The sequence below is a fragment of the Podarcis cretensis genome, assembly GCF_951804945.1.
Source record: "Podarcis cretensis genome assembly, chromosome: 2".
Classification (NCBI taxonomy): Eukaryota; Metazoa; Chordata; class Lepidosauria; order Squamata; family Lacertidae; genus Podarcis; species Podarcis cretensis.
Genome location: NC_137171.1, coordinates 97,583,533 through 97,655,621, shown reverse-complemented (window position 1 = coordinate 97,655,621; position 72,089 = coordinate 97,583,533). Strand labels below are relative to the sequence as shown.

Genomic DNA, 72,089 nt, shown 5'->3' with positions numbered 1-72,089 from the left:
CGCCCCCCTCCCCCCCGCCGCTCTTCTCCCGCCTGAGGGACTTTCTTCGCGCAGGAGCGCGCGCGCGCGCGTGCACACACCACACACACATATACACACCACACACCGGGGGCAAAGAGTAAAGAGAAGCTGCTTCCAACTTGCTGCGGTCGTGTGTGCAACGTCCAGCGCGTGGAGAGCGAAAGGGTGGAAGGGAGCGCGGGGCCGGATTTGGGGGGTGGGGAGGGAAGCATGAGGTGCAAATACGGGACATAAAGAAAGAGGAAGAGCCTCGGAGGTGAAAGAGCCGCGGCTTCTTCCCATTGCGCCTGAGGTGCTTTATGCAAATAGGCATGTTTGGGGGTGGGGGTGGGGGAGAGAAAGGAATGGGGGGGGGGAGAGAGATGCCGAGGCACGTGGAAAGGTGGTGGAGGAGGGGGGGTTAGAGTCAGGGGAGGGGGGAGCGCTGAAGAGGAGTCGTGAGGGGATAGAAACAAAACAAAACAGGAGACTTAAAAGTGGATGAGAAAAGGCGAAATGGCAAACTCACCCGCTGGAAACGGCCTGGCGGTGCCAGCTAAGGGGCTCCCCCCACTGCGGGCGGGTGAGTGAGTCTGCCTGCCTGCCTGTCTGTCCCTCCCTTCACTCCACTCACTTCCCTCACTCCCTCTCCCAGCCAGCCAGCCCCATGCAGCAGGCACAGCGTGCAACACAAGCCACACAATAAATAACAATAGAGCCCTCCGCTCGAGTCGGGAACTAGCTTTCCAAAGGGGGGAGAGCAGAGCAGCAGCAGCAATCAGGCAAGGCAGAGCAAGGCAACCCAGTAGCAGAAGCAGAAGCAGCACAAGCAAGCGAGGGAGGGCAGTCCTCCTCCCCCACCCGTACCCCCCACATCTCCTTTCCCCTCCCCCCAATAACACACACACGCGCGCGCTGGGCTAAGCTCCTCGCGGCTTTGCTCCGAGTGCCTTGCAGCCACTTTGGAGTTGGGCTCGTTGTTTCCCCCCCTCAAAAAAAGCTTTTTTTAAAGAGAGGGCGAGGAAAAATAACACCCCGCGGAGGGAGATTTTGTTATTTTTTGCTGTTATGAGTCCCTGACGTCACATCCACCTGCTGGGTAAACAAGGCTCAGTGCAAAAAGAAGGGGGAGAGGGAGAAGAGAGAGGGAGATATCGCAGTTGCAGACGCGCGCACACACAAAAAGAATGGAGGAGAGATGAGGAGGAGGAGAGGGAGCGGGCAGGAGGGAGTGCAGCAAATAGGGGCGGCGGGGGGAATCTGCGGGAGGAGATTGGGAAAGGGGAGCGAGGGAGAGGGGGAGAAAACTAAGGAGAAGGCGGCGGCAAGCGGGGTGGGGGGACGAGAAGAGGAAGCGGAGGCAGCCCGGAGAAGAGCAAACAGGAGGGGTTGGGGGGCAAGGTAAGGGGAGATCTGCGGCGATCTCCAGGGGTCGGACTTCGGCTTGCTTTGTTGGATTCTTTTGTAAAAGGGCAGGCGGGAGGCGCTAAACAGAGATGAGAGTGCGAGGGAAGCAATTGGAAAGTGCAAGTGCTCTGGGAGCCAAATGCCGGCTTCCTCTTTCCCCGTCTCTCTCTCGCTAAGGGGTTCCCCCCTCCACCTCTCCCCCTGTGCACTTTACCCAATGAAAGGAGACGAGTTCGAGAGGTGAAAGTTCAGCAGAGGGACAAGCCCATGAGTGCAAGGAAGCCGATATGTCCACCATGCAAAGGGAGTGCGTGGTGTTGTCTAGATCCGGGGAAAGTCTCGCTCCCTCTCTCCCCCAACACCCCGCATTCAGAAAGATCTCGTCTCCTAATGGCCCGCTTTAGGAAACTCGGAAGGAAGGGGGAGAAACTCTCTTCCTCCTCTAGCTCGTTTCGAGAAAGCGACCGGGAAAGAAAACATTCGCGAGAGGCTGGTTGTTTATTTGCCTTCTCCGGTTCCTCTTAGGAACACACAACCAAGGGCTAGCATGCCAGTTACATATTACCTGCTCCTTGCGTGCATTTTAGAATAAAGAGTGCTGGGTGGGTTAACACTCTAGAAAAGTTGCTGTCCGTGCATTCAAAATCTTTGAACTTGAAACTGCTTTCTACAGAACGGATGAAAAGAGAGGAAAAAGTTGCTGTTCATCTTTATTGTTAGTCCCATCTGTGCTGGCATCACCATCCCTTGCTTTGGCCACAATGCTGCAGAACTTGCCTTTTGTGAGATAAAAAGAGATTCACAGCACAGAAGCTGCTAGCATTTGTGGCTACAGTGGCTATACCGGTAAACTGACTTTTTCAGAGGAGAAGCAGGCAAAGAGAAAGGATACCTTGCCATCCCTACAAAACTGGCTAAACTTGGTTGTTTTAGAATTAATCCAAGCCAAAAGTATATGAACAAGTTTAGTAAGACACAGTCTTGCATTACATTTATAAATAAATATACCAAGGTACGGAAAGGGTTATCTCACCTGCCTCAGATTCACACAATGAGTCAGTGGTAAAGCTGTGAATAATATTCAGAACTCCTTCTGACTCTCAGACCTGTGGTCTAACCACTAAACAATACTCTATCCTTGTAATGCATAATCTAACCACTTATTCACCCATTTCATACTATTTATAAAAATGGTATCTGAATGGATCACTACTAAAACACTTTCATAACCTCAACAATCTATTCTTACACTTAACATTGTTGGAGTTTTAAAAATATCCATATGAAATTTAACCAGTGACAACTAGAGGAAACTATTTATTAGAGTGAAATACTAGTTCCATTATAGTCAGGAGTGTATTTTTCAAGAAAGGCAAGCACTTTAACCTTCTACATACTGAATAAAAACCTTTCGCCCTCCTTTTTTAGTTATATGTGCAATGATTATCTGAATTCATTATGTGCCTTCAAATTATACAAACAAGGCGAGGCTACTTTTAAGTCACATCTTAAGTCCAATGGATTTCAGTGGGAAAGCTAGAAACATGCTTAAACCTCTCCCACTTAAGTTAGAAGTGCTTAATGTTGAATGGATTGTGCCCTTGGAAAATAAGAGGCAATTTGATCCAGCAGACAGATGAGACGGATTTCAATCCTACAGCAACCATAGGATGGAGGGCCACATGTTGAGATTCCTGCTTTGCAGGGGTTAGACTAGATGACCCTTGGTTCCCTTCCAACTCTACAATTCTATGTGACTCTGGGAAAGTCACCATCTCCTAATTTCTCTTTGGCAAAACTGGAATAATAGTGGCCTACCTCAGAATTGCAGTGAGGGGAAAATACAGTTTAAAATAATTTAAGACACTTTTCAGATTAAAATTATATGTAGTAGTAGGTTTCCTTTTGGCTCTTCAGCTTTGTTCAAAGTAAAAAAAAAGGTCAATTTATGAATTAGGTCAGAATAAACTGAGGCCTGAACTGCAAAATTCCAACCACATTCCTAGAATTTATATCTTTTGTAAAGGGCCTAGTAGAATTTTAGATTTTATAGAAATTACAGTTATTACAATTTAACTAGATCTCACACTAATCCGTAGTGGTAGCCTATGTCTTAGATTTTGATCTGGGTTCAAATCTCATTTTAATTACTATGAACTCAGTAGTCTTGAAGAAGTGTCTTTGATTCTAGAAACAAGTAAATTTAGGTGAGAAATTGGAACTGGGGCAGGAGGGTGCATGTAGACAGGAGTTCCTCTTCTCCAAATCATTCTTTATCCAGTATATGTTTGAGGAACCACATCTTATTTTATTTTATTGTACTTATTTTATTTTATTTTATTGAAACCAAAGGTTAGCAGCCTGGGTGCCTGGGAAGGCTTACCCTTTTCCTGCTTCATAAGCCATGGAAAGAGATTTTGTTACAAACATTTGTCAGGGCCTCGGTCCCCATTTGAATTGTGGCCTACGTACTGGACAGCGTTGTTGAGAGGGTGAAGGAATGAGTGGATAAGTGCGTGTTGGTTTGCCTAAGCACTGCAGATACTGTCAGAAGTGTGACAAATTATTCTGTGGTAAGTGTGTGTGTGTGTGTGTGTGTGTGTACCCACACACACACACACATATGCGCAGTAGCCATGTTAGTCTTCTGCAACAAAAATGTCATAGTCTTCTGCCACCTTAAAGAGTAACACATTTATTATAATGTGAACTTTCGTGGACGGATGCCAACAACTCCGACAAGTATGTAATAGGGTATTTCATACCTAAATTTCCACTAGTATCGGGGATTGGTAACTCCTATATCATCCATACTGGGGCTGATGGAGTTTGGAATACAACAGCCTGTGGAAGGCCACAGAGCTCTGTATCATGTCCAGTGTTCGAAACATTACTCACTTTTAGCCATGCTCTCTTAAATTGACCAGAGACGCAATCTAGAGATTACTGCATTATTGAGCGCTCTTGTAGTTTTTAGACTTATGTTGCAATCCACAGACCCTGAAGATGCTCTCTGAACTTTATGAAGTTGCCCATATCAGTTCAGGAGTAAGTACTTGGTAGCAGAAGAACAAGTATATATACACCTACCTACATAGGAAACATAAGAATTTGACTCCTGCTGGGTCAGACACTGGTCCATCTAGCGCGGCATCATTTAGGCAGCAGCTGACCAGGGTTTCAGACTGGGAACCCTTCCCAGCCCTAAGTGAAGATGCCAGGCATTGAACATGAGACCTTCTACATGCAAAGCAGATGCTCTTCCACTGAGCTACAGGCCTTCTCCAATAGTTGACAGTTCTGTGGCAGCATATAGTAGGTCAAAGTTGGTTGGGAGTGCCCATTACAGTTCACAGCAGTAAAATACATTGGAACAACATTAGCTCATGCCAAAAGATCAAGATGATGGGTTCCTCCCAGGGAGTGATGATAGTATCATGATACTTAAAATTATATATATGCATCAAGGTTTTTTATGTCTATTGATTGATAAGCATGTACAAAAACACAATTTTACTATTACATTTTGTGTATGTTTTATAAGTAAAATACCCACACATCTCGTACACAATTTGAAACAATACAGTTTGACTATGAGTCTGAGACCTACAGTGGGTCAAAACACTATTCGTAATAATGAATTAAAAGCAAAGCAGGTGAGTGATACTCCATTTGCAAGGGTGCACAAGTTAAGGTTTAGAGGTTCGGTTTTTGGAACTGCTGAAGACAAGAATGTATTGTCATAGCAACTTAGTCGTTTGTAAGGAAAAGCTATATAGGCACTGCAGCTTTAGAAGTTTCAATCAAGTGATGCAACTTATTTTGCATTGAACTTAAATGAGACTCACAGGAGCCATTTTGTTGCTTCCTGTTTTTTGTATTTAGTGGTGGAGTTTACTGTATTTGTGGTTTGGAACAAAAAACTCCATAAAAAGGGGAAGTTGCTTTTAAATGTTGCAATATGGGGTTTTTGCATACCAGTGTTTATTCAACCAAAATGATAGAAGCTTGCATGTCCATTTGGTATATATTAGTGGGGAACTTAACTGCAGCTTAACATATTGTTCATTTTCAACACTGTCACGTTGCACTCATATAGAGCACATTTTAATTTCTTGATCAGTAATCAAATGGAAGTTTCTTTTGGCAAATTAAAACGGGGGATTTTCATGTAAAAGGAAGGATACGGGAATAGGACGCCACCTTTTGGTGGAAAAAGGAAACAGGGAAATGTTCCAAAGAAAAGACTCTTCTGATATGCAATTACACTTTAAATTGCAGTAATGGCAAAGTACTTATGCCTAATTTATTATATTTTAAATAATTAAGAGGAAATCATTGCAAATAAATATTTGCCAAGGAAAAGATGGCTTAGATGTACTTGAAGAATAATCTTTAATGACAGCGAGTAAAGCTACGCCATTTATATCATGTTATTACTGCGTAGATGCAGTTGTCAAAAAATCAGACGCAAAATGATAACCTTCATGTTGTAGCTCATCTACCTGAAATAAAATGGATTAGTTATAAATGTGTGTGAGGTAGGATTGAGGCAGGTAACTTTTATCAAGTCTCTTCCATTTCCTCCATGCTTGCTTCCATCATTCGTTTCCAATCCCAAGAAAGGGCAGGAAAAAATATGAAGCAAGACTATATAGAGATGGTGGGATTCTTCGCATCTTTTGGAAGAGGAGCAAACATTCTGTAAAAAGCTAAAGCCCTTGAACAAACATTTGTTTGTGGTTCAAAAGACTTGCCACCTTATTTTTTGCTATGCTGATTTATACCAGTCGGCCAGCACCATAAAATATGATTAATTCCTCTGACAATAACAGCAGTGGGATTTATCCCTTACCTCCTATGCAATTGTTAATTGCTCTTGAATTGTTTACTGCTATAGTCTTTTTACAAGGGCAAGGGCAAACAGAGAGAAGCTCCTTCCCTTTCTTGTCCTTAAATCCCAGGTGTGACTGAATGCTTGGCAGATTTTGGTTAGGGTGTACACAAGTTATGACTACAGCTTGTTAGTAAAAAAAAAAAAATTATGGAGGTGATGACGCCTTCATAATTATAGGTGTTACAGTTTTAAAGTCAGAATGTTTTTCAAGCCACTGCTGTGCCACACCCCCTTATATCCTATGAGCCATGATTCTTTGGTGCCTTTATGATTTAGGAGATGTTTTATTAGATCCTCATAATCCGTCAACAAGACTGCTTTGTACCACATGAGAAGAAATGGGGGGGGACGGACCAGAATTGGTTTAAGTGTACCTTGCCCATAGGTGAACTATGTCTATACTGTAAAAATAAATAAATCAAAAATCAAAGTGGTACTACAGATACACAGTCACTGGGAGTGGTGGGGGGGGAAATGGTCTGTTTTGTTTTGCAAACTGAACTCCTCAGAGGGGAGGGAAGAGCTTTATTAGACCTGAAAACAATGGATTCTTCTGCATCACCAGTTTCAAAAGACAGAATATTAATTTGTTCAGTGCCAACACTGTTTTTACTCCTTTATTTTATACGAGTCGTTTATGTACTGCCTTTAGGACCAAGCACTCTGAAGGCAGCTTCCATAAAAGCATTAGCAAAATACAATGCACTCGTTTTTAACATTTTGCTGATTTTAGCTGTGTTTTATTGATAAATGTGTACTTGTTTTTTAAACAGATTTCTGGATTTTAGCTGTGTCTTATCAATAATTTTATTGTGCACACAGCTTGAGAGTTTTATGATTCAGCTGCCTATAGCTTTTAATAAATAATAATAATGATAAGCCAGCAAATATTAAAACAGCCACCAAACCACAATAACTACAAAATAAGCAGAACCCATAACAGCAAGAACCCAGGAAATAAAACCCTCTCTTTTTCTAAAATAGATATATAACACTTCATTCTAGAATTTGCCTAAAATTATTTTTGAAATAGTAATGGTATTTCAGTTAATTTTATGGAGACAAGCAATTTGTCTGTCACGAAAAGGCCTTAGAATACCACCTGTGGATACATACCATAATAGTTATTTTAAACCACATTTAATTGATTCAACATTTACTGCAAGCCAGTCAATCAGCTAATTGGTTAACAGCCTGGTTGGCCCTGAATATCTTGCACTGGTTTCAACCTAAATTAGATTTTGCAGCTTTAGGCAGATTGTGAATATAATTTACTGTGCTGATAATAATCTGTTGCATGCCATGTCTGCAGTGTTCCTTCCTAACACATGTAAGTACATATATGAAGTTCTTCGTTCTGATAAAACACTTCCCAGCAGCACCCTTAGTCCAAATGCTGAGGTAGAGAAAGTATTTGTAAAGCAGATGGAAGTGTGATTAACTTAAACCCCTACTATGCCCACCAATTCCCTCCTCTGTCTCTCAGCTGGGTTAACTTTCAGTTTTGAAGCCTAGTTGGGGGAACAGCCAGGAAGGGGGGGTTGTAAGTGGGGGTCACAGTATGCAGTGAAAGGGTTAAACACTTCCTGCAAAATGCCTACTCTGAATTTATGATAAAGACGTGAATTTGGAACCCGTGTGTTTTCATCCTAGTGTGTGATCTCTCTGTTATTTGCAGGGCTGCCTGATTCTTTTACAATGCTATCCTATACATGTTGACTCAGAAGTAAGCCCCAGTGAAATAGTGCTAGAAAAGTGTATATAGGATTGCAACCTTAATCTCATTTCTCTGAGACACACATACACTGCCGCCTCTTATTCTATTCAATTTCACCCTGTATAGCCTGGGTATAACAGATCTGTGAAATGGTATTCCAATTGATTTTCACCTGTATTTGAGGTTTTACCTGGCTCCGTGTATCATAGTATTGTCTTTGCTTTAGGATAGTTCATAAAACATAAGCAGTAATCAGAAAGTCTAATGAATACATTTTAACTGCATATTCACATTTTTTAAAGGCTTGGCCTAAACAGCTTGATACCAGGGTATCTGATGGGTAATCTTATCCCAAATGCACATGCCTGGTCCTTGAAGTGAAGCAGGTAATGGCAATTACAGGGTCTTTCAAGTGGTGTCCCCGAGTTTATGGAATACCCTGCCTAGAGAGGCTTACCTGGCATTCCCATTATGTTTGTTAAGGTGCCATGTGAAAGCCTTTTTATTATCCCAAGAATTTTAATTTTCAAAAGGCATACAGATTTGGTTTCCTTTTAACTCTCTCACAATTTTCTTTCCCCTTACTGGTTTTAAGCTGATTTTATGCTGCCATGTTGGCTTTTGCATGGTTTTATGTGCTGGTTTATATCATCTAAACATTGTTCTTTTATTGTTTGTTAAGCCGCTTTGGGATTCATCTCAAAGAAAAGCAGCAAATAAATAAATAAATAAATAAATAGCATTTTTAAAACACACGGATGACTCGGTTAATGAGGAATATATAAATGTAACAAATAAATACATCTAGTGGTTTCCCGGGGGGGGGGGGCCTTCCTGCAAATGGAAAACTAATACTGAACATCCGAAAGACGGGTTTGAGCTTAATCCTTTCCTTTTTGTTATCATTTTTTTCATTTACAAGAAGTCTTTATGCAGGAGATCATTCAAACACCTGAACTCCCACCTGCAGTCTGAAACAGTGCAATGTAATCTTCCACCATATGGCTTAATTTGTCATTCCCCATGTGGTATTCGAGTGATGTGGTGGGGCAACTGTTAAAATGACCGGGACCCAATACACAATTGTTTGTATGGCTATTTTATGTCCTAAGCCCATTCCTGAAGCCACCATCCTCGCCCTTCAGACTCCCCTTGTATATATTTAGCTTGGGAAAGGGTGAAAGATAAGTACTACAAAAAGATTTTGTTTTATTTTCTTCTCTCTCTTTTTTTAAAGTCAGAAGACACAACCATGTTTCTGTCAGGTAGCTTGTGTATGAGAGAAATAATGAGGCAAGACGTCTATGCTTTGTCCATCTAATTTTGGAAAAGTTCTGCCTTGTCATGGTAATGCACTTTTAAAGGTCATCAAAATAATTTCAGCTTGCACCAGAAAGGAAAATCTTTATTTCAGTAGGTAAGCTGACTTGGAAATAAGTGCATGAGGTTTAACCAGAATATCATGTTGGGAAGAAGCAAAGAAAGCTGTGTCTTTGGGGTGGTATATTTCATGGCCTTCCTTCTAAAGAAGACTCCTGATCAAAAGCATTGTTTATCTGTCTGGCTAGATATTATATATATATATATATATATATATATATATATATATATATATATCTGTGCCTGGCCATAGTCTATTGATTCAGAAGCCCTGTTCACATCTCACTCATGTGTAAGGCATATCCATACTGATAGCAGAGTGGGGGCATTTTTAGCTATTTCCCCCCTCATTGGGACTTTTTCTTGCCACAACCATGCGCTGTATGCCGTTGTCTGCAGAGATATTCCAACACGTGAGCACCTGCCTGTGTGAAGCAGCTCTGCCTGGTTGGGACACCCTGTTGCACAGGCATCCCAATTGCACAGAACCAGATGGTCTTGCTAATGCGGCCTACTATGGCCATGATCCAGAGAACCCTTGTGACCTCAGTGGTTGTGCCTGGCCATAAGGGAATGTTGAATCCACACAGCTACACCCAAGACATCATTGCAAGCCGCTTTCGACATTTCCTTAAGACTCAAGAGCAGGTGGCTGTGCGCCTTAATGGCGTTGTTGTTGTTGCTGCCATTTTAAATGTGCTATTAATGCACCTATTCAGTTTTCAGAATTATGGGGTGACATCCAATCTCACATGGGACTTCCTATTTAGAGCAAATTTTGGGAGGTCATTGCATGTAGGTTCAGCTGCAGAGGAAGAAGTCTTGTTGAACAAACAGGCATCCATTCCGCCTGCAGGAAGACACAATTGGATGTCACCCATCATTTTTATTTATTGTCGTTAGACTTATGCAACATACTTTGCCAGGTCTTTTTTTTTTTTTTTTGCCTTGCTGTTGTTGTTGTTTCAAGCATTCTATTTCCACTTATTAAACTGCTTTTGTTTTCTTAGCTTCCAATGACAGCCCCATTTCTCCCATAAAGATTACCTAAAGAGTTATGTTGGTTTAAATTCTTAATCCCTTTCCTTCTGCAGCACCTTAGAGGTTTTAGCTTAAACTAACATTCATGTGTAGGTGTGTAACTCTTAATAAGATTGAGTGTGTGCCCCCCCCCACCTCCATCTTAGCTGAGCAAATAAACCTTGTCTCAGCTTTCTCAAGCAAACGTGCTTTTTGATCCACACAAGACACTACTGCTGGCAGCTTGTTTGATGAGAGCCACTGAGACTCACTGGCAAGATCAGCATTCCCCAACTTGGTGCCCTCCAGGCTGGCTAGAACTGATGAGAGTTGTAGTGCAAAACATTTGGAGCACAGCAGGTCGAGGGAGGCTGAGCTATACGATCAATGTAGGTGTGGGAGGCCAAGCCTTGTTTAACAAGATAAAGTTCCCACGTCTTGCTCCAACCCTTTTTTTTTTCAAAATAGCACAGCACAATGCCCCACCTAGATTTCCTGTAAACATATTCCACCCATAAACAGCTATTTTATATGCCCAGATTTGTGGAGTAAGGTGTTGTCACATTGCGGGAATGAAGGGAATAAAAGGAATAATGATCCGGAGGAAACTTTGCTATCATCTGCTGCGTCTTTGAACATGCTCCAGACCAGAGGAATCAAGGGGTTTGCGTCAACGGCCTTTTGGAGTTAACAGGAATCTGAATCTCTTGGAAGGCTCAGCCAAAGACAAATACTTGTGCAATTACAGAGTGCCCTGGTTCCTTGACAAACACAACTCCTTTGTTTGCTAAACAATCCACCAGCCTCTCCTCATCTTCTGGGAAGTGAGTTTGATAAGACAACTAATATACTCCACACACAAAAATGCCCTTGCATCATTTTGGCACAGGGCTGTTGAAGGTCGTTCTTGCTCAAGCCTTTTCAGGAAAACTGTGGTTGCCTGCTTCAAGCTGCTGATTAAGTGCAGAAAAAAATTATTTAAAAATTCACTACTTTTCCACAGTCTTCTGTGATTGTTCTCACTCCATTTTGCTCAGTGGAGAAATGCAACCTGCATTGAAGTGCTTGACATGCATTGAAGGGTGTGGGAGAGCAGCTGCCCCATAAAGAGCCAGTTCAATCTTCCATGTAGTCAATATTCTCTCTATTCTGATTGGTGCTGCCTCTCTAGCTCACCACCTAATATCCCTTTAATCAGAGAGGGAAGGATTATACCTGGGACTTTCTACATACAAAGCAGATATAAACAACAACACCCACCCACATTTATATAGATTTAAAGGCATCTATGGGATGGGACGCGGGTGGCGCTGTGATCTAAACCACTGAGCCTAGGGCTTACTGATCAGAAGGTCGGCAGTTCAAATCCCCACGACGGGGTGAGCTCCGGTTGCTCTGTCCCAGCTCCTGCCAACCTAGCAGTTTGAAAGCACGTCAAAGTGCAAGTAGATAAATAGGTACCGCTCCTGCGGGAAGGTAAACAGCGTTTCCGTGCACTGCTCTGGTTTGCCAGAAGTGGCTTAGTCATGCTGGCCACATGACCCGGAAGCTGTACGCCGGCTCCCTCGACCAATAAAGCGAGATGAGCGCCGCAGCCCCAGAGTCAGCCACGACTGGACCTAATGGTCAGGGGTCTCTTTACCTTTACCTTTAAAGGCATCTATACAGATGCTAGACACAATTTATTCTGATTTTTTGTTAAAAATGTGCCGCACAATCTCGATAATCCTTACCACAGCCACCTAAGTAAGCTATATTTATCCCCACACTGCAGAGGGGCATGTGGTGTGTGGGGAGGCTAGGATAAGGGTGGATCACAGATCACTCTTATCTGTTTTGTTGCCAATAACAACACATGTTTTTGTCATCCACACCCAGCACCTTTAATTGTGACCACAGACATTAGCATAGATCTTGGAGCCCCAGAGCAGAATTCTCTTGGTGATCTGCTCTCATACTTTCATAAGCCAACCCTTGACAATTTGCAAGTTAACCGTTCCATTAAAATGATCAATGATCAAAATATAATCCAATAACAAATAATAACATGTTGTGATTGAGCAGCTCTTGCCTACACGGCGATTTCAGAACGAAATTCAATCAAAGTAAACAAACAATGTGATATCTTGAGCAATGACTGGCTTGAGGCAATTACTAGTGGAGTGCCATATCAGCGGTTCCCTCCCTATTGAATTCTATTAAATCTAAGCGTTCATTTAATATGCAATATGCAAATTTAGATAGAAATATATGCTCCGTTTCCACCCCATCAGATTGAGAGGAGAGATAAGCATAATATTACCCCACTCGTGGTTACATATTATTAATTTTCAAGCAGATAGCTGAAAGAAGCAATGAAAAAGACATGCTTCTGAATCTATATATGTGGGTGTGTCAAGCTCAATGCACAGATATTACTATCGGATTTGCATTACTTCCATCATGGCCTGACCACTATAGTGCGTACACATCATACATTTTTAAACCATTTTCCCTGCCCAAAGAATCCTGGGAACTGTAGTTCATTAAGAGTGTGGGCCTCTTTAGCTCTGTGCAGGGTTAACTATGGTTCCCAGGGTTGGGGCATGTGTGTGCGCTTTAAATCTGTGGCGTGTATGCAGCCTTCACAGCTGCTGTGAGAGGTCTTTTCTGTTGTGTCACCCATGCAACAGAATGCACTCACCACCCCCAAGGAAACCTGCGGGACCAGTTCTCTGTTGGCTTTTGGAAAGTAAATGAAGGCCATCTATTCTTCTTCTGGCAGCCTTTTGTGGGGTAATTGCTACTGTTTGCTTTACATGTTGTAAGGATTCTATCCATCTGAATGGGTGGTGTTTGCTTTAATGATTTTATTTGGTTTTTAGTCCTTTTTAAAAAAATAAAAATAAAAAAAGCTTTAGATTTGCTTAGGTTATGGATTGTTGACTGGTTTTATTGATGCGAGCCACCTTTTCTGCCAGAAAAGGCAGAAGGTAGAATACTATTAATCCCACTATCCTACTGAAACTGCTGCTACTAATGTATTAAGAAACTTACTCTTATGTGATTATTGCTGCCGCGCAGTCAGCTGGCTGTGTGAAGCAAACAAGGAAGCAATTTGGGCATTTCTCACCTAACCCCGCCCAGCATAAACATAAACAGTCACCATCACCATCCCTCATTCAGCTTTGTAAACAAGTCCTCAGTAGCTGCTAGCTCACAAAACATTTGACCACAATTCCTTTTCTATTTCACAGAAGCTTCATTGGCTGGTTGCAAGGAGGCAATTATTGCTTGTCATAGTCAACCAGGTAAGTTAGTACTTACAAATCAGTGATATGCACAAGCAACACTGAATAAGTTGATAATTTAGGTCCATATAACACAGACATGGGGAGCCTCTGGCCACAGGGCAAATTAGGCCAGGGAGGGATCCTAATTTAGCCTGCAAGTCTGGTTTCCTCAAACAACGCCTACCTGTGACATCAGCTGCAAGGAAGGACACAGGTGCAGAGGAACCATTGGAACTTAAAGTGAGCTCCCAGTTCTTCTTCAGCAAGCAGGGCTCACTGGTGGGCATTGACAGCAAGTCCCACTGAGATGGACCAGGAACTCTCTGGTGCAGCTGAGGTGACTCATTGGTCGGCACTGTCCCCGATGCAGGAGGCTAGGATTTTGTTTATTAGCTGGGAAAAGTTCCCCAGTCCTGATTTAACAGATTAACCTAAGAAGCTAAACATGGTCCTCTTCCTACTTTTAGTAATGCTCTTCTGAAAAGTTCTAGATTTTCCCCTGACCATTCTCCAACAATTAATATGACTAGAAACTGCATTTGAGAATTATCACAGGGGAGAGAAAATTGTGGTGTGTGTTTGTATGTGTGTTTCTAAGTGATTACCTTACGTTGGAGGTGGTGTTTGTGAGCGTCCATTCTTTCATTGTACACATTGTCTCTCAAGCGGTCTGCAGCCTTCCTGGGTGCCAGTGCTTCGATCAAAAATGCTTGGGGAAGGCATCTTGAGATAACTCCTCCCGCAGGGAAGTGCGGGGCAGCCAGAGAAGCTGCAGAGTGCTGAAGAAATGTTTACTGAGAAGCAAAGCGTATATACCGCTGTTGGCCATCTTGCAACAATAAGTATGCTTAAAACTCTACATAGAGAAGCGGTGTACTACTGCCCCAATAGCGGCATTGCTGCCACTGGGAAAATGCAGGGGTGGATCTGGAATGCGGCTAGGATAGGGCTATGTGGGAACATCACACTGGCTCAGCTGGTGCAGTCCCACCCTTGCTGCTACCCTGGATCATCCCAGTAAGGGCAGGGGTGTAGGAAGGGGGCGGTGGGGGCAGTCCCCCCAAGTGCCCTCACTGAGGGGGGTGACATTTGGTGTGCCACCCGCCCACGACTCCCAAGCCTACCCCGAACTGTCAGGGAAAGGAGGGAGCTGCACCGCTTTGCCAGCAGAATCCTCCCCTTCCGCCTTCGTTTTGGCAGCTTGGGGGAGGGTTGGGAGTCGTGAGCGACGGTGCGCCAAATGTCCGCCATGGGCAGCTTGCTCTGCCCCCGGCTGCAGGGAGCGTGCACCACTCCGGTCACCCAAACAGCTGTCCCGTGCCTGCAAGGGCACCCTCCGTGCCACACACCCCTTGGGAGCGTGCCCGCCCTGGGCAGCGCAGGCGTATGCTCTGCTGCTGAGTAAGGACAGTGCTAGGATCTCTCAAAAGGCACTAGTGTATCGACTGAAATTCTAAATTCTAAGAAAGGCTGAAAAAATGGAAGCGTCTTTCATTGAGGAAGAAACTGGAGGACCGATTTTGGCATGGTGTTAGCCCTTACCACAGTGGAGGCTGGTTATTCTAGCTTCTTAAAGCTTTCTGGTGACTACTGACTCACCCATCTCATTTGGACTGTGAGCCTTCCACTCAGAGACCATGTCATTTCCATGCTCTGCGCAGCACCTAGAAGATTTGATGCTGGAGGAACATTAAATGATAATAAAAGCTGTGGCGGTAGTAACTATGCATCACTGCACAAGTAGCACTCTCTCACACACACTCAAAGTTATGTATATGCTTATCACATTATTCAACCATTTAGGCTATGTCTAAGATCATAACAGGAAGAAGGCATACCTGAGAGTAATATGCAAGAACATGGAGGCCCTATGCAGAACTTCCTTTCCTTCCACAGGCAAAGGTCCTTGTGCTTAGCCACAAATCTAGGTAAGAGAATGCTGCTGGATTGTAATTTATACTTCTGCAGCCTCCTACTGGTAAACCCCAACACAATACATCCATTTGCCTGCAAATTGAGAATTGTGTTCAACCCACTGTGGTTCTGATGTAACAATATAATCTTGCTGAGAAGCTTTTCCCGACTGCTGAGATGTTCAGCACTTACGCTGAACAAAAAGCAAGTTCCCAGCAGCAATTTCAATCCTCACCTACCACCCCCTATATTCTTATTGAGTTCTACTATAATATAATGTTAAAATACATATCAGGCAGCATATTAGCACCGGCAATGTCTGCATTTGTGCTGAATGCGTTAACACTCTCTACTGATATTATAACATGAAGTGACTCTTACAAGTTCCTGAAGTCTTTCGATCTTTCTTCAGAGATGTACATTGATTTTGCTCAGCGGAACATCTGCTCATTCTCACAATTTTGCTGCTTTCTGTGACATCTACTTTTGCATGGTGCACAGTTTGTCACACACAAAGAACGTACAGTATATGTATGGCTATTAAACTTGCTTCCTTTTTAATCTGACAACGCAGACAGCAATAGAAGCGTTAAGTCTGAAGAGAGATTCTGTGGCGAGTTTCTCGATTTGCACAATGTTTACTAAGTTCTGTAGCTAAAATCCATGCATACCCCATGGAGTACATTTGAGTTATTTTGGCCGTGGTTCTTATAACAATTATTCTGGAGCATCCCATTGGTTTCAGTGATCTGAGGTTTGCAGGCTTTAACTTGGCAGTGCAGTTTGAACTAAGATGCCAAGCTGGTGCTTTCATGATAGCAACAATAACTTGAGTTTCAAGCTGGAGCCTGTCAATCTGATCCTAAGCATTTGCAGCAGCCTATCAGCCTGCAACGCTGGCATAAAATCACGGCTTGTGATGTTGTGTTGGTGCAGCAGTAGGAAAGTCATTCTGTATTAAGCACTCACTTTCTAGAGGAACAGTATGCCTTTAGACTGGTCTGTTTATAACATCCTGCCCTCATTGCAGTAGAAAGTAAGGGATACATACACATATTTTCTCCCTACCCTCATATTTCAGGTAACCCTCTTATGCAAATATTTTTGCTGCCCTGACACACACCAGGAAGGAGGGCAAGCTTACGTATTTAAAAACGGGGTAGGTTGGGGAAACCCAGGCAGATGAGCGGGGTAGAAATAATAAATTATTATTATATTATGAAAACTTCTGGGCATAGTGGAGATGGTGTTGGAGCTGAACTGGGGAACCTTATCTCAAATCCTTTCTTGGCCAGGCAGCTCACTGGGTGACCTCAAACAAATTAATGGAACTTACTTTGCAAGGCTGTTATGAATAAGAAAAAAACATCATATGTGATGTGTGTTAGTAGATAAGGGAGATACTGTATACCCAGGTATGGAAATCCCCCTTAGTTTACTGTTAGAGTGGATCCAATATAAACTTCATAAAGAGGTGTCGAACTAGCCTCAGAAGATTAGGGAGGAGGAAGAGAACTTCACATCTATTGGAGAAAGACCAGCCACCAAAACTAAGGTATTAGGGAAGACTCTCACTGCTATCTGGATTGATCTACCAGTATAGTATGGGTAAAGTTGTGTTGAGATATTGAACTAAATATTAGCATGGGTGTAAGATTAGTAAAACAGGAATATATACGTGTGGTGCAATTGTAACATTATGTATATATCTTTTGAAAAGGCTGATGCACCAGCCAAAGCCACTCCACTCCAGGAGCAAGTCCAATTCTAAGAGCACTTACTGGCTATGGACCTTGTCTTCCAGAGCACTTCTCCAAAGAAGATACAGTGGTACCTCAGGTTAAGTACTTAATTCGTTCTGGAGGTTTGTACTTAACCTGAAACTGTTCTTAACCTGAAGCACCACTTTAGCTAATGGGGCCTCCTGCTGCCGCTGCATCGCCAGAGCACAATTTCTGTTCTCATCCTGAAGCAAAGTTCTTAACCTGAAGCTCTATTTCTGGGTTAGCGGAGTCTGTAACCTGAAGCGTTTGTAACCTGAAGCGTATGTAACCTGAGGTACCACTGTACAGCCATTATTGCCTCCAGTAATAAATAACTCATCCTACCTTGATTCATTCAGTTTATTCAGTCTTATCTAGTCCCTTAGAATGCAGGCTAGCAATTGAGGAACTAACAGTAACTGCTGCACTTAGTTCTGATGAAAAGGAGAAAGAGCAGAATATGGATGACAACTCCATGCAGTTTCATGTAGATATTAAACAGCAACAGAGATGAGGTGGAATCCATGGGACTCCACGACACAACTGCAAAAGAATCAAAAAGAGACACCATTGTATACCGGTAGCAGCAAAACCGGACGCTTTTATCTGCCGCAAGGGCAATAAAACCCATATTGGTCTCCACAGCCACAGGAGGCGCTGTAATTCTCCAATCGTTTGACTTTAACCCCGAAGGCACACTTTCCCATTGTCTCCCAAGGCAGACAGATGCCAACAAATGTACTATGCTAGTCCACTGCTTGTGGGACGCAGGTGGCGCTGTGGGTTAAAGCCTCAGCGCCTAGGGCTTGCCGATCGAAAGGTCGGCGGTTCGAATCCCTGCGGCGGGGTGCGCTCCCGCTGCTCGGTCCCAGCGCCTGCCAACCTAGCAGTTCGAAAGCACCTCCGGGTGCAAGTAGATAAATAGGGACCGCTTACCAGCGGGAAGGTAAACGGCGTTTCCGTGTGCGGCTCTGGCTCTGGCTCTGGCTCTGGCCAGAGCAGCGATGTCACGCTGGCCACGTGACCCAGAAGTGTCTCCGGACAGCGCTGGCCCCTGGCCTCTTAAAGTGAGATGGGCGCACAACCCCAGAGTCTGTCAAGACTGGCCCGTACGGGCAGGGGTACCTTTACCTTTACCTTTTAGTCCACTGCTAGTCGGTACTTTTCTCTTGAGGTAGTCTTTGCACAACTGTAGCTGTCACCAACTGCTACTAAAACATATGTAGGGGAAATTGATGTCTGGATGCCTAATCAAAGCCTGAAGCTCTACGACAGTACAAAAATGGAAACCGTAAAAAATGGAAACTGTGCTAAGTGGCAAGCATTAATTTTGCTACATACCGTGAAATAAAACATAAGCGCTGCTGTGGAGAATACTTTTTTAAAAAACAACAACACCAGAGGTCATTTCAATTCTAAGCCTGCCAAAGCAAATAATTGAGTATTTGGATTTTCTAAAAAAAATAAAAGGGGAAAAATAAATATGTTTCTGATTACTCGGCACTAAATGTTGTGTTCTGTCATTATAGCAGATTGCTTAATTGTGCTACTGATTACTTTTCCTGAATTCTTCATACCGATGTCGTTTCTGCAGCAAGCGGTGGAAACACTAATTACCAGGAGGAATGTTGTCTCAGATTTTGTTACAGGCTTGTACACATTTTTAAAGGATGAGATATATAGAGTTTGCCTAATTCTCCATCCTGGCTTGTTTGTGTAACCCATCTCACTTGCTATTCCCTCCTCCTTGGGGACTGTCAAAAGCAGAGACCAGAAAGCTGCCAAAACAACTGGAAAGCTCTTGGAACACAAATAAACAATTTTGAAACACCCTCCAAATGATGTCGTCTAGTCCCTTGGACTTCCTTCTCACTCAGCAGCTGCATATTTATTTACTTCATTGCTCGGTGCTGCGTGAGGCAAGGCAGTACCTGCCTGCATCTCAATGTATGCAAAGTAAGGTTCGTCTAACATGAACATCTGCACTACGCAGTAATTGTACTACATACCCAGCACCCCTTTCTTAATGGCCCATCAACAAAACATAATTTGATGTTATTTAAGTTGTTTTCTAGTCACCTGCAGACTCCATCCCTCTGAACCTGCTTCTTAAGTTTCCAGCAATGGAATGGTTCGCACACACGAGGAAGAAAAGCCTTCAGGTTTGTTAAAATTAATTTGACAAGCTAAGTAAATAAATAAAATACCTTTCCATTAGGGCCCCCTGCTGATAACCACCCAGCTTACTTGCTGCAATGCACATTAATGTGTTATCCCTTATTTATTTTTTTGTCATGCTAACTAATGAAGTTAATAGGGAGAAGCACATTGCTCATAGTTTAGAAGCCTGGTAATTGCAACGGCCATTTATATGGATAATAAGGAAAATGCAGGGTAATGATTATGTTGGGGGGGGGGGACAAAGAGCAGCTCTGACAAGATAGAAAGCGCTCCCTGCTTTGTGAAATTAATCTCCGTATTAGTAGGAAAGATCTGCAATGTGCTCTGGTGTTGTTGTTTTTTGGCTTTTGAATTCATTCTGATGTATCGTGTGGGTCCTTCTGGACAACTGCAAAGGGTGCCCCACAGCCATTTAAGTCAGCTGCCACCCACCAACTCTGTGGCTTTTTGTTGCCATCTAGAAGCACCTGTTGCTTGAGAGGCACTAGCCCCCCTAAGAGAAGGAAAACTCTGATGCTAAACCTCTGCTGCTTTGTGGGTTATCTTTGGAAGAAGAAAAGGCTAAGGAGCAAACCCTACGCAAATCTGGTGTGGGGTCCCTAAGATGGTTGGAGGGCTCCTTCCTAGGCCTCCTTCCAGCAACTCTTGCGTCCCAGCTAGTGCCAAAAGCATTACTCTGCTTTCCTCTGGACCACATCAGTGAGGCCCAGAGGGGGGTCTTGTCTGGGCAGCTTAGGACCTCCATACATACTGCCCAGGCTTGCGCCCCGGGGAGGTCACTTCGATGCTGCTAACACAGCAGTATGACTTCACACCCACACCCACACACACCGAGGTGCACTGCACTCCACTGTATACAAAACTGAGGGTAGAGGAAAAGAATCACTTTTCCAGAAAGGAAAGGTTAACTTAGGGGCACTGGATTGAATCCACCAATAACTGAGGGCCCTGACAGCCTGTATCCCACTTTCAAAATTGGTTTCCTTTATAAATGTTTTTGCTTAGTTGAGCTTATGAATGATTTCTTCAAACTGTGCTTCATTGCCACATGTGGTACTAGACAATAGCTGGGGGGGGTCCTTAGGAGGTGATGCATCTTATGTTTGTGTTCCCAGTAGATGGGAAAGGAAGAAGTTTCATGGCTGTCACATTCGGACTGAATAACATTTGACTATATTAATCTGGAGCATACAGTGGGGAATAAGGTAATATTTCCACCTTCTTTATTACAAATGAGAATTTTATATACTCTTGTGGTGGCTTTGATAGCAATAATTCGGGGTGCTTTTTTCTTTCTGTTACTTTCCCATGATAGTTGTGGGAGGGGGCTTGAGTGTGAGGGAAATCAGCTGCTAGAAAGTGATATATATATATATATATATATATATATATGGGACGTGGGTGGCGCTGTGGGTTAAACCACAGAGCCTAGGACTTGCCAATCAGAAGGTCAGCGGTTCGAATCCCCGTGACGGGGTGAGCTTCCGTTGCTCGGTCCCTGCTCCTGCCAACCTAGCAGTTCGAAAGCACATCAAAGTGCAAGTAGATAAATAGGTACTGCTCTGGCAGGAAGGTAAACGGCGTTTCTGTGCGCTGCTCTGGTTCGCCAGAAGTGGCTTCGTCATGCTGGCCACATGACCTGGAAGCTGTATGCCGGCTCCCTCGGCCAGTAAAGCGAGATGAGCGCTGAAAAGTGTCCTTTCTCCATATCGGGTGGGGGGGATTGTTTAATGTGCACTGAGGTAAAAGGGACAGGATGTGTTTTCCTAAGCATTAAAATAGAGGCGCCTTATATCTACTTATGCTCATGCACACATACAAAGCCATGTCTTTCTATACCAGCTGGAAAACAGATTTGATTTTAAAAATTGCCTGCTACTGTTTTTGCATCCTGCACTGAATGTATTTGGACATGCACAGAAGGAGCTCAAGAAAGGGTCGATGGCACTTTTAGCATCCTATGAAAAGGAGTGGGGTGAATCCAGTCACAGATTCAACCAATGAGCAAACATCAAAATAAATATTCTGTACATACAATGTATGGCTAGTAGGAAAAGCTGAATGGCTAAATAGGATGCAGAAGAACAATGGGGGTTTGTGCATACAGTGGTACCTCGGGTTACAGACCCTTCAGGTTATAGACGCTTCAGGTTACAGACTCCGCTAACCCAGAAATAGTACCTCGGGTTAAGATCTTTGCTTCAGGATGAGAACAGAAATCGTACGGCGGCAGCGGGAGGCCCCATTAGCTAAAGTGGTACCTCAGGTTAAGAACAGTTTCAGGTTAAGAACGGACCTCCAGAATGAATTAAGTTCTTAACCCAAGGTGGTACTGTACTGGGATTTCCACTTTATGAACCACACAATTCAAAGTAGCTCTGGATAAGGAAGGCCACCACAGGATCATGAAAGGGCAGCAAAATGTTTTATGCTTATTTTTTATTTTTCCCTGCTAGGGAGAGGTGTTAGTGGGATTTTCTGACTCTGTTGTCAACATAATTTGACTGCCCTTGGGTACTATGCACCTTGATTCAGGTGAGGGCAGGGTTTGATATGCCTCAAGCAGCAAAATGAACCCTTAGCATGGCATGCCATTTAAAATATTGCTGCACGCCACCCCAGTTTCCAAGTGGTGAGAGATTCCAGGGGTTCCAGGCGCTTACCCAAGATCCAGCTATTTATACATATGTAGAACCTGAGCCTACGATGGAGGGGCTCCCAGCATTAACAACCCAGAAGATACTGTTCCTCCCATAGCCACAGCTTTGGAATCAAGCAGAAATCAGGCATGGCTCATGCACACTCTGGCTTTTGTCTTTTTCACTACCAGCCGGGTGAGGGAGGGGGACCACCCATTTGTGCAATAACATACAGCAACCTCCTCTCTTATACTAACAACCATACATAGGACCATTAACGCACCAAGAAGCTGGTCTGGCTGCTTCAACAATTGATTCCGCCATTGGATTTTAACCCTTGCTGGTTCCAGGACCCCCCTCCCCTGCAACTCACAATACTGTCACTGATAGCTGGGAGAGGAAATTGTAGTGGCTCAGTGCCTCAGGGTTCTCTCTTTTTTTCTGCCCATCTGACAAAACAGTTCCTTACACCATCTGACTGGGGGCTAATGCTTCCTGTGTGCTGTGGCTGCCACTTGCACATAGTCAGGCTGGTCTGTCTGAACCACATTGGATGGGAGTATTATGTGGCTGCTTCCCTAGGTTGTTAGCTCCCGGCACTGGCATAGGAAATAGCCACATTATCCATCTGCTCACATGGTTCCCTCCTTCACATGTTATTATTGTGGTGGAAGACCTGGAAGAAGAAGAAGAGGAGTTTGGATTTGATATCCCGCTTTATCACTACCCGAAGGAGTCTCAAAGCGGCTAACAATCTCCTTTCCCTTCCTCCCCCACAACAAACACTCTGTGAGGTGAGTGGGGCTGAGAGACTTCAGAGAAGTGTGACTAGCCCAAGGTCACCCAGCAGCTGCATGTGGAGGAGTGGGGACACGAACCCAGTTCACCAGATTATGAGTCTATCGCTCTCAACCACTACACCACACTGGCTCTCAACAAACATGCCTCACTGGCAACATTAGACCCACCCAATGCTATCTTTCTAGAAAAAGAAGTGCTGGAACTCATCGTGAACACCTTCTTCATTCTCTTAGCATGGCAATGGAGAGGTGACGGAACTGAGTTCTGGTGAGTTCCGGCTGAGCAACAGGAGCTCACCCCATTGAGCAGATTTAAACCGCCAACCTTCCAATCAGCAAGCCCAAGAGGCACAGCACCACCCACTCCTTTTTTTACATACATTATGACCACCTGTGGTTTCTCTCCCCATGCAAGCCTCTTACAGGATTTGCTGACCTGAGTGGGTCAGGATCTTCATAATACTGCTAGTGGCTACTGGGAGGGCACAAAGCTTAAGTCAGATCAGACTCTGAGGGACAGATTTTCTGTGTTCATAAATGTGCACACGTGTACAAGTTGAGAGACAGTCACCATGAGGGAGAAAGCCACCTTAAAGGAGTCTTAGGAGGAGTGTGCTTACAAACTGGTGAATTTTTGGACTGTTCTTGCTGAAATCAAGACAGCTGGTAGCCTTAAATCCACAAAGGACTCAATGGCTCATGAACATTATTCATCTGAATAGGTTTCATGTCAAAATACTACCTAATCCCTATTGCAGAGCTTTCCAAATTTTTGTTGTTTGTGACACGCTTTTTAGGCATGCATCATTTCGCGGCACAGTAATTCAGTTTTACTAGCAAACCAGAGGTTAAACTAACCCCTTTCCAGCCCCGGGAGGAGCGCAGGCAGCATTCACATGACACACCTACACACTGCAGCCAACACACTGAGTGTCGCGACACAGAGTTTGGAAATCTCTGCCCAATTGGAAGGAATGGAGATCTTTACATCTGCACTGATAAATGTTTTGTTCTTCTTCACTCCACCCCTCCAACTAATAGGTGCATGTTGCTCAAATCTATACTAGTTAATGAAAAAATAATAGACCAAAGTAGCTTGAAAATCATTTAGTTACTGTCAATTGTGATGCTGGATCAATGAGGGACATGATTGTCAATTACCCTTTTGCTTTTTATTTTGTCCATTGCAATTATTTGAGATCAATACTTTCAATCTTAGTTGATAATAGATATCAACAGTACTGCCTTGCTGTAGACAGACTGCTATATTATGATAGGGTAGCTATCATAACTATTTAACTAAGTGACTTCATTTCCACTCAACTAGGAGAAATATGGCATCCTGAACCAAGGGCATGTATATCATTTTTGGAATGATTGCATGTCAACAAGCAGTTCACCATGAACGGCAAAGGAAGTGATACATCTACGTTTCATTCAATGGTATGGCATTGGATGAAAAATACTAATTATTTAAATATTGTGGGTTTTTTTTTTAAAAAAAATCAGGGACCGGAAAAGGATGATGGGTGATTGATACAAAAAAGAAGCACTTGGCGTTGTGCTCATGAGTACATGAACGTGTATATCAACATGATCTGTTTTACAGGAATCAACTTGTGCACTTGTGTGTCTGTGCTCACATGCACCCTGCCTCTCTCTTTCTCTTAGGCACTCCATTCCCTCTCCTGATTCCCACAGCACCTGCTTTGCACTGCCTCCCCTATTGTTCCATTTCCCACCCGCTTCCAAGTCTTCCAAACTGCTCGCGCCGCCCCCCCCCCCTTACAATTTTAGGTGCTCCACTTTCTGTTCAGCTGCTCAGGTGCTGATCTGAAAAGCACACAAACCGAAAAGAGGAAGCAGGAGAGAGTATCTACGTTGTTCTTTAGCTCCATTTACTTTTCAAGGAGGAGGGAGGTAATCATCCCCATCAACTCCCGATGAAGGGGCCAGTGAGTGGAGGGGTGGGCTCAGAGGCTTTGTGGGCACCAGGGAAACCACTCACCATGGCCCCCTCCACCTCTTTCCCCCTTTTCTTCCTAATGTAACACTAATGTCTCAGCAAATGAAACTGATCTGTAGAAAATGTAACTTGAAAAAAGAGACATTGCACATACTTTTGTAAACCAAGAAATCTTATTTTAAAAAGAGAAAGAGCCACTGCACCCAGAGGTGCTACATTGGTGACACCTACCATACTGAGTAAAAGGGACACGGGTGGCGCTGTGGGTTAAACCACAGAGCCTAGGACCTGCCGATCAAAAGGTCAGCGGTTCGAATCCCCGCGACGGGGTGAGCACCCATTGCTCGGTCCCTGCTCCTGCCAACCTAGCAGTTTGAAAGCACGTCAAAGTGCAAGGAGATAAATAAGTACCACTCATCTAGTCCAACCCCATCCAATGCAGGAATAACAACTGTTCTAGCAACTGAGCCAGTGAATTTGGGGAATTTGAAGTTCAGCAGGAATAGGTCACACAGCACAGCAGAAAATCTTAACCTCTGTAGCAGCTATGAAATAGCCCATCCATGTCGGGATTCACTGATCCATAATTGTGCCACATTTGTGACTTTTCTGCCAGACTGTATACAGGCCTGACTTTCCAGAGGCCTTCAAAATAAATCCTAGCTACCTCACACTTTGCTCATTTTAATGTTCAGATGCTACAGCACTGATGTTAATGGGGATTAACCATTAGCCATCTGATTGCAAGACAAGACATTGCCAAGGCTTGTATCTTTCTGTGAATAGGCAGCGCACATGTCAAACTGAATCACCATTGGGGGCAGGATTCACCCATGCTAGGATCTGAAAGTATACTAATGCTTTACTTATTGGCATATGCATTGATGAATAAGTTGCAAGCTGTGCAAAACTACAGCTCATCCAGGTACATAGATGGCAGCAAAGCAACTGGGTCATGTGACCTTTTACCCCTTTGCACTTTAGCACCATCAGTCAGGATTCGTTTTAGTTATAAATGTACATGCCACTAGATTTCTCGTAACAAGTATCATTCAATGCAGTGGTAGCTCCTGGAATAATCCTTGCTCCATTGAAGTTCATGGGTTAATTCCCCATTGACCTGCCTTTAAGATGTCCAATATTTCACCACCTAGGCAAAGGGAATGATGCCACAAGCAAACCATGTTTGTCCATCAAGGCCTTGGCAAATCCAAAAGATTTTGTACCCATGAATGAAACCAATCACTGTTCCCACTAATAGTGAAGTGGCTCCATACTGCTTAGTATGGCAGTGTATCAGGGCCACTCAGAAAGAAGGAGGGTTCTTCATGCCTGGGAGACACCCTAAGTATGCAGAAAGATGCTGCTTTTAATGCCCCCGTATACAGCTAAAATAAAGCTTAGATTCATGTACATTTGGGAGTAAGATTCAGGTAGGTAGCCGTGTTGGTCTGACGCACTCAAAATAAATTTAAAAATTGTCCAGCAGCACCTTAGAGACCAACTAAGTTTGTTCTGGGTATAAGCTTTTGTGTGCATCTGAAGAAATGTGCATGCACACGAAAGCTTATACCCAGAACAAACTTAGTTGGTCTCTAAGGTGCTACTGGACATTTTTTTATATTTTTTATTGGGGGGGGGGGTAAGGTATGCCTATATTTTGGGACTTCTCCTTTTAAGGTTTACTGCATAAACCAATGGCAAAGTTTCTATCAACCTGACAGAAATGTATCTGACTCAAGAGGAAGAGGATGTGAGGAACAGCTGGGTTGGATTCATGGCTCATTAACATTAAACAGGTCCATTCCTTCTCTGTATTTGGAAAAACTCCAGTTCCTAAAGACTATTCAGGGGTACCATGGAGGGCCTGCGATCAGTTGTTCAGAACAAACCAGACAACACAGAGGTTCCTTTGCTCTCTCCCCCTCAGCCTTCTTCAGTGTCTAGCTGAGCTTTAATCCACCGTGTCATTGCCAAGTGCCGTTTTCAAAAACAATGTGCTCCCCTGGCTGCTGGATGGTTGCTGCATTGTGCCAACTGAAGGGATTGTTTGGCAGGCTGCTGTTATATAACAGAATGTGACTAAGATGGCCAGATGTGGCCTGTCACCTCAGTGATCAGCCAGCATGGAAAAGGCAAGGACAAGCTGCTCTCCACAAACACGAGTTACAAGGGTGGAAGTATAAACAGAGCCTACTCGGATGTGGGAGAAAGCGCAAAATAACTGAAGCCTTTTGGGGGGATGTATAAAGAAGGGGACCAATTATAAACAGAAGAATATTTACTAGTGCTTATTTCATTCTCAGTTAATATTCTACCACAACAAGCTCCAAATTCTCTCATACCGTTAGGAAACCCAGACCAAATAGCAGAATTAAATGTTAATACAAGCAAATAATAGTTGCATGTCTAAATGCAATTTTAGCTAGGAACACTTTTGTGTAGCTTCTTTTGAATTCTGAGGCAGGGACAAGTAAGGTGGGAAAAGAAGGCGAGTGAATGATAAGTGTTGGCAGGCAGGGTGGGGGACAGTTTGACTGGCAGGCAATGGAAGAGAAACCCAGGCGTTCTGTTCTGAACAGAAATGTCTATTCAGATCAATTAAATTCCTCTTCAGGTCATTCAGTTGTTCCTCTTCAGGTCATTCCTCTTCAGGTCATTCAGTTGTTTTTCAGACTTCATGTGATGCGACTTGCATAACTGCAATCTTATCCCTGCAACGATGAGGTCTAGAAACTTGCTTTAATGCGAAGAAAGCTGAAATGCTGCGGACTTCTATGTCAAGACTCTCCAACACTGAGGGAAGGAGAACCGTCAACCACCTAGCCCCCTTGGTGTTCCAGCTGATGTGACCTTGACCTCTGCCAGCCATTACCAGAGGGCTGAGCAACATCTTGCCCTGAAGGGAAGATAGAGGATAGAACGGCCTGGGGAGCTTCCAAACATCTTGCTCCCTGTGCTCCAGCTAAGGTGCTCTCTGCCTTTCCCAGCCACTGCAAAGACTGTATAAAGGCCTGACTTTCCAGAGGCCTTCAAAATAAATCCTAGCTACCTCACACTTTGCTCATTTTAATGTTCAGATGCCATGGCACTCATGTTAATGGGCATTAACCACTAGCCATCTGATTGCAACATGGGACACTGCAAAAACTATCTTGCCCTAAGGGGAGGAAGGATACAGCTTTCAGCCGCTGACCCCCCCCCCCCCCGAAAAGTAGTATATAAATGTCTTAAGCTGGTATATAAATTTCCCCGTGGTGCAATGCTGGCCATACAAAACACCAGATTTCACACACACACACACACACACACACACACACACCATGCCCAAACACAACTTGGCTTGTATGTAATCACAGCTTTGAACATGCACTCACCACCACATCCAAAGTGGTGGATTGTTTTGTTTTCTGTACATTGTGCCAAGTGCTGCATATACAAAAATACTCACGGCTTCAGAAGTGGTGGCAAATGTTTATCCAGAGCCACCTGCATGTGCTAGCCAAAGAGGAAACAGGGTTCCTTTTCATTGACTGTAAAAGCTGTCATCACACTTGGTGCATTTGAAACCTAAGGTTTCTTAACACCCTCTCCGGATTTCTGTAGGTGCTGGACTTATTGGACTCATTGCAACTAGAAAAGAATACGAAGTCAGTCTGAAGGTGCTTTTCTTACATTGTACTGACTGCAGAAATCTAGTCCTGTTCATATTATTTAGGTCCAGGATGGTGTTAGTAGTCAACTAGGTTGGGCACTGGCCAGGGGCCCTTTACTGGCCTGGCCTGACTGTGCCACCACTTATCATTACATCTTCTGAATGGCTGTTTAAGGAGTGGGCAGGTCTGCTGCTGCTTTTAAATGGGAGAAAAGCTTGGCTCCTATCTGTGGTGGCTTCCTGCTTTCTTAATTTACCCAAAATGCAGTGTGCTGGCCTATAGATCTATAAAACTCATGAAACTCAGCCTACGTATCTAGAAAACGAGAGGTATCACAGAAAACCCTGTGATGGGCAAACTTAGGCCCATGAGTCAAATGCAGTCTTCCAAGCTTCTCTATCAGGCCCTCAAGGCTGTACCCAGTCCACACTCCTCACTGCATTTGCACCCTGACTGGGTGTTTTTGCCTGGCTAAAATGCGCCCTTGAACTTTGATAATGCTCCTTGCTTGGAGGATAGCATAGTCTCCACCTGCCCTGAATATGCCAGTACCGTCAGGAAAACCCTTAAGCCCTCCCAGCTTCTCACTTTCTCATGCCAAGTCCCAAATCGCCATCTTTGTTGAGGTACACTAACTAGAAATGGCTTCACATAGGGCGAAGAAGAAAGAGTTGCTGACTGAGGCAGCCTCCTCCCCCTCCTGCTTTGCCACTGCTCCTGGTTTTCATCTAAGGAAGGTTGGAGGGTATGGGACACAGACAGAGATGTGACCAAATGAACACCTGTTGCTCACACCACTTTTGTTTCTCTCCCTGCCCACCACTTGTATGTGGCCCCCAGAAGATTGCATCTCCCAGCCACTTATCAGAGGGCTGGACATCATATTGCCCTGAAGGGAAGGGAAGAAGAACACAGAGTGGCCTAGAGAGCTTCCAAACATATTTGCTCCCTGTGCTCCAGCAATATTACAATTAAGGGAAGGGAGGAAGAAACAAATTTGGACGTGGGCCTGTATGCTGAGATTCCTGTATTACAGGGGGTTGGGTTAGAGGACCCTTGAGGCCCCCTTACACCTCTGCAATTCAATGATTCTTCACAGTACAACACTCTGCATATCTATGCAGTAGTAAGCTCTACTCAGTTCAGTGGAGCTTACTGTGTATAGGATTTATTCATTTTTGTAGGCAGTGAAATAATCTTCATTATACAAGTAAAAGCGCTTTGCGATACCATAAACTTTTAAAGCCCTGCACATTTCCCCTCTAATCAAAGTGATACATGTCACTTTACCTCCCACTGATATATTATTATTCAATATCTGCTTATATCTTGGAAACACTTTGTTTCAGAATATGTTAGAATGATGTACAAATCAGCTGGGACATTAATAAAAAGACTGAAACAAAGGGGGGAAAGGCTTCGGCAGATATCCATGCTTTTAAAATTCTATCTTAATGCACGCCACTTAACGTCCTCGGATTGTCTTCAGTACCAGGAGTGGGGAGAGAGAATTGAGGGAAGAAGAGAGCGAAAGTTAGACGTGTGCCAATTTTCAAGCTAGGAAGCATATCCCTTTATGCTAGTTTTCTGTTTCATATATAGAGATGACTTCTCCATACATTAGGTTATGGTGCCATCTTATGGCAGCTTCTTACCACTATTTTATGTCTGTTTAATGATTTCGTAGGTATCTTCTTAATGACTTTAAAGGTTTAAAGCAAGTTAAAAAACGAAGCCTGATGGCCGTATAATATAGAACTTGAAAGAGAGTTATGGAAACACAGTTTTGTTTCCTTAGAGGTTTTCTACTTTCTTATGGATAATAAAAGCAAATATACTGTTTATTAACTGTATATAGTGTTGAAGCAATGATTCTTCAACATCAACTTCGTTGGACTGGTCATGTTATGCGGATGCCTGATGATCGTCTTCCAAAGCAACTACTCTATTCCAAACTTAAAAATTGAAAGCGTAATACTGGTGGTCAAAAAAAGAGGTTTAAAGACTGTCTCAAGGAAAATCTTTAAAAAGTAGTAATAAACACTGACAACTGTAAAACACTGGCCTGTGAGCGCTCCAGTTGGAGAACAGCCTTTACCAAATGTGTCATGGGCTTTGAAGACACTCGAACTCAGGACGCAAGGGAGAAACGCGCTAAGAGAAAGGCACGCTTGGCAAATCCACACCGTAATCAACTCCCACCCGGAAACCAATGTCCCCACTGTGGAAGGATGTATGGATCCAAAATTGGCCTCCACGGTAACTTATGGACTCATTGTTAAAACTGTGTTTATGGAAGACAATCTTACTCGGCTATAAGTGATCACCAAAGAAGAAGATTATTAACTGCACTAGTTCCCCACCCCATTAAAAAGAAGCGTTAATCTAAAGAATTAGGTATTTCTAATTAGAAAATCCTTTTATTATTTCAGCCAGAGGGTTCTTCCTCTAGAATGGTCTTAGCTGATATTCTGCATATGTCTGATCTGTACATGAAGTACAAATCTGAACTGCGGGTCCTGTATTGATAGTGACACAGAATAAAGAAAAGGTAGAAATCGGAGATTGAGTATGTTCTTTGCTGCCATTTCAGCATAGGGATTCCCTTTCAGACCAAATACATGGCCTAATGTGGCTCAATACTTCTCTGAGGCACACCCTGCTGAAGCTAAACAGCTCTGAGGCTGGTCTGTGCCTCTGGATAGCAGGCCACCTGAGAGCCACATATATGTGTCGGTGAGTTCCACACTGGAAGAAAGGTGGGTATAAATGTGAGAAAGTAAAATAAATCTAAAAAATTCCAGACATGAATCCTATGCCATTAAGTTGTAGCATGGAATTCCCCCTCCCAACCACATTCAAAATAAATGAGGAAATAAACAAAGTCGTTTATTGCATAGCTGCTTCTTCAAAGACCAACTTGTTTGACAGAGAAACAGACTAACTAAGAGGAACCTTACAGAGGGAATGGCGCTTCTTCCTCCCCTTTCTTCCTGCCGTAAATGGGCAGCAATTAATTACAGAGCAGAAATGAATGCCAAAAACTTCGGTTTCCCTGCAGCAAATTAAAATGAAATCCAGTCTTACCCAGTGAAATATGTGAACTATTAATATAATAACAAACAAATCATTTGTGTTTTCTGAAATTTCAGACACCAAATGCCACAGAAAGGCCATTTGAATTTCTGGTTCTCGCCTCAGTTCATTTTGCAGTTGACCTGAAGGCAGGGGAATTTCCCAAGCCCAAAGGCCTACTTCTGCCAGTGAAGCCTTCCTGTTTCTTCTAACTGTTTTGAGTCCCTAAATACTCTGGATGATGCCCCTCTGACCATTTAGATAAAAGCAGTCCTATCATAGCTGCCTGAAAGTATCAAATAGAAAACAGAAGGGCAATCACACGCTGGCTTGAAAATCGGAAAGCTGAACTTTAATTTAAAATGTTGCTTCAAATGTAACTATATGCCTAAAATAACAATTTCCTCTTTCAATTAACAACACAGTCATTACCCAAGGAAATAAAGCTTTCCCTACCCAAATGTGTTTCTCAGTTCTAAACAGGGAAACATTTCCTCAGCTCTATAGAAAGAAGTTTTGTGAAACAACATTCTTTCTAAATGTTCCATATATTCTGGATGCTGTATTAATCTCACTGAGAAACACCCAAACCCAGACATTGTAGTGTTTTATTTTCCTGCTTCTTGCTCTCTTCATACATGACAGATCACCAGCAAGTTCATCTCTAAACTGAGCTTGACAAGAACTGAGTGTCCAGTCCACACACAGGTACACTATAGATTCCTCCTAAATTTCTATTAATTCTGATGTGTTGAAACATGTCTTTATGTTAAGCTTGATCTTGCTCTGTTGGAAGCTATTCAAACCATGCTATTTCTAAAATGTGTAGGCTACAATAATTTCAAGAGTCCTCAAATGAGTTACTTTAATTGACTGAAAATTGTAGCACTTGCAAGTAGCTTTTTGTCAAGAGTGGCTGCAGAGCAAGCACGCTACATCTCTAGCCAACTCCAACTATATTACAGTCATACCTTGGAAGTCGAACAGGATCCATTCTGGAAGTCTGTTCGACTTCCAAGAGGTTCGAAAACCAAAGCACGGCTTCTGATGGGCTGCAGGAAGCTCCTGCAGCCTATCTGAAGCCTCAGAAGCCCAGTCGGATGTTCGGCTTCCAAAAATATTTTGCAAACCGGAACAGTCACTTCTGGGTTTGTGACATTCAGGAGCCAAAACGTTCAGGAACTAAGCTGTTTGACTTCCAAGGTACGACTGTACTATCAAGCAAGGATGAGGAAATTCTGGTTCTCCAGACGTTGTTGGGTGACACGTCCCATTATCTCTAACCACTCGCCATGCCGGCTGGGGCTAATGGGAGTCCAACAGCCACAGTTTTTCCACCCCTGCTGTAAAGTAATTAAAAATAAAATAAAATAGCTGCAAGCCCCCTTGAAGGAGATTGAAGGAATGCTGGGAGATCATATGTAGAGAGCATATGTGCCTCCACTGAAATGTATGTACTCCCTGGATTAATGTTCACCAACTTTTGGAGAGCTTCACACCACTGTCTTACCTTGGGTTGTATGGACAGAGCACACTCTCCATTGGTGCTCCTAGATCTTCTTTTGTATATTTAAGGGACTACAAGATGCACTGCAGGAATGATTAATCCCCACTGTGACAAATGGATACATATAATGATCTCAAAACACGTTTTAGGCAGATAACTCCCAAACAAGATAAAGCCCTTAGATTTAAGCTGCTCCAGACACTTTGACTTAGAAGGAAAGAAAATGAACCCATTTCCAGGTATTTCCTGGTTGTGGATAAGATCCTGTTACTAAGTTTTGTATTGTCCTTTTGCATTTTTGTGAACCGCCCTGTGATCTTTGGATGGAGGGCAGTATACAAATCTAATTAATGATAATGCTAGTAAGTTTTGACCAGCTTATAGTTATATTCAGCACAAATTGCCTGTAAATTTTTTTAAAAAATGCTTTACTACAAAGCAGACAAATTGAGGTCTGGGCCTTTAGCCACCTCTCCAAATGCCGCTAGCGGTTTCAGGCCTGTTACAATGCCATTCCCTACAGACTGATCCTTATTCAGCTTTGCAAACAGACCAGCCATCCCTGAAGCCCATCTTTAGAGCTCTGCTTAAAATAAGTTCTCTTATTTATCTCTTCACCTCCACTCTATTCACCAAGCAAGCAAATGTATTACTTGGGGATAAATGAGGAGAGCTCTGCCAGATCATATTCCTCAGGGTGGTCAACCATAGGCTTCTGGAACACTCACAAGCAAAATATTCTTCTGTGTTTTGAGCCTCAAAGAGCTATAATCAGAGATTATCCTCCTAGCGGCAATTTAGTGCGTGGCAATGTTACCTTGAAAAAGAGCCCGTTTTAAGCTGGTGTGATACCAGAGGTTTTGAATAGTTCCCCCCACACACAAAAGCAAACAAACAAACAATCCTTCACGTTGTGCATTCAGTCCGTTCTCCCACCCTCTCTTTCTCCAAAAGCCCACACTTACCAGACACAGCTCTGCCTCCTACGCAGAAGAATGGAAGCAAATAATTAATTCAAACTGCCTACCAGAGGATCCGTGTAGCAAAAGCTCAGGCCAAAGGGACCCAGTAAAGAACTACATTTCCTAGAATTCCTTGGGAAGAGATATTGATTGGTAAACTCCTCTGAGAATTGCAGCTCTGGGAGGGGAATAGGGGGTCTTCTTCCCAGCACCCTTAACAAACTACAGCTCCCATAATTCCTTGCTGGAAAGCGTGACTGTTTAAAGTGGCACCATAGTGCTTTAAATGTATACAGTAGTGGGAATGTGGCCTAACTCTGCTCAACGTTCCATGCTAGCCTCCTTTCAACAGTGAAGGAGGGAAGAAACCCATGGAAATTAGAAGAGGCAAGGGAAGCAAGAAATGGGACATGAGAAAATGTTGGTTCAGATGACCTTAGGCTTAGCTTCACTGAGGGCCCAGGCTGCAGTTATGACCTAGTCCTTTCATATGCATTAACTGGGACAGTATTGTGCATGGAATGGGCTTTAGCTGCTTTACACACACACAGACACACACACACACTGTCCTTGGCTTTGTTAACACAGTCCGATGTCCATTACAGGAAGTTAAAAGAACAGAACTGCAATGAGCTATATAGATAAAAATAACCTAATGGGTTTCCTCGCACAAAATCATGATGTTATAAACCCATCACTCCCGTCCTCAATTACAATCAAATTCATGTTTTCCTCTCTAGGCTTTTGCTGAAGCAGGTTCTGTGCTACTTGAGGATGTGATGGATGGTTCATGTATTGGTCTTTGCCTTCAGCCTGCCTTGGCTCGCTGATTTATGGAGTTTTATTGACAGCAGCTGTAGCGGAAAGCATTTCTCCCAGCCCCTCTCCATCACAGATAACGTGTCATAGACACTGATACTAAAAGCAGACAGTTTGGAGGCTTGATAGAGGAAATTAGGCATCAGTAAACCATGAAATACCACTGACTGGCTTGTCTGTGGCAGAACAGCTTCGGAGGGGCTGTGGTGTCAATTCTACAGGAGGAATACAGATCACTGCTCACTTGAGAGACATTAGCGCATTTTCGGCTCTTAACTACCCTTCCTAGAGGATTAACTTTTTCTTCTTTTTTTGCAAGACATTAATCCTCTGCTTCTCTGTCTATGTAGCAGATGCAAGCAACTGGCAGCCAAGCACAATACAGTTTCCATATAGCAAGTGGAATCATGAGGGCGTATGCCAAACCCAAACTTTTTAGCATTCTCTTATTTGTAGAGTTACTGTTTCCTGAGTGGCTTCCAGGTTTATGTTAAAGCACCAGAGTACATAAAATACCTCAGTATCTACTTTGTACCATGACACTAATAACAGGAATCTAATTTAACATTGTTTTATCATGGCCTTTTAAGTTGTCTGGCTTGCTATTTTTTATGTGTCACCTTTTTTAACCCTCCGTTATTTATTTTTATTATTATTACAGTATTTATACCCCGCCCATCTGGCTGGGTTTCCCCAGCCTCTGTGGAAATCCACACGTAGACTCATCCAAGGATAATATAATACAACTCTAGTTTGCATTTTTTCCTTTCTTCAGTGCTCAGGTGCTTCTTAATATATTCCCTAAAGCATGACCTTCTGCAGTACTTTGGGCATATCATTCTGAAGCCCCTAAAAAAAAAATCTAGGTGATACACTAATGTTTATTTTTTTTAATAGTATCAACAATACCTGCAAAAATGCATTCTCTGGAAAGGACCTTTTAATATATTTATTCAATCAGCAATTTTAGAAAATGTAAATACTGCTGTTCTTAGTTTCATTGCTGTTCCACGCATTTTTGTTTCGCTTTCTGTTTTGTAGCTGTTGCTGTCCAACCTAACCATAGATAGCATTTTGTCCACTGCCTAGAAAACCCTGGTGTAAAGGTGAGACATAAATGTTTGCAAACTGTTTTTAGGGTTTTTGTGGTTTTTTTACAATCAAGCGGTGTACAAATTTTATGAAACAAAATAAAAATAAAATGAATGTAATGGATCTGATTTTTATGATAACTACAATATGACTGCCTACTGCAAACTGGCCTGGCTTTCTCCTAACTCTTCTAGGAATGAGCTCTATGTACTAAAATAAGCTGACCTTCAAAAGGACAGCACTGGCTTTCCCACTCAATGACAGTCTTACAACTTTACAATATTAACCCTGAAGTAGCCAAGCAGATAAGGGACGCAGGTGGCGCTGTGGGTTAAAGCCTCAGCGCCTAGGACTTGCCGATCGAAAGGTCGGCGGTTCGAATCCCTGCGGCGGGGTGCGCTCCCGCTGCTCGGTCCCAGCGCCTGCCAACCTAGCAGTTCGAAAGCACCTCCGGGTGCAAGTAGATAAATAGGGACCGCTTACCAGCAGGAAGGTAAACGGCGTTTCCGTGTGCGGCTCTGGCTCTGGCTCTGGCCAGAGCAGCGATGTCACGCTGGCCACGTGACCCGGAAGTGTCTCCGGACAGCGCTGGCCCCTGGCCTCTTAAGTGAGATGGGCGCACAACCCCAGAGTCTGTCAAGACTGGCCCGTACGGGCAGGGGTACCTTTACCTTTACCTTTTTTAGCCAAGCAGATGCTGCGGTTTCCTGTATGCAGTTTACTATAACATGAAAGGGGAAGTGAGTGGTTTGGCCACATAGCTGCACAGGATACAAGACAGATCTAGCCCAGTGTGTTCTTCTATTCTAACTGGAAGCTGCTATTAAGGGTCTCAGCCAGAGGACTTTCCCTTCATTGGTTCTCAGTGGACAGCCAGGTGCCTATGGGAAGCCTGCAAGCAGCACCTGAGCATAAGAAGCCCTCTCTCCACCTGCAGTTTTCAGCAACTGGTACTTAAAAGGCATACTGCCTGCCTCCAAAAGTGAAGGTAGTACATAGACATCATGGCTGGTAGCTACAGATAGCTTCCTTTTCCGCCTATGTGTCTAATCCTCTTTTAAAGCCATCCAACTTGGCAGCCATAACTTCCACAGTTTAGCTATGTGCTGTGCAAAGAAGTGCTTTCTTCAGTTTGTCCCAAATTGTCTTAACGTTCAGCTTCATTTATCCACCTACTTTCTCCACTTACTATTTAATTCTGCTTGATGCCTAGAGATGTTAGAGATGGAACCTCAAGAGAGCCTGCTCCAGTATGTCATTTGTGGGACTTAGAGATATGGTAAAGAGCAGAGAATTTGAAATTGAGGAGAGAAAGGATGGTAGATTTTTGTCCTATAGAATGACCACCAGAATGATCATTTCATACTCTTGTAGGGGGGAAGGCTTTAGGGCTCACAAAAGTTTGAAAAGACCTCAAAAGTAATCTAGTCTAACCCTTTATTTCAGTCTTTTGAAATCTGGCAGAGACGCTGTTCTTTAGTTTAGGAACCATTGTTCACACATTAAATCCAATTCCTGTCAGCTACCCACAATGGTATACCACATATTTTAAGTCTGTTTCAAGTTGCATGAGATTTTCGACAGAACTTCATTCTTCATTAACTTGTCAAATTAGGAAAATTAGGAGATCTGTCAGAGTTAAGTGTAGTTAAGATTGACGATGATTTTTTTAGATCAAAATTTGGGATATCCCTCCTCTACTTCTTTTATCTAATTTCCCTCATCTCTCCTCCTACTCCCCCAAGCATCCTATGAGAAATTATCACAAGGGGAAGATGAACTGTTCTGCACTCAAAACTGCTCATGATACTTTCTTTTTGTTAATTAAAGAAAAAAGATAAATTTTGACATTTAGGTACATGTGAAAATGTTTATACAAGTAATTCACTATGTCAGTTATTGTGTCTCTTTCTTGCATTCAGTTATTTGCATTATAACAAGTCTGTGTGTCTCTCTTTCCCTCCTCCCCACTCCTGGTTCGTAACTCTTCAAGTTGATCCCATGGCAGGAGGAACACACACAAACCATTCTCCTCTGTACATCTTCCAGTTGGCAGAAAAATGCATTGACAGGGTCCTTGGGGAGCTGCCGCTCCTTTGTACCCACTATGTAGGAGGACAACATTTAATTAATTGGCACTGATAGAAGTGTGTGATCTCTTTGGAGTTTTCCTTTGAAGAATATGTAAGACATGGAATTCAGGAGATGAGTGAAGGCAGACTCGGCAGTTGTAGCAGATACAGGTCCTTGATGTACCGTCTCTCAAGTAGCAGGTTGCTGTCTTCTGATTCCCCCTCCCCGTTTTACTGCCATCCAGTTAAATCCTTTTATCCAAGGCAGGAGTGTTTTGAGATCCACAGTAACAGCCTCAGCTTTAGCGCAGTGGGACAATTCAATCCTCCTAAGCTGTCAGCGATTCTTGAGCCAGATGTTTTTCAATGCGTAATATGAAGATGTAAAAAAAGAGTCAATTGCTCTAACTGGAAGTGAACTTGAAGAACACGGTTTAGCTTTCAAATCATAGCATTTCTGAAGATGTTGAATAAGTGCTTATTATTATTCTTAAAAAAAAGAGGAAACATCTCACAAAAAATATTATGGATACATACATGTAAGATCATGTAGATTCAAAAGGCTAACTTTCTCTGCTGTGATGCAGACAGTTCTCAAAAAGAGTAAGTTTCTTCGAAGTAGAAATTGTTAGAGCCATTTCCATGCATTTGTTCTGCACATTCACATGAAGTGCTTGAGACCAGCAAAGTTGGCCCATCTTGCCTTGCCTTGTGAAGCATCTGAGCCTTATTGAATTGCTACAATTACAGCATTTATTACATATTGAATTTATATCCCGACCTTCCTCCTGATGCAGCCCAGGGAGGCAAATTTTAAAAAAACAAAGCAAAAATGTTATAAAACAGTCAAATGTTAGAAAAAACTACAGTTAAATATCTCTAAAAGCAGTTACAATTAAAAAGATTCTTCCATCCATGGATCTTGTGGATGTCATCAGCCACCCCAATGCCTGAGTAAACAGGAATGTTTTCATATCCCTCCTGAAAGTTAGTAAGGATGGAGGCAGGCAAACCTCAACAGGGAGGGCATTCCCAGGGCCTTTTCAGTAGTGGTTCCACAGCCAAGAGATATGCCAAACTCATCAAATTTCAAGAAAACAAAGAGCGAGAAAAGAGAGCTATTCTTTACAAACCTCAGGCATTTCATGACAGATCAGGAAAAGAAAACAAAATCTGCTAATAATGAATGGTATAAGGTGGATAGGGGGGAAAACTAGACATGTGGGTCAGAGGGAGGAGAGAGACTGAGGTAATGGGAAATATGAACTTTTCCTACCTCAGGTTTCTGACATCTTCAAATGTTTCTTCAGATGAAGTGAGTGCAGCAGAATTCTATGTAATTACTGCTGTAGACGCCTCTTTAATTAGTTGGCCCAGCGGACAGCCTTTCATCCTTATTAAGAGGAATTTACAATTAGAAGGCATTGTGTTAACTGCAAAGCTGTACTCCGGGGAGCCATCGAGCCCTCTGTTTCACTGAAGAGGCCCATCTCATTTGAAAGAAGCGTTAAACAGGACCAAAGCATATTTTTATGCCAAGGCGAGAGCAGAAGCAGAAGGACTGTGCGCATGAGAGCAAAATCAGAGAATCAGAGAATCAGAGAATCGCAGAATTAGACGGGACCATGAGGGTCATTTAGTCCAACCCCCTGCAATGCAGGAAACTTCCACTACCCTGAGATTAAAAGTCTCATGCACTATTAACTGAGCTGTACTGTGGCAGCACTGGAGCAAGAGGCAGAGTTATTGAGTACCTTAATGGCACACTCCTAAGGATATTTACAAATTAAGTCCCACTGGTTTTAAACATGGCATACTTTTGTATAGATATCTGGGCATAAATAAAAAGCATTCTCAAAATGTCCAGATATACCAGTTTTGCCCAAAAGCAAGAAAAATAAAGAAAAGGAAAAATGGAGTGAGCAAGCATTTAAGGGAGGACCTATCCAGCCACTCTGAATGTTACTGAACATGTGTGCACATGCAAGGGACAGATTATTATTTCTCTAGGCACACAGTTCAAAAGGTCTAGTTTAATTGTCTTGGGCCCGGTCTTATTCAACATCTTTATCAACGACTTGGATGATGGACTCAAGGGCATCCTGATCAAATTTGCAGATGACACCAAACTGGGAGGGCTGGCTAACACCCCAGAGGACAGGATCACACTTCAAAACGACCTTGACAGATTAGAGAACTGGGCCAAAACAAACAAGATGAATTTTAAGAGGGAGAAATGTAAAGTATTGCACTTGGGCAAAAAAAATGAGAGGCACAAATACAAGATGGGAGACACCTGGCTTGAGAGCAGTACATGTGAAAAGGATCTAGGAGTCTTGGTTGACCACAAACTTGACATGAGCCAACAGTGTGACGCGGCAGCTAAAAAAGCCAATGCAATTCTGGGCTGCATCAATAGGAGTATATCATCTAGATCAAGGGAAGTAATAGTGCCACTGTATTCTGCTCTGGTCAGACCTCACCTGGAGAACTGTGTCCAGTTCTGGGCACCACAGTTCAAGAAGGACACTGACAAACTGGAACGTGTCCAGACGAGGGCAACCAAAATGGTCAAAGGCCTGGAAACGATGCCTTATGAGGAACGGCTAAGGGAGCTGGGCATGTTTAGCCTGGAGAAGAGGAGGTTAAGGGGTGATATGATAGCCATGTTCAAATATATAAAAGGATGTCACATAGCGGAGGGAGAAAGGTTGTTTTCTGCTGCTCCAGAGAAGCGGACACGGAGCAATGGTTCCAAACTACAAGAAAGAAGATTCCACCTAAACATTAGGAAGAACTTCCTGACAGTAAGAGCTGTTCGACAGTGGAATTTGCTGCCAAGGAGTGTGGTGGAGTATCCTTCTTTGGAGGTCTTTAAGCAGAGGCTTGACAACCATATGTCAGGAGTGCTCTGATGGTGTTTCCTGCTTGGCAGGGGGTTGGACTCGATGGCCCTTGTGGTCTCTTCCAACTCTATGATTCTATGATTCTATAATTACCCCACCCAAATCTGGCATGGCTCCTCCTCGTGCACCAAGGGCATCTGATGCAGGTGAGGGGCTGCAAGATGGATTGTGTTTTGGTTTTTTTAATCTTGCCTTTCAACATTGAAAAAACCACCACCATCACCCTGCAAAAATGGTAGAGAGAAAAAGCAGAAATCACTGCACAAGCCTGCCAACAAAGTAAAATCAGCAAGCACACAAATGCGCAAAATTATCATCTCATTGAAAGCTTGTGGAAACATAAAATTTTAGAAACCAGGTAAAAAGGAAACCAGAAAAATACGCTGATTCCCAGACTGTCCGCAGGCCGGATTTAGAAGGCAATTGGGCTGGGGCAGGCCCCTGGACCTTAGTTTGCCTACCCATGTTTTAGACTAGAGCATCTTGTGATGTTCAGTGCTGAGCTGCCTCTCCAATGTTTCCTCAATGAGACAAAAGCGATTTATGAGCCCTTTTTGAAATTTTAGTAATGGCTTCTTCAGTCCTGATTCCGTAAATACTGTGGACATGCTATACTGTTAGGTCTTTGAAAAATATAGACAAATGTTTACTCTTATGTATAAAAACAGCATATCAGGGTGGTGGCCTTGAAGAACACTTATATTTCTTTTTAAATAAAGAGAGAGAGAGAGAGAACCCAATAATAAATGCAGTTCTGAATAGATGTGTACGAGTTTATAAAACTTTTAATAATGCTAGTTAAAATGCACAAATCTTAATTCATAAATACAAATGAACTAGTACAAAAATTAAAAAGGGGAAATTGATTCATTTAGAAACACATTGAATTCCAATGGCTGCCTCTTGTAGGATTAAATGGGTTGTTATCAGTGCAGTCAGAACGATTTCCAAAATACTAAATGCTAATCCAGTAATGCTGCCTAGAAGAGAATGCACATTCCTCTAGCTCATTGTGAGGAACTAAATAAATCTTTGGTACTGTAATAAAAAGCAGAACAAAAACTCCAATAATTAGTGCGGGGAGGAAAACACACACAAACTAATGTTGAGAATTTTCACATTCATGCTTCAAAGTGTAATCAACTTTTCTTCTCTATCGAAAAATGTATTTAAGGCGCCATCATAGCTTGCAACTAGATACAGTTGAACTAGTTAAGTTTACAATAAAAATTACTATGCATTTGATACTGACCTTCATGGGTGAAGAACACATCTGATATGAATGCAGGGGGGTAAGAAGGGAAGATCTGTTTTATAAAAAGTTTGCTAAAGGAGATTTGTTAAGGTTCCCATTTTAAGTGAGAGCACAGCAGAGGGGTTTAAGTTTTGGTGTTTTGTTTTTTTTAAAAAGAAATATTATACTTATTATTATTTTTAATTCAAACTATATTAGGCACCTCTGGAACAAAGAGTTGTGATTTCATTCACACACCCCCAATAGGTATTTGAAATAGCTAAAAACAAATGCCAATCAGCAACTGACTGCTCCACACCTGATGGCAGCTTCCATACCATAATCCGCATAACTGCATCTGTTCCAGTGTGACTATGATCACAGAAATCAACAGTGATACATCATCACAAACAATGCTTCAACCCGAGAAATGTCCAGCTTCAAGCCTACCCGTGCTCTCAGGACAGATATGGGCCATCACCAAGTGAGAACCAGCCCCTTATTTTAAGCGGCTTGTATCTAAAGAGTTTAAAATTAGTCACATCAGAAGTGTATTTTCAGTCTATGGGCTCTGTTCAGTGATCATTAAAATATATTTACAGTATGCGCATTATCAGTGCATAAGCAGAGGACATTGGAAGCAACCCAGGTACTGTGCAAGCTCCATTCATTTCCATGGAGCTTGAGCAGGATTCCCCTTGGATTTCTCCCACTGCCTATTAGGACAGTGCAAATTACAACCTCTCTGGGGGACAAATCTGTGTGTATCTCTTAACATGATAGGAATGTCTCAAAGCAAAGTATTACAGAAAAACATGGTTCACAAAGCTATTAATTTCTCTAGGTACAGCAAGTCTAGAAAGAGCAGCATATCATGCCTGTGCATATTTGCATTTGAACTAGGTATGGTAAACTACTTAACTGTAAAGTCTTCTACCTTAAAAAGAAAGGAATACTAAGTAAAAGTGACCTTTTTTTTGTTAAGCAGTCATGAAAGGAAACATCACAATCAGCAACTGAGGCAGCAATACTCCTTGCTTTTGAATAGCGCCAGCTCAAGAGGAATATAACAATCTAAAATAACCAGGCTTTGTGGTGCTTTTGCAAGTGTTTTTGTCCATCTTTTCACTGTGATGATCTCAAAAAAACCCAAAAAAACCTAAAAATTACAACTTGAGTTCAGAACTGTCTCCTGTGTTAATGTCTCCTGCGTCCACCTTCAAAAGCATGATGCTCTTTGTGAGCTGAAAGGCAAGATGACACAATTATTAAATATGAAAGTATTAAATACATTTTGTTGATTAAAGTCATTTGGACAGCACACTCTGCTTCATGCTACATGCACAATTTTTACTTACGTTTATAAAAAACTGCTTTAAAAGATGTTTGGGGCAAAAGTTCATAGATCTTTTCCAGAACTGTAGCTTCACTTGCTAACGATGCATTTACATTCCAAACTTGAACAACATCTTCCCGATCACGGACACTGACACTAACTCCTATTACTTCATCACCTGCCAAGAGAAAGCATCATCATCATCATCATCATCATCATCTAAAAACTATCTTTGTTACTGGAGCCAGTATGGACTCTTAACCCCAAATCAAAAACACACCATGAATAAAAAACAACAAATTAGTCCTAAAGGACATGTTGTGAGGTGGTGGAATTTTACTGTAAACATGCTTTTTGTACAACTTTCCCATGTAACTGGTATAAATTCTACCTCAATAATTAAGACCTATAAATAGGTAACTTTAGTATTAAGCTTATCATAGAGATTTTTGAAATGTGCTGCTCTGTTTGTGCTTTTGGCTTGTTTTTGTTGGGTTTGACTGAACCACAGGGGTCTGGGAGATGGCAAATAATCCAACCCTGCATTGCTTTCCAAACCAATCAAATAATAACATTATTTTATTTTACTACCCATTGACACATATTACCGTAGATTCCGGCGTATAAGACGACTTTTTAACCCCAGAAAAGAGGTTAAAAAGTCGGGGGTCGTCTTATACGCCGGGTATGGGCAGCACGGAGCGGAGCCCACCTGTTGCTGCTGCGGCAGCTCCAAAGCAACAGCAGCCGGCGGCGGGCTCCGCTCCGGGCAGCTTTCTCCCGGTGCGGAGCTGCCCAGTGTATTAGGCGACTGGGCTTATAAGACGAACCCCCAAATTGCAGCTGCCAATTTGGGGGGTCGTCTGATACGCCCAGTCGCCTAATACGCCAGAATCTACGGTGCTTATTCTATCACTGTAAAACAGGCATCACCAACCTGCGGCCCTCCAGATGTTTTGGGGATGCCTGCTGTAAAATAAGTGTACCTATAAAAGGCCATTTATTTATTTATGGCTGGAACTATATTGGGTATACAAAGCCGGGGAGGGAGACCAATGAGGCAAATTCAGATTTTAACACAGAAAAGCACCTATCCTATTTCTAATGCTATTTGCTAGCATTATCCCAAGAAGTGCTACATAAGAAAATATGACACTACAGATAAAAGTGCAGACCAGTAAAAAGGTCACAAACCACATTATGGGGATAATGTAAACAGCTGAGCCCTGTATCTGATTTTTATATATTACATGCACACACAAAAAGACCAAACATGGTCAGGAAGTAGCTGAATGCCTGGCTCAATGCATGTTTTCTCAGAAGACAATCCTGTTAATTTCAATGGACTTTCACCCAGGTAAGTGTATACAGGATTACTGCCCTAACCACCAGTATAATTCTGTCTGCTCTAATTATTCAGGGAGGGGGGACTATTTAGACATCCCAATCACTATATATAGTGGACATAACGTAAAATGGTACAACAATTGCATTGTTTTGTGTTTTTAGACAATTAGAGAGGTCCCAAAATCACTAAGACTAAATCTAAGCATGATTGGCAACACTGATATTCTATTATATGAATCTTAATAGAATTTGTATTTTGTTGTTGAAGGTAAGCCTGTTTTCCGAATAAAAGCATGGAAATCTAGAGAGATGCAAAGAACATCAGCATGATTCATGAATCTTGTGTGTAAAGCTGGAGCGCCTAACATCTCTAGGACCCTGATTGCAGTGTGTGGTGCAGGCTTTCTGTTGGTGCATAATTAGGCACTAAGGGAGGCAGAATCTTTTGCCAAAGCACCAGTGCCTTCTTATGCTTTATTTGTCTTGACTTGGTCAAGAACTACTCCTTTCAAATCATTAACCAACACAGCAGGAGGATACCTTTCCACTGTTAATGACCAAAAGTGATGGCAGCCAATGAAAGAGCAACCTCTTTCTTCTAGGTTCTCTCTTCTTCCTTTGAGTCACTTTGTGCAGGATCTGTGGCAGTCCTGTTCCCACTCTCTGTCCACAAATACTACAAAAAGCGAGCAATGATATGTCAAAAGTAGGATGGCAAGTGAAGACATTTACATTCTTTTCCTGGCAAGGATCAAACAGTTGGATAATTCTCTTGGATTATGGAGGTTGCCTGAACAAAGTTGGAGAAAATCAATCCCTCTCCCTAGGCTTAATCAGGCAAAGGGACAATGCACTTTGATAGGATGAAAAGTGTCAGCAGAGGATTTTTATTTGTAAGTTGTGCTAGCAAAAATCAAGACAAAAGCAAATAACAGGAAGTACTTTCTCACCTCCTGCACAGCGGTCTGTAAACTGTTCCCCAATTGTAGCAAGCAACAGCTCTTTCCAAACTGCAGACTAGCAAAAAACCAAGAAAAGGAAGAACCTGGTTACGTTGCAGCAAGTATTCCATTTGCAGTTTGAACAGCTATATTGTCCACAACAGCCATAACATTATTCTGGTGCATTTTATTACAATTTCACATAAATTATATCTATACGTTTAACTTGAACATATTCAACAGGTGATATCCAGCTAATTCATGCTCAAAGCAGAACCATAAAACCAGTGGACTTGCCCATTAATTTCATAGGGTCTACTCAGAGTATGATTTAGTTGGATATCACACCAACTTCAATCAAGACTTCAATGATCATGCATCCAAATCTGTTCTGGAGCAAACCAGATACTATAGGCAGAAAAGAGGGCAAAAGTAAAAGTGAACTTGATATGCCACCTTTCACTTCCCTTAAGGAGTCTCAATGCTGCCAACATTCTCCTTTCCCTTCCTCCCCCACAACAAACACTCTGTGAGGTGAGTGAGGCTGAGAGACTTCAGAGAAGTGTGACTAGCCCAAGGACACCCATGTGGAGGAGCGGGGAAGCGAACCCGGTTCACCAGATTACGAGTCCACTGCTCTTAACCACTACACCACACTGGCAGACATAAAATGTCTTGAGCTGTCCATGATAAAAAATAATAAATAAATAAAAGGCCATCTCATTATACAACTGAAGTTTAGTGTGAGTGATCCTTTACTGTTAAATAAGTAGACCACACGCACCTGCATCACCATAACCAACTGGGTACGACTATATGCAATGTTAAGCACGTACCGTATTGTCTTTGGGGACCTTCATTTTCCACACACCTCCCTTGGCATTGCTTTCTTCTTCCCTGAGTTGTGAGGAAAAAACAAAGCTTGGCTGCACAGACTGGCAATTTTTTTACACCTAGGTACAGTGCAAAGGCACAGATTTCAACAGCCCAGAATCTTACCTCATTTAAACATAAAACATAAAAATAAATGCAAGTTTTTAAGCTCTGAAGCAGGGGAAAATTTGTAGGGAATTCTCAGAATGTAGGAAAGGACCAAATAGGATGCCTAATGGTCAACAGGTCAGGCTTTAGTTCAAGCATAGGCAAACTCGGCCCTCCAGATGTTTTGAGACTACAGTTTCCATCATCCCTGACCACTGGTCCTGTTAGCTAGGGCTGATGGGAGTTGTAGTCCCAAACCATCTGGAGGGCTGAGTTTGCCTATGCCTGCTTTAGTTCTTCACCCCTTCCCAAGCCAACACAATAAATCAGTCAAAATAATAATAATGGAAAGCTTATTCATACTTTATATAAGTTGCAGGACTTGAAGTACTTTGAGAAAAAAATGAAACCTATTGTGCTACTGTTCTCCAGCACCTGCTGCCTGAAACAACTGCTTCACACTGCCTAACGGTAGGCAGACTCTGAGTAATCTGCTGGTGCATGAAAAGATTTTTCTGAACATAGCCTGATCATACCTAAACATGTATTTATCACGGATCATATCCAACAAGTTTGTCCCAATAGTGCAAAGACCATCTTCCTGTGTGATGAGACTTTTCTCCCCTCCCTGCCCAATCTGCTTCAAAGGGCTGGAGGAACCTCTAGAACAGATTGAAGCATGCATAGGGAGAGGACATCCTGGTGCACAGGTGAAAATCTTTGCACTAATAGAATAACTTTGTTGAATGCAATACTGCAATTTAGGTGACCCTACTTCAGAACCTAACAGTTATGATACAAGTATACATTCTAGTGTCGTTTAAAGCAAAATCTGGGTTGTGGATAGGCAGTTCTGCTGGTGAAAGTTTCAGAATAAGTGAAAACGGCAAGGAAGGCACACAAGTCTATGGTTTATTATATATAATAAATACACTCCTCAAACATTATTAATTATAATCTTGATTATTATACCACATTTCATGAATTAGAAGACAAAAACAAGGCCACTATCAAAATAATTAAAAGGAAACGACTTAGCTGTGACATTAGTGCTACCAATTTTCCCCTACAAAAAAGTGACTGTGAAACTTTTGATCAAGGGGACTTCAGAAGAAACAAGCACATTTTTTCAATTATGACCTTCAAACTATGGCCCCTCTTAGATGCAGCTTTCAAATACAAGTGCAGGTATGAAAGGAAACAGAACAGCTTTCATTTCCCTTTGGCATCCTTCTAGCATAGAAAAAAAAGGGAACAAATCCCTATAAGCAAGTCTAAAATAATTTCGGAAGAGATAAAAACACTTGCCCAAACATACAGCTCACCTTGATCTTGGGTATAATGACTTTTTGCATCGGGTGCGGGCAGGACTTGTCAGCAAACTAGGTGAGGCTCACCAAAGCAGCAATTTTATCAAGTGTTGCTCACTTTTGCAATCTGCCCATGTTTAAACCTATACTGTAGACTGGTGCAGCCCCTTATAGCATTAACTTCTTGAGTCTGCAAGATTGGCATAATGGTTTGTTGCCTTTCCCCATTGATGGCCAGTACTTTTTTCAGAACTGCAGCTTAAGCAGCAAGTGTCTTTAAAAAAAACCCACTCTGTGTTTTTTTTAAAATGTGTTCATTTGTACAGACTGTTTTATGATTTACAGTATTTGTCTTGCTTTCCTCAGTAGACTCTTCTCATGGTTTTAAGGGAAATACATTGTGCATGTAATAAGAACGTGCACCGCATTTTGGTCTTAGGTTTTAAAAAGAGCAGGTTGTCAGCATCAACATCCAAGTAAGCAGAAGTTTGATTCAAGTCAGCAAGATCCATAAGAGTGTTTTGTTTTTGTTATTTCTATAAATACATTCATTGGGACATGAGTGGCGCTGTGGGTTAAACCACAGAGCCTAAGGCTTGCCGATCAGAAGGTTGGCGGTTCAAATCCCCACGATGGGGTGAGCACCCATTGTTCAGTCCCAGCTCCTGCCAACCTAGCAGTTCGAAAGCACCTCAAAGTGCAAGTAGATAAATAGGTACCGCTCCGGCGGGAAGGTAAACGGCATTTCCGTGCGCTGCTCTGGTTCGCCAGAAGCGGCTTAGTCATGCTGTACACCAGCTCCCTCAGCCAATGAAGCGAGATGAGCGCCGCAACCCCAGAGTCGGCCGTGACTGGACCTAATGGCCAGGGGTCCCTTTACCCTTTACCTTTATAAATACATTGGACATGGCTACTTCAGGCATGTCCAAGACCTTGAGCACACCCAGCAGGATATTGCACTTTGTGAGCATAAGATGTGCCCCACCACCGCCACCCGCAAAAACCCACTTGTATCTCTGCATTTGTATCCATTTCAAAGGTGGTCTACACACATGAAAAAGTGATCTACTGTTCAAGAAACATAAATCCAAAGCTTCATGCTGAGAGAGGGCAACTGATTGCATAGTTCCCTAAAGCCCAGCCTTGTCTATGCAGCACTTGCCACAAATAACCAAAATTTCAACATATTTTAACTTGATTTTGCAAAGCCTACTTTTAGGCAATTATATGCGAAAATCGTATTGCATAATATTAACGTTTTAAAAACACCATGGGCAAACAAAAACCATTTCAGTGTAATTTATCATGTTTACTAAACATAGTTGTTGTCGTTTTTTTTAAAAAAATAACCTTCTGATCTTCCCCCTGCCCCCGCCTCTCCACTTTTGTTTCTATTCCCCCCCCCATTTCTTCTAACTTACACGTAAATAAGCAAATAATGAATGCAGTTTGTGCCCAGAGCGCCATAATAATGTGAATATAAACATACCACAGCGGCCGTCTTTCTCCACGCATTAAATGATAACTGCATCTCAGAGGCAGGTTTGTCACAGGAGGAATATTGTTATAAACACTCCAGAAGATCTAAAGAGAATTATTACACTTCGTAAATTCACACGTAACAGCATGGCATTTCCTTGCTTTGTTTAGCTCTGTGGTACAGCACATGCTGTGTCTGAAAGAGGTGCCAGGTTCAATCGCTGGCATCTCCAGATAAGGAAGACCACCCCCCGCAAGAGAGTCACTGCCAGTCCAAGGAACTGACTTGGTATAAGAGAGCTCTCCATGTTCAGAAATAGGTAACAGGGTTTGCTCTTGTTTTTTCCACATACTCCCCTAACCTGAAGGATACTTGCACCAAGACTTTTTGATTTCCTATATGCCCTTCACCAGAATATGCCAGGGTGGGTTACTATAAAATACAGTCCAAAACCATTACAGTGATTTAAAAAGCAATAACCAAGTAAAACAGTTTCAAGCAAAATGCAAGGTATTGGAACTAGACCCAGTTGTGTTTCCTAAGGAAGCTGGTTTTCTTCCACTGTGGTAGAAACTGAGCTACTAGCCTACAACTGATCTTCAATAATGCAACAGTTCTGTATTCAATGCCCTCTCGGATGAGCTTGTAAGTCACGACTTAAACTTGCAGCCCATAACTTTCGGCAAAACAACTAACACATTTTAAAGTAAATTGTAGCTATAATGTTATCTTCATAAAGAAAACAAGGAACCCCCAACATCCTAAACAAGGGAATTGAGTCAACAATAAGCATCTTAAACAATGATTTTAAACATGACATTTTAAGCATGCTTTTTTAATTATTATTTTTGAAAGGACAACTATCCAGTATACCTATAGCTAACTAGTTCTGCACTGAACATTCAAAGGGTTGTATCCAATGAAGCCATTGCACAAGCAGAATGAATTCTGTTTCGGCATTGAATCTTCACCTTCCCTTTCATGTGCCTCCACCCCCCCATCTGCTCTGTGGTTTTTTTGTTTTTCTGAGTGTACAGATTTTTGAGTGTGCATGGGGGGAGTGCATGGAGAAGAGAAATTCTGTTATGCCACTAGCTGCTACTAAGAAACTGGGTAAGGGGAATCCTGGGGTGCAAAATCTTCAAGACAACCATGTGCATATATTCCTACCTGGCCTTAACACCCCCAAACTAAAGACTATGGGTGGTATTCAACTAAGTTCTGCTCACGGTGGACTCACTGAAATTAAAGAATGTGAATAAGTGATGTCCAGTGATTTCAACAGATCTGTTCTGTTCTGTTAGGAGACTACTCTGGGAAGAATTTCATGCAAGACAATGTACAGCTGGTTGCATCTAACCAAATCACTGTGTGGGGGAGCATCTTCCACTTGCGCAACGGAACTTCTCCCCCCACAAATATCTGCTCTAAGGGACCCCCCAATTCTCCAGAGCAAGTTGGGGGTGCACACGGGGGGGGGGGGGAGCTACGATCTAAGGCATGAACAGACGTTGTTCCACTCATGCAATGACCTTGTTGCACACGACCTTGAATCAGATCATTACAATCCTTGTACACTGAGAACAAGAAATACAGCACAACTTTCAAATGCAAGAGCAGGTTGCATTTCTGCTTCCAAGGCGGCACTGGAATTTCCCACAAGATAAGGGAGAATTATTCAGTGCCTTTTTTGCTTGTGGGCTTTCTCATGTTGATGTTTGGTCTATACAGATTGGTGGCTCCATTTCTGTCTTCCTGAGTAGGCCTCAAAAGATGGGGAGCGGACACTGGCAGCAGGAATGCAGCCTGGGATTCTGCGCATCTGTACTGCAACATAGTGCCAAGGCCTTTACATCACACGGCCTCCAATTCCTTTTGTTTCATGCACCAAAATTAGTATTCACAGATCCCCCGCTTCCTGAAAATGAGCACTTTCTGTGTCTGCTTGACACTGTGATGAGACCAAGTTAGACTACACAATAATTTTCTTTGTTTTACTATAGCACTGAGGAATTCTTCTGTTCTCAGCTTCAAATTTTTGCCTGTTTATCATAAACTAGCAGAAACTGATGCTGGATTCCCTACAGTTCAGCAGCTTATAGATCAATTTATGACAAAAAATATTTTTTTAAAGTAAATTAGTAAATGTGTGTGTGTGTGTGTGTTTTTTTTAAATAAACTATACTTTTAAATTTAACATACAAAGAATGATCATTTTATTAGGGGCAAACTCAGTGATACATAATAAGTTTTCTGTTCCTGCAATAACAATGACTTTAGACCTGTAAAGGGTGTTTGCAAAAGCATTTTTTCCCTAATTTCTACTGATCGTAATACAATGCCTTATCATAAACCAAACTGACTGATTTTTCAAATGTTTTGTTAGATTAGAAGTTACATCTCAGCTCTGGAAAAAAAACCTGTTTGGTCTATCGATAATATATGGGATTTTATATTGCAACATGAAATTCTCACATGCAGCATCTTTGTTACCTGTACAGTTTGTACTGTGTAGATTTTCTTTAAATTTGATGCACATTCAGCAGCTGTTGTCCCAGGAAGTGACCTTGAAAAAAAGAGAGAGAGGAAGAAACCATATAAAGATTCGGTATAGTAAGTGTACTCATCAGCTTTATGAAAAGAAACACATTGATATACAGTGCTACCTCTGGTTATGAACTTAATTCGTTCCGGAGGTCCATTCTTAACCTGAAACCGTTCTTAACCTGAGGTACCACTTTAGCTAATGGTGCCTCCCGCTGCCGCCGTGCAATTTCTGCTCTCATCCTGAGGTAAAGTTCTTAACCCGAGGTACTACTTCCAGGTTAGTGAAGTCTGTAACCTAAAGTGTTTGTAACCCAAGGTGTTTGTAACCTGAGGTACCACTGTAATAATAATTATAATAACAATTATAATAACAAAAGCATGCTTTTAAAATACATTTATATACGATGAGAACCGGTACCATAACTTACATCATGGAAGTTGACATGGTAAATGGTGAATCTGATCAATATATTTTGGTGGGTTGTTTTTTTTAATCAATATATTTGTGTGATCATCCAACTCTGCTTCACAACGAAGCTGTGTCTTTGAGAATTACCAATACCACGGGATTTGTGGATGGAAGGAAAATGGAAGTCATTTTTTTAAAAAACCCTATTCTGTTTTGAAGTCAGGTTTGGGGAGGGTGGTTACATCTACTGTCAGAAGGTGATGATATAGTTTCTTGTTTCTCTCTCTCTCTCCCTCCCCCCTTCCTTCCAATCCTCTTTTTCAATTTGGTTAATTCATTTTGAAATAGAATGCAGTTTTTATTTAATTTTATAGACATTTTGTCGTTGTAATTCTGCATAAGTTCTATTTGAATCCAGAAATTTCCCTCTTTTTTCCTAAACTATAATCACAAGCGTTGTTGTTGTTAAAAGAAAATAATAATAATAATAAAACAGGTTACAAACGCTTCAGATTACAAACTCCGCTAACCTGGAAGAGTTACCTCAAGTTGAGAACTTTGCCCCAGGATAAGAATGGAAATTGTGTGCTGGTGGCGCAGCAGCAGCAAGAGGCCCCAGTAGCGAAAGCACGCCTCTAGTTAAGAACAGTTTCAGGTTAAGAACGGACCTCCGGAACGAATTAAGTTCATAACTAGAGGTACCACTGTATTTTGAACATATTCTGCATCTCACAAGGCTTAAAGAAGCATTATTCTCACAACACAGGGGTTTTAATAAATTATTCTATTCATTTTACATCTGTGCCACTAGATGGCCACATTCTATAAATCTAGCAAGACCCTCTCTATAGTGAGTAAAATCCAAGAATAAAAGCTCTTTTATTCTTTTATCTATTTTATTCTTTTATCATGGAACCCCGTTCTCATAATGAAACGGGCTATGCAGAGGTCTTAAATATACCTGCATACATTTCGTACAAATACAGTACAATATACTTCTGGTTAAGTTATCCATATAGACAGTGCTTTTCTTCTAAAAAATGTTTGGGGGATACTCTCATTTTCCTACTCATATTGAAATACTGCCCCCCAATGAGGCCAAACTTAGATTCACAAAATGTTTAGGGGTATGCGTACCCCTGCGTACTCCCCCCCCCCCCGAAAAAAGCACTGGATACAGATACCCTGGAATACTTTTTATAAGAGACTAACTCTGGAGGAATAAAAACAAAATAAAAAAATTCCTTCCAGTAGCACCTTAAAGACCAACTAAGTTAGTTCTTGGTATGAGCTTTCGTGTGCATGCACACTTCTTCAGATACACTGGAGGAATAATGTTGCTTCTCCGTTGCGAAACTAACTTGAACAGCATCCTATGGACTATTGCAGGCATAGGCAAACTTGGCCCTCCAGATGTTTTGGGACTACAACTCCCATCATCCCTAGCTAACAGGACCAGTAGTCAGGGATGATGGGAGGTGTAGTCCCAAAACATCTGGAGGGCCGAGTTTGCCTATGCCTGGACTACTGAGTTACCAGGATCTATCTAATCTCATGCAAGTGATATACACCCAATATGGTTCAGTAACCAATTACAACCATAAGCTGACAAACAGCAGCAAGGTGGACAAGTCTTGCCAAGCAAAAAGATCCCATTAGCGGTATCTGTAGCAAAGGGGTAGTGTTTTCTCTGGGCTTGGATTCAGTCTTTACTCACCTTCAGAATTACTGAAACCCAAGGCGCACCTTTACTTAACCTGGCTTGCTGTAAGAACTGACCCCTTTTTTTGTACCACGAAAAGCTCCAAATTGGGATAATTTATCAAGCAAGCTATCTTTTGGGCCTCCAAAAGAGACTACCAAACTCAGGATAGCAAAGAGATTATGTTATCTTTGTTATAGAAGATGAGCCAAATGAATGTGTGATTGGAGCTGTGTGTCTTCTGCTAACAGTTTCATAAACAGATGGAAAGTGAGATAATGCTTAATGTACTGAAAAAGTATCCCTTCTTGTAATGTTTACTCTAGCCAGAGGCAATCATTACATTACAACTTTTTATTTTAAAAAAAGCAACCCAAATCCATGACAATATAGGGAATGAGTGGATTTAGACTCTGTCTGAAAAGCAGGTAACAGACAACATCAAAACCAATGGCTGACTGTTGGAATGGCTAGACATGCAAAATTCACTTCTAACTGTACATCTCTCTGGATCACGCCTCTTGTTTTTAGTTCCAAATACTATTTCTGTTGATTGGAGAAACACTCAGTACATTTGCAGATGGCAGAAATCTTAGCTATCTACTAATTATTATTATCACAGGCTTCTTTGGTAAACTTTCGTAAGTTGTATTTTAAAGGGGGGAAATACCCAAATGGGCAAGAATTGTAAAAGACATATGATTCACTGCAGATTGCCTCAGACAATACTACGAAACAGCATAGTTTCAGGATGCTTTTCAGGGGCAGTCCCACCAAACACACATTACGGGGATCCAGTTTAGAGGTTACTAAAGCATGTGTGACTGTGGCTGGGTCAGTCATCTCCAGGAAAGAACACAGGTGGTGTAATAGTCAAACCTGTTGAATGGTTTCTTTAAATTTTAGGTTTCATTATTGTTTCACAAGATTTGTATGTCTTTAAGGGCCAGAGAAAATAACATGACCTAGTTTTACAGCTGTGAAGCAGTATAGCAGGTGCTGTTATGTTAATTAAGCTGTTGGGTATAGTAGGTCACACTTACTGATATAATGTAATTTAGTGTAAAAGGATTTTTTGTTTTTGTTATTTGTTGTTAAACTAAGCAAAAGTTACTTTTGCGTTTCTTGAATGTGTGGTCTCTCCAGCACGCCTTCTGCAGCCCAACTAATCTGTGAAATAGTCAACAAAACAAAACCTAGACAAAAGACTCCTGGATGATCAGGTAGCAGCAGTGATTAGAAGCAGAGACAGATTGACTACAACTCTGCATCCTAAAAGTGGCTGGGCCATGCCCCAGTAGTAAAGCATACTCTTTGCATGCAGAAGGATCCCACATTTAATCCCTGGCACCTCTAGAAAAGGCTGGAGAGACCCTTGTCTGAAATCATGGAGAGCTGCCAGTCAGTGTAAACAATAGAGAGCTAGATAGGTATAAAAGGTAAAGGACCCCTGGGCGGATAAGTCCAGTCAAACTTGACTATGGGGTGCAGCGCTCATTTCACTTTGAGGCCGAAGGAGCCAGTGTTTGTCCGCAGACAGCTTTCCGGGTCATGTGGCCAGCATGACTAGACTGCTTCTGGTGCAACGGAAGCCAGAGCACACAGAAATGCCGTTTACCTTTCCGCCTATTTATCAGCTTGCACTGGTGTGCTTTCGAACTGTTTGGTTGGCAGGAGCTGGGACAGCGCAACGGGAGCTCACTCCATCACGGGGATTTGAACCGCCAACCTTCTGATCGGCAAGCTCAGTGATTTAGACCACACCTGCGTCCCTAGCAGTGCTAGATAAACTAATGACATGGCTTGGTGTAAGGCAACTTCCTATGAGGAGTGCAGCCCCGTCCAACACAGGCTGCATAGTAAATCCTGGATTACCCACCCTCACTAAACAGAAACAAGCAGATGGGTGCAAAAGAGGTCTGCCTGGCAGCCTTGGTGTATGAATTTACTTCTGTAAGTGAAGCTCTTTTTCTGTTTATAGAACTACTACCTTAATACATACACGTATGTTGGTGTGAAACAGACCCAAGTGCTGAATCCATGTAGCAAAATGATCCTCATTTTGAATCTGCAACATAGTGTAGACAAAATGTAGCTCTCCTGCTATATCAGATGGTGAAATATGTTTCCAAAGGCTGCCATTGTCTACATCTGGTTATGTCAATGAAAGATTTATCATTAACTTTATAGAGGATTGGCATACAGGCCAGCACTGGGCCCAGGTTGACATTCCCACCTAAATGTTAAACTATTTTCTCTAGCAAACTAAAATACGTTTTGGAAGAAGGGAGGGAGAGACTTGGCACAACAAAGTAAGTTTGGCAATATCAAAATGTCCATGAAAGAGTTCCAAGGGGACAATTTAATACTGATGTGAAAACATTCTGTAAGCACTCCAAGGGTAACCTTGGCCTGCCAGGCTGAGAATGGTATTTCAGTGCAAATTAAGTGACTGTAATCAGACAACAGTGCATGCCTGAAACAAATTTTGTTGAGCGGTTCCTACACAGTCTCTTTCAGAAGACACTCAACGCAGTTATGGTGATGACAAGTTGTTTTTGGCCAGTAATTTACTCCACAAGGTTTTCATTACTTTCACTTCCCTGAAATTAAGAGGGCAAATGTCAGATGGCCACTGACAGTCACCCTGTTCCATAGTGAAATAAGAACTAACCTATTCCAGTGAAACTGGAACTAACAACAGCAGAGGATAATATACAACTGATGCCTAAACAACTTGTCTATTAAGGGTGTGTCCCTTAACAGCTGCAATTTATACACTTCTGAAATAGTTAGTTGATCTCTGGTTTAAAAATATTCTTATTTTTATTGTATAGTTTTAAGTATGACTGTTGTAAACCACTCCGATATCATTTATGAATAAGCAGTATATAAATATTTGTACAAATTAAATTTCCTGTCACTGAATGAACATGAGAAACCTTTACATGTTAAACTAAACCTTTTTTGGTTAAATAACATCTGGCAACAGTGCTTTTAACTCACTCATAGTGGGCTGTAGTCAACTTTTATGCAGAGTGCACACACTGAAATTAGTGACCACAACTAACTTAGGTCAATTAATTTCAATAAATCTACTCCAAGTAAAAGATAGTTAACTACAACCCTGTCTTTTTAACCATGCATAACACATACAGCACCATAAATCCCCACACACACCCCAGAGAAATGTAAGAGAAGTATGCTAGGTGAAACAAATATTTTCTAAGTTTTTAGTCTACATCATGAATATTTGTCAGGCTCTTTAAAAACGTACATGTACTTTACATTTCATGCAAAATTATAATCATAAAATGTGCAAAAAGTGTACGGTTGTATTAAACAAATACAAAGTAAAATCTAACGTTTCACAATTAGCAGAATGTGGTGCAATACCACGGAGAGATAAAAATCAGATTGCGAAATTCTGGTTCAAGTTACTACTAACATTTCTAGCAGTAACAAAGGTGCCGGGACTCCTGGAAACCACAACCTCTAAATCTGGTGATCCAGTATGTGCTAATCCCAGATGTGCATCAGGTTTTGCAAGCTTTATGACCTCCCTCCTCCCCCCTTCTGCAGAGGGGAGTGACAGAACGAACTTCAAATGACTGTGCTGCAAATGTCAGGTGTGCCTGTAGGTGGTGATGTGTACAAACGAAGCTCTCTGAGTTACCTCTTCCCTTTTCTTTCTCTTTCTTTCTGGAACAGAGGCTCTTTGATCACTATAACAATACCATACAGAACGGTACTATGTAGAGCGATGCAGATTCTCATTAGGTTTATTTCTATGATTATGGATGAAATTCAGTGTAGCACTAAGTGGGGAATGTGTGCATGGAAAGAAGTCCACTCACACAATGAGACTTATCCCTTCTTCCCTCCACCCCACAACCCCTAAACTGTTCTGGGTCTTACTCCTTCACTGTTAGCAGCTGGTGGTCAGGGTGTGGTTTAAAAGGCTAGTTAGTATAATAAGGCCTCCATCTCGAGCTTTCCACTCGCTGGGAATAACACAGGTCTCTAGCTCCTAGTTTTTCTGCCTTACCTGAACTATCTGCCCTTGGACTGTTGCCTGACTTTCTCCCTAGGTCACATTTGAACCTAGACTGATTCTTGATGCTTGATCCTGGTTTGTTTGGACCAGGGGTTGGCAAACTAAGTACCGGAGGCCAGATCAGGCCCAATTGCCTTCAGGATCCAGCCCGCAGACTGTCCATGGATCGGCATGGGGATTCTGTTCGTTCGGGCTGCACCATTTCCCCCTCCCTGCGCCATTCCATCCCCCCCCTCCTCACACACACCGTGGCGGCGCCTCCTCCCTCCCTCCTCCTGGCTTCTCCCCACCCTGCCTAGAGGAGGAAGGGGGCTGGGCTGAGCTGGCTGAGTGCCATTTTAAACAGCCCCTCTCTGGAGCCAGCCCTTTCACACCGCTCATCTTCACTCCGCCGCCGCCACCCTGGTGCTCCTGTGGGCCAGAGAGCGGTGCGGATGAGCTTGCTCTGGCTACCCACAAGAAGCAGCAGCAGCAGCAGCCCCTGGGAAGGTAAGTGGGGCTGGGGAGGAGGACTACTTGCCCTCCCCTCCCCTCTTCTTCCAGCTCCCCCCCCCCCCAGCGCCGCTTCTCCAGCCCACCACAAGGTCTGAGGGTGGGCTCATTTTTTTTGCCAACCCCTGGTTTGGACTGTGCTGTATCTGCAATGCTGCCCTTGCTTATGAATACTTTAGTGAGAGGCTTAGAACTCCTGTAAGTGAGGCCCTAGCATCTGAGGGCATCCCTGGACTGTGAACACCTCCTGAATCTATGAGGTCGGTGATCACAAGAGTGGGGGCTTTTTCTGTGGTGGCTCCACACTATTAACACCCCCCCCAGTAGAGTGGCAGCATGTGATTACAAAGGCTTTTCAGAAGGCCTTAAATAATCATTTGTTTTGTTTGGCCTACCCTAGCACTGACTGCAATCTAGAGTACGGTTAAGGAGCAGGAGTTCCGAGTCTGTTTCAATTTTGTCAGTTACTCTTGGTGTATACAATAATTTCTTATACTTAGTAATTTTATTGTTGTAAGTTGCTTTGGATGGGTTTTGTCTGGAAAAGTGGCATACAAATATTTGTCCACAGGCTTTAGCTGAGATTCCGACATTGCAGGGGGTTGGACTAGATGACCCTTGGTGTCCCTTCCGACTCTTAAGATTCTATGATTCAAGCTGCCAAACACAGCAGCTTGCAAGATTCACCACTTGGCAATCAGGTGGGGTAACTTAGTTGGAAGAACAGGTTCTTCTCTTCCACACAATCTAAATGCCATGAATAGCTAACATATGACTGGGTAAATAAACTGGTAACTTTTGTAGACTAGCCCGTAACGTTGAAGGTTGTCACTTTGGCTACCAAGCTAACAACCTTCAATCCACAGAGCTGTTGTGTCAATTGCAGGCTGTGCAGTCGTAATCTGCCAAGTAGGAAGATGCCAAATGTGCTTTGACCCAATGGGGATTCATCCTACCTCCTGGACCATAGGTCACAGTAATCTAGCCAAACTACCTACCAGGTGAAGCTGGAACATGTGCAGAAGAGGGCGACCAAGATACGAATCAATGACTTCTGCTCTTTCATACAACCAAAGGCGGCATTGCATGTGTTTGGTATTTATTATGAGAACCAACTTTACCTGAATCTGGTTGGCCACTGTTTAAGCAGAATAGATGGGCCTTTAAGCTGGCCTAGCTTTTATGCATGCCTCAGATGGACTGCTACCACTGCAAAATGTGACCTCACTTTAGTCCAGTCATTAAAACATGGTAAGGGAAACACTGGCCCTCCATATATTGTTGGACTACTACTCACATAATCATCTCTGGCCAGTGGTGAGGCTGACTGGGACTGATGGAAGCTGGAGTCCAACACCATCCATAGAGCCCCAGCCTGCCCATCTCTGCAAAAAGGATTTCAGAAGATTCTATTCTGCATGTGAGAAGGCCAGATTAACTTGGGGTGGAACTGAAGGCAGAAGAGGAGTCCTGTTCCAGACTTAGCCTACCAATTACGTTACTCTAATTTCCAATCATCTAAATAATAATAAACCTCAGCAAGTGCCCAGCTGCCTTGTTCTGTCCTCAAGACTATGGCTTCTAATAATAGGTTGGGGTCGGGTAGGGTCACTGATGTAACCACAGAATGAAAGTCTTTTACAAATGTTTCCTTACTGAAAACAAGGCTGTGATGGAAAACGTGCAGTGGGCTGACTTCCTGCTAAAGTAGCCCTCAAATTAGGAGGCACATCTTGAGTGGGAGATTCTTTCCTTGTGTGGCACATTACATAATTTGCAGTACGTACAGAAATTTCAGAGTATTCCATTTATGTGAGTCTCGCTCACTATGGTGGCATTTCTGCAAGCTGATCTTGGGTTTGTTACCTTTCAGTAATGTCTTACTGTTGGCATCCAAGTAATTAAACAACCTTGGAAGGATTTGTATCATCAAAGGCCCGATATTTTATTTTTTTCAAAAAACATGAGATACAGACAACTGAAATGAAAGGTTGTAAATATCTAGATGGCTCCCTGAGTGTAATTATGCATGAAACCAACACATAATATGATAGCAATCATAGAAACTCAAGAGTATGAAGGGTTTTTTTTTTAATGAACAAAACAGCTTTTGCTAACGGCTTTGGGCAGTAATTGCCAGCATAGTGCCGTTCAGAATGATCAACTGTCAGGGGTGGGAGCTGTAGTACAACAAACATCTGGCAGTCACTATGTTGGCCAGGCATAGGCAAACTCCAGCCCTCCAGAAGTTTGGGACTACAATTCCCATCATCCCTGACCACTGGTCCTGTTAGCTAGGGATGATGGGAATTGTAGTCCCAAACATCTGGAGGGCCGGAGTTTGCCTATGCCTGATGTTGGCTATACCCCTGACTTAGGAAGTAAATTACAATCTGGACAGAGATTTGATTGTCTATTCCTGTCCTCTACTTCTGCACACTTATCTCTCCTTCACAATTCCTGCCCTTAGGAAACTAGAACAAAACTCATTGATACCCCCACCATGGTATATAACCAAATATATATCACCTAAATAATATGTATCTAATCACTGATTTAACTTTTTGGGTACTTCATGTAACTGGTGAAAACTGGATGCTATGGATTAGTCCCGGGAGGAAGGGGGACATTTTTTTTTTTTTTAATGCAACAATAGGAAAGCACCTAACATCATATTTGGTGCCACATCTGGTGAATCCCAACTTGGGAGAAAGGTGGGATATAAATGCATTAAATAATAAAAATGTTGGCTTATAGTGACCCTAGAGATTTCTCGTCACCTTGTTGCTTTGTTTGCTTACCCAAGGCCTTTTGAATGGTTTTGCTGAACTATTTCTGGCCTGCAGACACACTGTGTTTTGGGCACCTTGCTTGCTTCTACAATCAATATATGGATTACATCGAAGGGGTTTGTAAGGTGAGGTAGCTTAGATCGTTCTTTATCCTTCAGCAAGATGCCCTGCCATGTGTTAAAATACCTAATGCAAGATGGCTATAATTTAAAGGCAGCAGGAGCAATCTTGACCTACAAGCTATGAGAAAATTTAAAAAGTATAATTTCCTGATGAGTTTAAGGGGACAATTAGATGGCAGAGATGTGATTTTAGCAGCAAAAATGCGGACCCAGATGAGGAGTGCAGAATGCTACTTCCTTACCTCCTTGCATCTTCTTTCCCAAGTACTTTTGCTGAGCTCCAAAACGTCAAGTGACTTTGGTTGTGAGAGGTAAAGGGGCGGCACATCGCACCAATGTGTTCCTTTTGCTGTTAAAATCAGATGCACTTCCCACTATCTTCACGATATCAGAGTTCCATTTTTAAGTACACAAAACTACCATGGTCACATTGTAGCTTGTCCCTTAGTATTTCATTTCAGCAAACCCTTCAGTGGTTGTAAAAGGTGCTAACCAAATGCAATTGGTCATAAGAACATTTCAGGATTTATGTAGCTTGCCAGAGAAAGCTGTTTATACCTCAAGGACATGTTTCTTTCTCAAGTTACAAAAGCAGATTGGTACAGGAAAACAAGCCAACCACCTATGACAAGCTCCGAATGGACAGCGTGCGTGTGTGTCATTTGACAAGTACTGGGATATCATGGAGTTATAAAAAGCATGGCTAAAGAAGCAACCAATTGTAGTCTGATGCAGTATAAGAAAGCAAGCATGTCAGTCTGATTTTGTAATGACTGGAGGAGTGGATCTGGAATGAGAGACACTGGGAACAAGTCTTATATGGCTTTGAATCTTGTGGAAAATAAACACCGGATAGAGATTTTAAGAAAGGATTATGCTTTCTTAGCAAAACAGAGAGGGGAACCAAGGTTGTTGTTTTTTTATAATGAGTGGAGGGAAGGATGGATTCTCAGACAGATCTATTTTAAAGCAGTGAATGAAAAACAAGGTAGGAAGAGATCATGTTGCAAATTATGGACAGTTAAGAGCAGATCAAAGTTTCAACCATAGAAGGATATTTCAAGAATATGGGTTGCCAATGCTCACCCAGAAGTTTCACCTGCTGATTGTCTGCCCATTGTAGGACTTTAAAGGAAAGGTGGAAAGGGGCAACCAAGCACAGATTGTAAGGTTTGTGCTGAAATAATGTTTGCCATTGATACATGTTCACTAAGTGTCTTTGTGTGTGTGAAACCTAAGAGTAAATAATCTGCCTTTAATCCAGAATAACTACCACCCACTAGTTCCCTAACTTTCATTATATCCACTTCACCAACACCATAGTTTCTTACAGGCATGCACAGAAAGATAATGCCAAATAGGATGGTTAATGGTTATTAAAGAGTCATCGGTTTGTACTGTGGCCTGGAATACACACCTTTAAAGGGTGAAAAAATAGTCATTTCTAAATTGTGAATATTACCTATATTACCACTATGCTTTCCCCCCAAGATGACTTCTAAAGTGACTCTGTGATGTGGCACAGAAGAACCTTGCAGCACAATCCTACTTGTTTGTTCAGTGGGAATTACTCCCAGGTAAAAGTGTATAGGATAGCAGCCCCACTGTTCTTTAATGCGTGTGGATGTGCCCCCCTGTGGGGTTGGGTCTGAGGGGAAGACTAGGAAGAATGAGTGGGAAAAACAACAGTAAGCAGTCTCAAAAGTAAGTAGGGAAAGACAGAAACTGTTTAGCTGGTAAAAGAGGCCTTGGGGTGGCACAGCCCCTCTCTGATATTGGGTAAAGGATTATGGCTAAGTCTTTGCCTCAATTTATGCCTTGTGGTTTTTTTAAAATAAAGCATGTGGACTGCATTGTCCACTGATGCAAAAGAAGTAGCAGTACCCCTTTTAACTTCTTGTCACTGGTGGGGAAAACACACGACAATAGGTTTCTCATCAAGGCCTGTTTTATGGTACGTGCAATTAAAAAACCTTATTGTTAAATTTATATCTCACCCTTCCTCCCAAAGGTGGCCAGGGCAAAACAAATACTTTGTTTTGTTTTGCTTTAGCTTAGGGAATCCATACCTTAGGGGATGTATTTCCAGACAGCAGCTGGTCTGAAAACTATCCAGAGAAGGTTGGTTAAATCAATAAACAAACCACCTTAAGCGCTGGGTGCATTAAAAAGAAGTTCCGAAACTGGCAACAAAGGGAAGCGGAGCAGAAATGCCACCCAATGGGATAAAAACACAAAAGCTAGGATGCCCCAAGTTGTTCTAGGGTACCTAAGAGGCGAGCCTTTCCCAAGGCAACCCACCGAGTAATGTTGCTCCTTTCCCACCCGACCTTGTGCGTCTCAAACCTTGAGATGGGGGAAAGCTGCACTTGTTGGCTTTTCTGCCTGCAAGCTAGATGCGCGCATGCATCGTGTGTGGATACCACCGAGTCGGGAAAAGTGAGCCTCTATCACTTCCCTCTAAGAGCCCCTATCACTTCAACACGCTTAACAGGGATGATCCCCCGCTATGGAAAAAGAGGTCTCAAGAGTTCAAAACCTCGCGTTGAGAGCCCTGGAAATAGCGAGGAGGAGAAAGCGAGCCTGAGGGCGCCCAGGGCTGGTTGCCGGGGGGGGGGGGAGTGTGGGAGAACCAAGGAAGGGCAGAAACAGCAGCTCTGGGTGGGTTAAGCGAAGTGAAGCAATCGGTGGGGCTTGGAGTACAGACCCCCGCCTTTTTTTCGTTGGTCTCGGCGGAGAAGGGAATTAATTCGCCGTGGGGACGGGGAAGGAGCGAGCTGAGCAGGAGAGGAGGCGGCGGCGGCGGCGAACAAAGGCCGGTCCTACGCCGCCCACCCCACCGCTGCCCCCTCGAGCGCGCCTTTGCCCACCTACCGGCGCGGGAGAGGCGAGCTCCAGGCCTCGCGCTCTCGCCGCCAGCTCCTTCTCCTTCTCCTCCTCCTCCTCCTCCTGCCGCTCGCCTTCCCCATCCGGTGTGCCGGCGGCCCCGCACTCACTTGTCGAGCCAGAAGGTCCACGGCGAGTGCAGCGGGATCCCCTCGCCGGCGTGGGGCTCCAGGCCGCTCAGCTGCTGCTGCGGGTCGGGGTCGAGGTCGGCCTCGTCGTCCGCCTGGTGCTGCTGCTGCTGCTGTGGCGCCGCCGCCGCCGCCGGGCTCGGGGGCTCGGGCGGGCCCGGCTGCCTCTCGGGGGGGCTGAGCGCCATTGCCCTGCGCTTCCTTCGGCCCAGGCTGAGTCAGCGCCGCCTCGCTGGGCGAAAGCCCGCCTTGTTGCGTACACAGCCGGCGGGCAGCAGGGGGCCCTGCCCGCCCGCCCGCTGCAAATCTGGCACGCCGAGCGGGCAGGCCTCGCTCGTTCTGTCGCTGGCTGGGGGGATCTCGCCTATTTATAGCGCCTTTGGCTGAGCGGCGGCCCCCTGCCCCGAGCGGCTTGCAGTCTCCTCTCCCACCCATGTCTCCTCCATTCAATCTCGTCACAGTGGAGGGAGGCGCAGCTGGTCCTTTGAGCAGATCCCGGGGTGGATTTTTGTCACACACTCTCTCTCTTCGCTGCCCGTTTTCTAACTGGCCATAAGTGAGTTTAAAACCAAGCCGTTACAATAAATTGAATCTGGATGGGTGTTGGTTTTGTTCGAGAACCTGGGCTTCAGATTCCGCCTCGGCCTAAACTCAGCTGCCTTCATTGGGTTTGCCCTATTTACACCAGCTTTGTTAGATGGGCAGAGGCGCAGAAAAATATAGTGTATACTTTGAGCATCCAGAATCGGCTGAGGTGGAATTTGAAGCCTCTTTGGACACATCTTAACACTTTCCACTGGCTCTTATACCAGTCTGTGAATGATATGCCTGTTCAAACATGTAAGCTCTTTCACAGGCAGAATCATTGGACGTGATTCTGCTTCCCCACATGCACATTCAACTTCTACACATAATGTATAAAGAATTCGTGGTTTGTTTTAATAGGTGTCATGTTCTGCTTCTTTTGTGCATGAATTGCACTTGCAGATTGTGAAGTGGCCTCATTAGTTAGCAACAAGCACAAATGGTTGGACAGCGCACTATGAGCTGTGGGGGGGAATCCTCACAAGTTTGTTGGGGTTTTTTTGCATACGTGGACACACACACACAGTCATTTTGGATTAACTGGCTATTTTTCAGCACTATTCAGTTGGAGCATGATCCCTTTCTGCAATTTTTTTTTTTAATGGCAACATGGATTGAAAAAATAAGCCTCTTGCCCCAAGTTATATGATTCCATTTTGAAGATGGAAGCTACACATGGATGCTTCCTGTGATCCTTTCTGTGTGATGCTTGGACTTCTGAACACGAGAAGTTTGAACTTCTACTACAGTAGTCTATGGTTGTTCTGTAAACGTCCCTGACCGTCAGGTATATACTGACATAATCACACAGAGCCAGTGTGAAGCAATGACCAGAGTTCACTTTGAAGTATGGGCTTGTTACTTTCGCTCAGCCTAACCTCTCAGGACTATCATGGCTGAAATGCTAGTGTGTTCCACAGAGGAAGAGTAGATTCATAAATGTGATTATTACTTTTGGCATAGGGCCATTGTAATATCAGACAGTTTGTGCATACTGGATGTTCTTCAGATTTTGCAGCAATTATTCTAGAGGAGATACAGCAAGACTTTAAAGATCTGGCAATCTCTAGTACCTACTTAATGTATGAATAGTCACTAATAACTGCATATAGTATTTATCTAGAGCTTTTAACTTCACTAACGGTACAGTACCTAGCAATGATGTGTCTCAGTTTTCCAGACAAAATGTTCAGCCTTATCTTTTTTGTGTTTGTTCTATTAGTCACTGCTGTGTTACCAGCTTTGCTGCTGTTTGAGTGCCTTCAGAGAGTGTCTTGAAGATAGCTACTCACATCTATTCATTAAGGTGGACACTGCTGATTGGAATGGGGTAGAGGCAGGTTCGAGACAGCTATGAAGGCAAATCCAGACTGAGCTCATTCCTTCTTTCAGTGGCAGGGCCCTCTCTGTTGGCTGCCTAGCTGTGATGTTGGGCCAGTCAAAAGCTGAATTTGCTGCTCTAGCATGTAGAAAGAGGCATGCCTCTCTTTCCTCCAGGTGTAAGAGTTCACTTTTACTACACCTGATTGAATAATCCCTTTAGCTTTATCCATGAAAATACTTTGCACATAGTTTGTGGATTTTGGCCTTACATGTGCACTGCCAACAGGATCCCACGTGTTCTAACTCTTGTGCACCTGAGAATGCACATTTCAGTGAGGCCACAATGTGCCTGAAACTCTCTTGGGTAATGGAACAAAGAATAATGTAAGATGCTGAAAGGATATTGAGTGGTCTGAACGATTTTCTGCACACTGCTTCTCCAAATAGTCATCAACAAAACTATGTTTCCTTATGCAATATCTGGGAATCGATGCAAAAGGTCACAAACTGCGTATAAAAGAGACAAAGCATTTTACAAAAGAGGAAACAAACAAAATAATAATCTCATCATTTAAATGGAGAATTTTAATTGCTTCCCAACTGAATAAAATATTGAGCAGCAGTGGCATTACACTTGCCTGTTTTTTTAAAAAAAATTAGTCATTTTCAAATAGAAGGCAAAAGATTGTGGTCACAAGGAACAATCTTGATTTCTGCATTTTGCTGTGCTGCCTGTGAGACTCTTGTTCTTTGACAATGATAGCTGTCTGGCATGCAAAGGTATAATTTTTATATTGTGCTCTGTCAAAATAACTAGATTGGTTTTGTATTCCCAGAAAGGGCAAAAGGAAAGAATTGACTTGAATGGCAAAAAAGAAAAGAAGGGCTGTCCCAAAGTGGTCTGCTTGTTGTTGTTGTTGTTGTTGTTTTAGCCTTCCCCTCCAATATGTGGCTCTTTTAGGGTACTATTCTGTGATCTATTCTCTCCTATTAACCTACACTAGACCGTAGTGCATAGGGGAGATTATAAGGAGGCCTCGGGACATTGCTGCTGCCGCTCTGCCGTGAGTTTGTGGGGAGGGCTCTTCCCCCTGCAAGCCCATTTTCCACCAGGCCAGGGGGCGGGGCCCACACTCACCACCGCCACAACTTTAAGGACACTGGTGCTGCTGCAGCAAATGTTTAAAATGTTTTTATATATTTTAAAGTGTTTTAAAAGTGTTTTTACTTTTTACTTTGTTGTACCACCATAAACGGTGGTTTTTATCCATGTATTTTTATTTTGTTTTGTTTTATTTTGTGTTGGGGTGGGATGGTTGTTGAGTGGGGTGGGGATTGGTTTTGTTTTGGTGTAATTGTTTTTTGTTTGTTTGCTTTTATATTTTGTAAATGGAGGTGAGTATGAGGCTTGGGATTCCTACTGTGGAGGGGCGAGGGAGGTATGGCGGTGGGGGCAGATGTCATAGGCGAAGGGGATCGAGATACGGATATGCTCGTACCCCTTCCAATCTGCGCCCCATCCTGAGAGACGAGGGTAGAGTGAGCAAGGATTACTCACCTCCGTCACTGCTGTTGTGCAATGCCAGGTCTATAGGCAACAAAACCGCCACCCTGCGAGATTTCTTCATCTCGCAGGGGGTCGACCTGGCTTGTGTGACGGAGACCTGGGTGCACGAAGGGGATACTGTTACCTTACGAGAGATGGCGCCCCCGGGTTTCTCCGTCCTCCACCAGTCGCGGTCTGTGGGCCGGGGGGGAGGGGTGGCATTATTAATCCGAGAAGTTTGTTCTTTCAGGGCTCTACCATCACCATCAATCCCCGGCATTGAATGTGTTGGCCTAGTGTGGGGCTCCGAGGTTAGCTTGGCTGCCTGGCTGGTGTACCGGCCACCTAGCGCACCAGCAGCCACCCTGTCAGGCCTGCTGGAGGCGGTGGCTGGCTGGGCCTTGGAGTTCCCTAACCTATTGGTATTGGGGGACTTCAACATCCATGCTGATGCCACTCCCTCCTCACAGGCTCTGGACCTGGTGTCTTCCATGGCGACACTAGGGCTCTCCCAGTTTGTTTCGGGCCCCACACATCAAGCAGGCCACACGCTGGATTTGATCTTTGGCGTTGGTATAGATGTGATCATGTTTCCTTCGATGAAGGTGCCATGATCTGATCACTACGCTCTGAAAGCCAGGATTGACGTTCCACCCCCACCCTGCTTAGGTGGCGAGCCGATTTGGGCTCGCCCACAGAGGCTGATGGACCCTGATAGATTCCGTCAAGCCTTGCGGGACCTTTCTCCACCTGGCGACTCATTGACTGAGCTTGTTGAGGGCTGGAATACCCAGCTCCTGGCAGTCATCAATGATATCGCACCTAAGCGCCCTCTGCGACCCCGCAGAAACTGGGCTCCCTGGTTTACCGAGGAGCTCCGGAAAATGAAGTGGGACCTCAGACGGCTAGAGCGAGTATGGCGGGGTGCCTGTGACGGAGCTTCAAGAACATCTTATAGGGTTTTTATGAAAACCTACGAGATGGCAGTGAAGGCCGCTAAGAAGTCCTACTTCTCGGCCTCCATTGCATCCGCTAGCTCTCGCCCGGCGCAATTATTTAGTATAATTCGGTCTTTAACGTCCCTTGAAGGACAGCCAAATTTAAATAACAATTTGACACACAGCTGTGAGCCATTTGCGAGCTTTTTTGTGGAGAAGGTCCTGTTGCTCTGCCATGACCTCCCTGCCAATTTGGATACAATAAAGGAACTGGAGGCCCCTCGACTGTCCTCGGGTCCAGTATTGGACCACTTTGACTGGATATCCCCAGCCGATGTGGACAGACTCCTCCGAGCTGGAAAGCCCACCACTTGTCCTCTCGACCCGTGCCCGTCCTGGCTGATTAGAGCGTGTCCAGACGAGGTGCGGGCCCCCCTGGGGGATATCAATTTGTCCCTTGGCACTGGGACATTCCCAGGGGAACTGAAGGAGGCAGTGGTGCGCCCGCTTTTTAAAAAAACATCATTAGATCCCTTAGATCTATCCAATTACCGCCCCGTTTTGAATCTTCCATTCCTAGGTAAGGTTTTTGAGAGAACGGTTGCTGAACAGCTTGGTAGGTTTCTGGATGAAACATCGGCTCTGGATCCATTCCAGTCTGGCTTCCATGCTGGTCATGGGACCGAGACGGCTCTGGTCACCCTAACAGATGATCTCCGCAGACAGCTGGATCGAGGTGGGTCGGGGCTGCTGATTCTTCTAGACCTGTCAGCAGCCTTCGACATGGTCGATCACGAACTCCTGGACCACCGCCTTGCCGACGTGGGGATCCAGGGCACAGTCCTTCAATGGCTGTGCTCGTTTCTCTCTGGTCGGGGACAGAGGGTGGCGCTTGGGGGGAATTGTCATCCTGCCACTCCTTGGTGTGTGGAGTGCCCCAGGGTGCGATACTCTCCCCGATGCTTTTTAACATCTTTATGCGCCCCCTCGCCCAACTTGTCCGGAGTTTTGGGCTGGGCTGCCATCAGTATGCTGATGACACCCAACTCTATCTGTTGATGGATGGCCATCCTGACTCGGCCCCAGACACACTGATCAGATGCTTGGAAGCTGTGGCTGGATGGTTACGTGGGAGCCGGTTGAAGTTAAATCCTTCGAAGACAGAGGTCCTCTGGCTGGGACGGGACGATATGGGCTTGAGGGGGCAACTCCCATCACTTGCGGGGGTGCAATTAGTGCCAGCACCGACCGTTAAGAGTTTGGGTGTAATCTTCGATACCTCCCTCTCCATGGAGGCGCAGATTGCAGCTATAACAAAGGCGGCATTTTTTCATCTCCGCCAAGCTAAGCAGTTGGCTCCTTACCTCTCTCGCCCTGACCTAGCCACTGTGATCCACGTGACGGTCACCTCCAGACTGGATTATTGTAACTCGCTCTACGTGGGGCTGCCCTTAAGACTGACCCAGAAACTCCAGCGGGTGCAGAATGCCGCAGCGAGACTCCTTACGGGGTCTTCGCTGCGAGATCACATTCATCCGGTGCTATACCAGCTGCACTGGCTCCCGGTGGAGTACAGGATCAGGTTTAAGGTGCTGGTTTTAATCTTCAAAGCCCTATACGGCCTAGGACCCTCGTACCTACGGCACCGCCTCTCCTGGTATGCCCCACAGAGGAACTTACGGTCTTCAAATAAAAACATCTTGAAGGTCCCAGGCCTCAGAGAGGTTAGGCTGGCCTCAACTAGAGCCAGGGCTTTTTCGGCTGCGGCTCCAACCTGGTGGAATGCTCTGTCACAAGAGACAAGGGCCCTGCAGGACTTGACATCTTTCCGCAGGGCCTGCAAGACAGAGCTGTTCCACCAGGCCTTTGGTCAGGGCGCAGCCTGACTCCCTCCTCTGGCAATCTTTACAAAACTTTAGTTTATGGTTGCCATCAATTTTGATTTTAATTAATTTTTATAATGTTTTTATAATGTTGCACTGTTTTAGTGTTGTTAGCCGCCCTGAGCCCGGCTTCGGCTGGGGAGGGCGGGATATAAATAAAATTTATTATTATTATTTATTATTGTTTTGGATAGTGGTCCTATTTGTGGCATTTTCTTTTGCTATGAGGCTGGACTGGCCGGAATTAGTTGTAATAAGAAATACTGTCATTTGTGATGTCTGTTGTACTTTCAATGTACAGAACACTTGATGCCATCATTGTATATGTACCCTCTGAGAAAGGTCAAAATGAATAGCCGTCTGGGACATACAGTGCTGGTTGTTTGGCTAACATTAGCAATGGCTGAAGTGGATCACAGGGTATTCACCAACAGAGCTTCTTTCTGCATGGAGAGCTTCATGGCTACCTTGTGGGAGATATTAGCTGTTGAGGGAGGAGGACTTGTTTAACCAATACAGTCAGTGGGTGAAGTTACACACTTTTTTTTTTTTTACTCTGGACTGAATGGCCTTACAACCCTGCACGATCCTTAGACCAGAGCTTTCCAATCTTTTCATGCCAGTGACACACTTTTTAAACACACATCATTTCATGACACAGTAATTCAGTTTTACTAGCAAACCAGAAGTTAAACTAACCTCTTTCACACGAGGCACCTACACACTGCAGCTGACACACTAATGTGTCACAGCACACAGTTTGGAAAGCTCTGCTTTAGATGATAGAACATATTATTTCACTTACTTCAGAATACAGTGGACCCTCAGGTTACATACGCTTCAGGTTACATACGCTTCAGGTTACAGACTCCGCTAACCCAGAAATAGTGCTTCAGGTTCAGAACTTTGCTTCAGGATGAGAACAGAAATCGTGCTCTGGCGGCGTGGCAGTAACAGGAGGCCCCATTAGCTAAAGTGGTGCTTCAGGTTAAGAACAGTTTCAGG

At 43.3% G+C, this 72,089-nt stretch overlaps 2 protein-coding genes across 13 annotated transcripts in view; both read right to left on the bottom strand.

The window, feature by feature from the left end:
• The window catches only part of FOXP1 (forkhead box P1), a 549,153-nt gene extending 548,327 nt beyond the window's left edge, over positions 1-826 (bottom strand). For 6 of the 12 annotated variants that reach the window (XM_079962007.1, XM_079962010.1, XM_079962008.1 and 3 more), the window contains exon 1: positions 530-824. The gene's annotated coding sequence lies outside the window, so the exon portion shown is untranslated. Of the gene's footprint in view, positions 1-529 lie in introns of all 12 variants that reach the window. The other 6 variants (XR_013834841.1, XM_079961998.1, XM_079961999.1 and 3 more) reach the window with 5 other exon arrangements.
• A 40,986-nt stretch (positions 827-41,812) lies between these two features.
• EIF4E3 (eukaryotic translation initiation factor 4E family member 3) lies at positions 41,813-65,158 on the bottom strand. The gene is made up of 7 exons (XM_079964094.1): positions 64,792-65,158; positions 52,168-52,240; positions 49,684-49,778; positions 46,740-46,800; positions 45,913-45,979; positions 43,638-43,793; positions 41,813-43,523 (listed from the first exon to the last, which is right to left on the bottom strand). Exons 1-7 carry the CDS (start codon positions 64,995-64,997, stop codon positions 43,477-43,479), a joined length of 705 nt encoding a protein of 234 aa, XP_079820220.1. The 5' UTR covers positions 64,998-65,158; the 3' UTR covers positions 41,813-43,476.
• Between the last annotated feature and the right edge of the window lie 6,931 nt (positions 65,159-72,089).

Bases quoted from the DNA above. Each gene is read 5' to 3' on its own strand.
- EIF4E3 (XM_079964094.1), bottom strand. From the start codon at position 64,997: ATGGCGCTCAGCCCCCCCGAGAGGCAGCCGGGCCCGCCCGAGCCCCCG. The intron at 49,779-52,167 runs GTAACAAAGATG...AATTCTCTTTAG, and splicing joins ACACAGTACAAACTGTACAG to ATCTTCTGGAGTGTTTATAA. The intron at 43,524-43,637 runs GTAAGTAAAAAT...CTTGCCTTTCAG, and splicing joins TAAAGCAGTTTTTTATAAAC to CTCACAAAGAGCATCATGCT.